At 34.3% G+C, this 72089-nt stretch overlaps 2 pseudogenes; one reads left to right on the forward strand and one right to left on the reverse strand.

The window, feature by feature from the left end:
* Nucleotides 1-33052: 33052 nt before the first annotated feature.
* Nucleotides 33053-33889, reverse strand: LOC111091741 (annotated as a pseudogene).
* Nucleotides 33890-38819: 4930 nt separating this feature from the next.
* On the forward strand, nucleotides 38820-40037 carry LOC100684839 (annotated as a pseudogene).
* Nucleotides 40038-72089: the final 32052 nt, after the last annotated feature.

The raw sequence follows: 72089 nt of genomic DNA on the forward strand, positions 1-72089 counted from the left end.
AGTGGAGATTAGAAGGACCTAGTTGGGAACTTTAAGGATTCATGGGGTGGTACTGAGTATACCATATTCAGCCCCAGGAAATAATAAAAAAAAAAAGAATGACAACAACTCTATAAAGATGGAATAGGTCCTTAACAGTCATAATTTAAATAACTTCCAGATGATACAAAAAATACAATTAAATGAAAAGACCACCTTGGGTGCTACTATAAGATGAGGGAACATGGAATGTGTTATGGGGGGAAAAAGTAAATATTATCCAATATAGATGTATAATTTGTTACCACAGTGGGGAGTATAACTGCTATTTTAGGTATTAACACTTTATTCTTCCTTCCTTTGTGATGTTACCTTCTATGAAGAGTCATGATGGTGGCTAATATCAATTTAGTTTCCAGGTGTTATGTAAAGTAATTGACATCTTGTCACAGCAAAATAGTGACTGGCAGGGATTTGTTTCTCCTGTGTTTGAGGTGTGAGTTTCTTCATCTAGCCAAAGGACATGATTAAATACTAAAAAGCTGAATGGCATACTCTGCTGATTATTCTCCATTTACTCCCCACCTACCTCCACATTCCATTGTCTGTATTTTGTTGACCTACTCTTTCTATCAGAATCTGACCTCAAAACAAAACAAAACAAAACAAAACAAAACAAACAAACAAACCTCCAAAGAGTCTGACCTCTATGGTCTACTTTACAAAAAGAACCCCAGTCACCAGTTTAACATTGCTTCCTATTTCTGTAATCATATCCAGTTTACTTCTGTGCATTAAATGCTACCCTTTGTCCCCTACACATACTATGATTCCTAGGAAGGAAGCCCAGTTGCATGCCAGTATCTCTCACTGTCAACTCCAAACAAAAGAGTATGGGCTCCAGTGAGTTTCAAAAAGATATTCTCATGGTTTCTAGGGTCATCATTAGCCAAATCCTGTAATTTCTTTGATGTATCCTATTATTTCCTGACAGAGCAGGAACTGGATTTCCCTAAGACTCTTCTGAGGCCAGATTATCAGCCTGGAGACAATGAGAGGAGTGTTCATTTGAATGTTTTCTAGTGAGACACCTGCCTTATTGAGGTAAAATATTTGTATCTGCAATAAAATATATGTATATATTGAGATTATTTTTTACTTATTTAGACTCCAGGGCCCTAAGTGTTAATTGTTATCAGTGTACCACTGATCAAAACTATTTATAAAAACACTACAGATTTTGATAACAAATATAATAAGTAAGATTTTATTAGAAGTGCCTAATTAAATAAGATAGATGAGACTTTTCCCCAATTATTTTGGATATCCATATGACTATTACATGTTAGAATATATAGAATTTATTTTTATAAAATTATCAAAGTGCAATTTATTTATTTATTTAGTTAGTTAGTTAAAGATATTATTTATTTTTTCATGAGAGACACAGAGAGAGAGAGAGGTAGAGAATAGGGAAGGAGAGAGAGAAGCAGACTCCATGCAGGGAGCCTGATGTGGGACTCGATTCCGGGTCTCCGATCATGCCCTGTGCTAAAGGCAGACACTCAACTGCTGAGCCACTCAGGTGTCCCAAAGTGTAATTTATTTTTAACTTTTAGTGAAATTAAACCTGGAAATGCTTTATTGTATAAAGAAATATATAAGATAAGAAAATGTTTTATTTTTATCAGGATCATTAAGTTCTTGGAAATTCTTCTAATTTTAATGCCAAATATCATGAAGTGAACAGTATTTTCTTTTTTTTTAATTTTTTATTTATTTATGATAGTCACAGAGAGAGAGAGAGAGGCAGAGACACAGGCAGAGGGAGAAGCAGGCTCCATGCACTGGGAGCCCGACGTGGGATTTGATCCCGGGTTTCCAGGATCACACCCTGGGCCAAAGGCAGGCGCCAAACCGCTGCGTCACCCAGGGTTCCCTGAACAGTATTTTCAATTTTTTTTTTAAATCAGTTATTATCATTAGGTCCCCTTTTGGTGTTTTTGAATCAAAAAATTAGAAAAAATCTGATTTTTGAAAGGATTTAAGACCAAATTATTAATATCCTGCACTTTCTTAATGCAGATGCCAATAGCCCAAATTGCCCTTTTGTTCAGTGTTTGGGAAGTTTTATGGTATGTCAATTAGGAGACTGCATTGTATGGAGGTGGCTGATAAAAATGATCAACATGTATCTTCGACATCAGGCTTAATTTCAGACAGATGCTTTTAGGAAGGAATAGATTTGGAAATGAGTTTTGGACATTCTCTCCACATATAGGAAAAATACTGTGCATGTTTGTTTTTACACAAGCCAGCTTGATGACCACTGCTTTATTCCTTCCTTGGAATTTTTTACAGATTGTGCACAGAGGAATCTAACTAGTTCTATTTTTCTTTTGAAATACACACGCACTCCACACACATGATAATTTTTTTCTATACTTATTATTTCTTAAATTATAAATCATCAAAGACTGTATCAAGCTATGCTTCTATTTCAATACTAGAGCCATGGGATTTATTATATACCTAATGTATGCAAACTGCATATTGACTAATAAGAGGTATTTTGGATGGGCCAAAATACCTAGATTTGTATCCTAGTCCTGCTACTTTTCTTCTCATACCTAAGACTGCCACATAAGTTCTCAGATTTTCCATCTCTTCACTTGTAAAATAGGTACTATAATAGCCTTTATCTCAGGTAGTATTAAGTATGAAGATTAAATAGTTAAATACATCAAAAGCACTTACAACACTATTAGGGGTATCATTAGTGCTCAGTAAATGTTAATTGGTATGATTCTTCTTAATATATTCTATGTATATATATATATATATATCATTGCTAGAATATTAGTTATAAATCCAATGGCATCAAAAGTTTTAGTTAGATCCAGTACAAGTTTTTATATTTTTCATCATTTTGAGTCCTTTTTAGTTCCAACCCAAATTAGTACTATCATCTCAAGATTCTGTAGGTTTTTGTGGCTCTATTTCCTATCCAACTTCTTTAGTAAAAGACAACACTTTGTATTGTACACTTCATTTTCAAATCAAATATCTCCACACAATTTTCTGATGCATAATAATGATGAGTAGGACCCCTATAATCTCTGTACTCCAAAGAGTATGCAGATTAAGAAAAAGGCCTTGGGGCACCTGCCTAGATCAGTTGGTTGAGCCATGGTTTCAACTCAGGTCATGATCTCAGGGTTGCAAGATTGGGCTCTGCTCTTCACCCTTGGCCATGGCACCTGCTCAAGATTCTTCCTCTCTCTCTGCCTCCCACCACCCCCTAACTTTCTCTGTTTCCCTCTCTCAATTAAATAAATCTTTTAAAAAATAAGTCTTTAGCGAATTTCCTTGTAAATCACAACAGATTTCTATTTTGAGACAATTTAGAAAGATTTTTTTTTTTTTTTGGTTTTTGTTATTTTGTTTTTGAGAGAGTTTTTTGGTAAATGTAGAAGAAATTGTTACTAAACCTTCAATCATAGTATCAGATTTAGTTCAGGACTAGCAATTATCCCAGATCATATCTGTCAAAAAGTTTGCAACAGAATAAAATCAAACTATTCAAAATTAAATAAGTAAATTAAATGTGCCTTGCTTTCAATGTTTTATAGGAATAATCAAATCACTTAACAATAATCTTTAAAAAATAAGTGTTATGTGGACTCATGTAAATATGAAGAGCTTAATAAGAAAAAGGTTCAATCTTAGAAGAAGTCAATTTGAGGAATCATAAAAGTAAATCTCCACACTCATCAAGTAGATTACTAAAAGAAATGTAATAAACTCCTGATTCCCATCAACTCACCTAAGTGTCATTCACCTCAACATTTGTGAAAATTTAGTACAAAGTTTAAATTTCTATCATCTTTCCTCTTTAATATACAATAAAAAAATAAGGCAACCATTTATTATAAGATACATTTCCAAATATTTTAAATGGTTCATAGCAGACCTCTTTTTTGAAAAGCAAAAATAGCAAGCTAAGCTTTGCAGTTTCTAGTACATAAATCATTGTGATAGCAATAACAAGGGGGGTGTGATAATATTGACTATCTTATGAAGAAAGACTGGTATAGCTCAGTGTAGTGTGCAGAGCATTTGAACGGATTAATCATGACATTTTTATTTTTTTAATTTTTTTAAATTTTTTTGTATTTACTTATGATAGTCACAGAGAGAGAGAGAGAGAGAGAGAGAGAGAGGCAGAGACACAGGCAGAGGGAGAAGCAGGCTCCATGCACCGGGAGCCCGATGTGGGATTCGATCCCGGGTCTCCAGGATCGCGCCCTGGGCCAAAGGCAGGCGCCAAACTGCTGTGCCACCCAGGGATCCCAATCATGACATTTTTATATTACCTTAAATGATGCATTCTTTTAAAAATATTATTATTGTCCAGGCCATTTTCCTTCATAAAATCCTTCATAATGCTACCATAGACTTGATTCAATGAAATTCCAAAGGCATGATTATTTGATTAAAGGAGATTTAAGTAAATGAATCCTTGTTAAGAATCTTTTAAAAATATATGTGTGTCATACTTTCTCTAAAAATTTATAATGTGAATAGAATATCTCATAGTTGTTTGGTGACCAGGAGTTGTTTCCCCTAGTCACCATAAGGAAAACTAATTCTCACTGAATAGAAGGGTATTTAGTATAAGTAAAGGAGACTGTACTGTCTATCTAATCCCCCAGAACCCAAGAAATTTGTTGCATTTGTTTTTCTTTCTCCTAAAAGGATAGCCCAGAAAACAAAAATTCCTAAAGGTTTTGTTGTTTAGTTTTTCTTTTGAAAGGCTACTATATAGGCATATACAGATTTTATACACACACACACACCATGTTTGTTTGATGCTTCACTTACAACCTCAAAATATACTTGATAGTTTACCAGTTTTGCTTATTTTCATTTCATATTTGTCACCATCATTCCTTTTCAATTATCTGTATAGGCCTCCATTGCCTATAGAGGTGCTTCAGAAAATTATAAGAAATGGCTCTCATAAAAATACATCTAAATTGAATGTGTTGTATTTCTTAGGAATCACTTCTTTCCCTTTGATAAGAGCAGACATACACTTTTCTTTCTTTCGCTGGTTAATAGCACATATCCAAAAAAGGTCCTCAAAATTATAAAGTCACCCACATCTATGCCTTTTCCCTGTCCTGAAAATTGTCACCTAAATACCTTTGTTTCCTCTTTTCTGAGAAAACTTCTACCAGTCCTTCTTTCCAATCAATTGCTGCTGTAGTGATTATTCTGAAATGAAATCTATTCATGTCATTCCCCTACTTAAAATCATTCTGTAATCTTGCTCTTTACTTGTCTTTCCCAGACACACAAAACTTAACCAGTTTTATGAGAGTCAGTGTAATGTTATGCAGTGTTTTTCAACCTGTGCTTTATGATCTAGTATTAGCAGGTCATAAAATCAATTTAGTGGGTCATGTGACCTGCAGTTTTAGTAAAATAAAATTTAATAGACTAAGATAGAATGGAACAGAAAATAACATAGCACACACAACCACTGAATTCACGGCAGATCTAGGGCCTTGGAGAACACTGGTGAACCACAAATAGCCACATGTAGACAAGATGGAGAGTATTCTGTGTTAACTGGGGATTATAGACCTTTAGCAGAAGGCAGCAATTGGATGGATTTTTTTCACCTTTGGGGAGGCTGTGTTTTCCATACATGTAAGAAAAAGTGAAATCCATATTTGGTGATGTTTCAGTTTTCCATTGTTTGTTTCATAGAAGATTATCTCCAAATCCTCTGGCTTAATAACAATAGTTTATTATTTATTATCATTCTATGGAATGAACGGGTCTGTTCTAGGTGGTAATCAATTACAGTCATCAACTCAGTTGTATTCAGCTGGCTTCTCATATGTCTGGGGTCTTGGGGACTGTAAGCTGGGGCTCCACATGTTCTCTGCTTCCTTGTGGTATTTCATTTTCCATGGGTTCTCTATGTGACCTCTCCCTCCAGAAAAATAAGCTAGACATCCTGATAGCCTCTTAAAGACTATACAACAAACAATCACTTCTCCCACTTTCTATTCGACAAAGCAAACAGTAAGGCCAATCTAGATGCAAAAATAGGGGAAAATATACTCCATCTCTTTATTAGAGGAGTAACAAACTTGTGACACTCTTTAATCCACACAGGTCATCAACAGGACCCACTTTATTAGACACAGTATATAAGTTCCCAAAGTGTTTTAAATTTTTCACCCATGGCACCCAAATCCCTTGACATTTAGGTGGTATGACAATTACTCCTGGCCACTGGAGTATGAGCAGAAATGTTTGTTTCTACAAGGTAAGTTTAAGAAAATGTGTATGTCCTTAAACTGTAGTCTTTGTTTGATCCTGGGTTGATTAGAAGGTTCCAGTGAAGGACTTGGAGGTCATATGAAATGTTCAGTTACTAGGTTGCCAACTGACTACTTGGAGCAGAAAAATGAAAGTGAAAACAAAACAAGCCTTTCTTGTTTTATAGACTCTAGTTGTTTTTACGGGATCTAGTATTACTTATAATGATTTACACATAAGAAAATATATTCTTTAGTGAAACTTTTATTTCCAAGGTATTTGTATGGGGATGGGTTCAGTGGTTCTGGTGGTGTGACATAACATTTATTTCTTTGTGTGGGTCTTTGTAAACAAAATTCAGACCTATTAGGGTAATAGTGAAAATCACAGAATTTGGAATCAGACAACTTGGGTTCTATTATTAGTCCTGTTATTAGTGGTATGACCTTGGGCAAGTTACTTACCCATTCTATACCTCATTTACTTCATCTATTAGTGGGAATAATTTTTTTTTTTTTTTATGATAGTCACACAGAGAGAGAGGCAGAGACACAGGCAGAGGGAGAAGCAGGCTCCACACACCGGGAGCCCGATGTGGGATTCGATCCCGGGTCTCCAGGATCGCGCCCTGGGCCAAAGGCAGGCGCTAAACCGCTGCGCCACCCAGGGATCCCTATTAGTGGGAATAAAATAGCACCTACATGTTAAGGTTGTTTTGAGATCCAAATCCCTTAACACATGTATATTGGTTGAAGCTCTAGAAAGAAAATAAAAACTAATCCAAGTAGAACAACAGACGAATTTAAGATGGGGCACTACGATTACAAAAGTGTGAGTTGAAGGGATAAACAAGATTGTAAGATAACACAGAGATTAACAGAAAGAAGAAAATATCTCTCCTAAATTTAAAGAACAAAGAACAGCTGTGTTCCCTCAGGATCAGGAGTTAAGAACACAAAGAGAGGAGCTTCCAGGCAGAAATTTGGAAAGCTGAAGCTGGCCCTGCCCAAGGCAGAGACCCTGACAGATGGGCAAGAGGAAATAGGAGAAAGGCAAGTACTTTGCTCTACTTCTAGCCCTTTAATCTCCCTCCTAAGCCTCCTGTGCCTGTGTCTAACTAGAAACTAGCTGGCAAAAGAACTTGGTTAAAATAATTTTCTCCTTAATACAGAGCAGAGAAATAAAGGACAGAGAATGGATCTGACAACAAACAAAATGGTCAGCATAACATGTAGAGATTAAACATGTAAACAAACACATCAAATGAATATTGGCTCTTATATTTTCATGCCCTTTATTTCAACCAGAAGCTCTGAATCACTTTAGAGAGTTTTAAAAAGGTCATGCACCCATTAGGAACTCATAGAATTCTTCAGGCAGCACTAAAGGAATCTATTTCTCCCTTTCCATAGTCAGTTCCATATTAGTAAATATTAGTTTTATTCACTGATTTATCCCCAGGCATCACCATATTACTCAGCAAACAGCATTCTTCAATGACTGTTTTGTTACTAAACAAATGAATGTTATGTTTTCTGAAACATTTTGGTTACTGACTGTATTCAGGCAATTTACACCTCCTTTAGGTCTGATCATTGTTCTTGTCCCATTCCCAATGTCCAATGTCCCAATGGAAAGGTGGACTCTTTCTATTCCACCTGCTGTCATACTTTCCATTTTTAAAAGAAAACATATAAATATGATAAACTACTTTTAATATGACACACTATAAAAAGAAAGTATAAAAATATAACAAGCCTTTTGCTTACAGGATACGCTGATATACTCTCTTATCTGGTTTCAACCTCGTTTTCCAGCTTCATGTTTTCTCTATGTTCAAGTGTACAGAGTTTGTTCAAGCACATTTGGCACAGCATACTTTAATACCCTACTACTTCCTCTCATGGACTATCCTTTCAGTATTCTTCTATAAGCTGCCTAGTGGTGACCACTTCTCCAAGATTTAATTCAACCTCTTTGGTGAAGTCCTTTTCAATACTCCTAAGGAGGAATTGTCAAGTTCTTCAATTGCAATTCCTCCCTTAGAGCTCTGTATTGGTTATATAGCTTTCATTATCAGTGGTTCTCAATCTTACCTGAACATTAGGATCGCCTGGAGACTTTGAAAAGCTTTTTTAGACCATAATCACTTCAATTATATCAGAATCTTGGGCACTGGTAATGGAACCTAGGCATCAGTAGTCTGATAATGTCAATATCAAGTTTGAAGAGTCCTGTATTAGGCTCTGAATTCTCTTAGGGCAGTGATGGAACCATTTAAAAAACATCTTATTTGTATGCACCTTAACACTTATAACAGTTTCTAAGGCACAATAGACCCTCAAAAATACTGATTAAGTAAAATAGAGAATATATACATCTACTCAAGTGTGAAATTTCTGGCCTACTTTTAGAATTGGATTATAAAAGGATGGGCATGCTTATATCACTAACTTAAAAGAATATTTTTCAGCACTTTTAGAAATAGATAAATGTAGATAACACTGAAAAAATGGTAATCAAATAGTTGGGCTACCAATTAATTACATTCACTGATTAAGCTTAGAAAAATTCTCATTCTTCTAGCAATATAAATCTAGATGAGCTGTTACACTTTTATTAGAAGCTGTAAGTAGACTATATATGCTGATATATTAAGAAGTCTACACAAATGATTTACAAATGATTTGCTGTGCAGAAATCATTGGTTTAGTATGATCTATTATGGCATGTGATATCCAAATATTTTGGATTTGTTATAATTTAAATTAAACTTGGTTGAGTTCAAGCTTTCCAGAAAATTGACAACAAAGTAATCCTCATAGACTAAATAGGGATGCTTTTGCTAGTTAACTATTTCTATAACTAACTATAACTATAAGCACTTATTTTAGAGAAATGTCTAGATTGAGCCAAGTGTATAAGTTTGCTAGTTTTTCATTAAAAGATTTACCTGAAATTTTATCTACTGAGTTCTTAACCATCTAGGGTAATAATGCTATTCAATAAATATTGGGGAAAAATAAAGGAAATGTTTAATAAACAATGCCAGCTTAAGGACTTCAATTCCTTAAAAAAAGATCATTGAAAAAAGCCCATTTCAAAATAAGTGCTTTATGCTAGAGAGAAAAATAATAATAACCAACTTTGAATTCATGTTTAAAGCCAATAATATTTACCCTACTGATTAGATAAATAAAAAGAAGTAAATTCTAGCCATGCCTAGTCAAACTTTATTAATATTACAGAAACTCTCACCATTCTTTATTGATAAGCTAAAGAAGAGAAGATATCAAAGAACAATAGAATAACTCCAAACGGAGGATTGATTTTGAAAAAAACAAATGAGAAACTCCAACCAAATGTTATTATTTAAAGGGAAGAATTTTCTTTTCAATCTGCATAAAAGTAAAAAAATACATATTTGAATGATAAGTAATGCTGTTATGGTAATTAAAAATGCAGCAGAGTTTCTAAGTAGGCCACCTGGAAATATGAGAAATCAGAATTATAATTGAAGATATATCAAATGGCATGTATTATTCCTATATTAAACTAGTAGAAAGTAAATGGAAAAAATCTTTATTCTAGAGCATCTGGCTAAGCAGAGCATACAGACAGGCCTATCAACTACTTTCAAAAGTCTTCTTTGACTTTTTAAAGACACATGAAGTATAATTTCACTAAAAAGGAATATATTAAGAAGTTTTTCAGGGAATAATGACGAATTTCAAATTCTGTTTATGGCAACATTAGGAAGCAGAATCATTTTGGTATAAAAAATTAGTAGATATTAACTCTATAAGTCCTGATAAGATGATCTATTTACATGACCTTTGGTTATTAATTGTGATATGCCACCTATGTATTTAGAGAACTGGGTTGTTTGTTTGTTTGTTTTAATTTTATTTAAATTCAATTAGCCAACAGAGCACTAGGTTTTTATCTCTTCAACTGATTTCTCTTCTTGAGTTCTTATGCAAGACTCATATTTTCCTTTACTATCATTTCCTTTACAAAAATCAGAAGATAAATTTTTATTAAAGGGCTATATGTATCTGTCTCCTGCTCTTATCCTCAGTTTTAGATCATTCACTTTGGTTGGTTTCCCTGCCATGATATTTTATTCTATTTTTTAAATGAGAACTATCAATACTTTTTCCCTTCTTCCTGTGTATCATTTTGTTCTTCCCCTTCTGCTGCACTCTTTCTTGGCTCTTAATAAATTCTCATATTCTGAAGGATAATAAATATGCAGTGTTATATTAGTTTCAGGTGTACAACATACTGATTCAACAATTCTATGCATCATTTAGTGCTTACCATAAGTGTAGTCACCATGTGCAACCAAACAACATTGTTACAATGTTGTTGAGGATATTCTCTATACTGAATAATTGAAAGTTTGTAACTCTTAATCCTCTTTATCTATTTTACCTATCTTCCTATCCAGCTTTCTCTGGCAGCCACCAGTTTATTCACTGTACTTAACACATTTGTGCATTTCGCCCTTTGGTTGTGTGTTTGTTGTATTTCTTAAGTAACATATATGAGTGAAATCATATGGTATTTGTATTTATCTTTTTCTGACTTATTTCATTTAGCATCATGCCCTCTAGGTGCATTTATATTGTTGCAACCAGCAAGATCTCAGTCTTTTTTGTGGCTGAGTAGTATTCATATATATATCACATCTTTTTTATCTATTCATCTATTGATAGATACTTGGGTTGCTTCCATTTTTGGGGCATTGTAATTAATGTTTCAATAAACAAAGGGATACAACAGGACAATATCTCTGATAAACATAGATGCAAAAATCCTCAATAAAATATTAGTAAACCAACCTCAACAATACATTAAAAAGAAACATTCACCACTATCAAGTAGGATTTATTCAAGGAATGCAAAGGTGTTCAAGATTTGGAAATAAATCAATGCAACACATCACATGAATAAAAGAAAGGATAAACACCATATGATCATCTCAATAGATACATAAAATGCATTTGACAAAGTACAATATCCATTAGTGATAAAAACTCTCAACAAAGTAGGTTTAGACAGAATATATCTCAATATAATAAAGACCATATATAAAAAAACTCACAGCTAACATCATATTCAATGGTGAAAAACTGAGAGCTTTTCCTCTAAAATCAGAAACAAGACAAAGATGACTACTCTTGGCACTTATATTCAACTTAGTACTGAAAAGTCCTAGCTGCAGCAATCAGATAGGAAAAAGAAATAAAATGTATCCAAATTGATAAGGAACAAGAACTGTCACTCTTTGCAGATGATATGATACTATATATATAGAAAACTCTAAAGACTCCCTCAAAAAATGATAAAGGACTTCAGTAAAGTCACAGAATACAAAATTAATATACAGAAATCTCATATTCTTTAAAAATGCGCTCCCAGAAGTTTATAGTAAAGATTCCATTAGCCTTTCCTCCTGGCATCCATATCTATTATTTAACAAACTTAGTATAAGCTCCAGATCCTTAATTGCTTGATTCTCTACAGAGAATCAAGCATTACCTCCCAGCAACATCCCTAGCAATTTCATACATTTCAATGGCAGATAGGAAAGATAAGTCGGCTACCAATTAAAAATGGCAAAGAAAGGCAAGATTTACATTATCCCTCATATGATCATAATTTGAAAATATATTTGAAATACATATGAATATGTGTGCATGTATATTTCAAACAATAATGGTTGTCAGTTATGTATTAAATATTTATACCTCAAAAAGGTGTCATATCATTGAAAGTACAAAAAATATGTAGAACCAGTGCCTGACTATAAGCAGCTAACATTCCAGTAGGAATTTTAATAAATATAAGGAATAGAGAATGCACCTGTACATCTGACTTATTAACTATATTGCAATATAACATATACAAAAAGTTCAGAACAAATATTGGCCAAATTGACATGTTTTTAAAGAGAGATTATGTCATGGAAGAATTTAATAATTTATTAAACATGGACAAAGACTATAAAATCTCAGAGCATAAAGATTAAATGAGATATCTAAACCTTTAGAGTAAAAGGATAATTTATATTAATAATGATTATTTTGAATTGAAATATTGAATTTTTAAGTGTCTTTCTCTTCTAATTTATTTTGTGACTTCTCATTCAAATCTGTTCTGTATTAAAAATGAATCCTGTGCATGGCATAGGTTATATTTCCCAATTAGCCAGAATATTTAAATAAATAAACTATCCAATTCTCCAATAATAATAATGGTTTTAATTCATTGAGTACATACTATTCTAGGCTATAGGTTTATGTAATCTCATAGAAACCTCATTTGACTTGAGAGGAAGCTGGAGGCAGCAGGGTTAACCAACTTCTGCAAAGTCACATGGGTCATAAGTATCAGCTAATATCTTATTTTAAACAGCTAAATAAAACTAAGTAAAAATAAAATAAACAGCTAAATTTTCTACTCCTGGTATGACACAGAATTACTAGAGAGACTTATATACCTCTGAAATAAGGATAACCTTCTTGTTCATTTTCTTCTCATTATACTTAGCATTTTGTCCCAATTTACACAAACTTTGTTACTCTAAGTCTTCTTTAAAAAGTAATCTGTTTTTTTCACACAACTGTACTGACAATATTTCTAATATTTCTAACTACTTTGAGCTAACACTAAGCTTTTCTTACTGAATGCTATAAGTGTGTAACCCAGTTCTATTAATGTCAGACTTTTCTGCCAAATATATACCTCCATTACTCCTGCCCCTTCGATCCATTTTTTTCTTTTCTCCTAATGTGGCTGTTCCTGCTCTAGTGACCCAGAACCTCTTATCTCACAATTTAAAATCAGTGCCAAATATGACCTAAGAATGGCAGGATAATTTCAAATAGTTTTTAACTGTAAAGATGCAGGATAAAATAAAATCTATCATTAAATATAAATAATTTTATTATACATTGTCTTTTTTGCTCTATAATCTGAGTATATATTTCAAGAAAACATTGAGTTTATATGTTTCAGCACCATGAAAAAATCTGGGCCTCATTATAGAAAATTCTTTCAAATAAAATATAAATCTATCTTCTTATTATCTTTCCAAAGAGCAACATCAAATGTCTCTTCCATCTTAACATATAGACCTCTCTACATTTTTAATAGCTTTTGCAGATAGAATGTGAAAATTAATTTTTAATAGCATCTTTCTAAAAATGAATGTATTTTGGCACAAACCATCAAAATGAGAGATAACATACCTAACTGCCAAAGTGATTCTGTGAATCTTATCAGTAGGACAGACTCTGCAACAGCATTAATCTACCTTTGAGAACAGGGGTAACATTTGTAGATGCTCACACTAAGAATCACAACTCTCAAGTTTTCCTAGAATTGTCCATGCCTCATTGAACACTCTTACTTGTGTTGAGAAAGCTACAATGGCTACTTTGAACTCTGTAAAATTATATTGTCAGAAGTTACTTTTATATCAACATAGATAAAACATACAAGTAACACAATATTATTCATTCTTACATTTTACATGTGTTTTTATATTAAACCAGGTGCAAAATGTGGCACTTAGGTCTTTCTCTATATTTTCTAAACATGTCCCAAATGTAGTCATAAACTGTAACATGAGGCATTAACACTGACTTATTTCTCATGGTAAAAGCTGCCTACTTAGGGATGACTGGGTTGCTCAGTGGTTAAGCATTTGCCTTTGGCTCAGGGCGTGATCCTGGGGTTTGGAGATTGAGTCCCATCGGGCTCTTTGCATGGAGCCTGCTTCTCCCTCTGCCTATGTCTCTTCCTCTCTCTGTGTCTCTCATAAATAAATAAATAAAAATCTTTAGGAAAAAAAAAAAAAAGCTGTCTGCCTAAATTTTTACTCCAAAAGAGTAAATCTGTCAAAATACTTCATACTTAAAAACAGGACTTTCTGCAGATAAGATTATAAAATGTCATATTATGAACTTAATGAATCTTCAATTATAGAAGAGGATATTGAGGAATAACTGAAAAAGTAGGTCAATTTCTCATGGTGGTGATGGCAATTGAGAAGTGCAGATAACAATAGCAGGTAGTTATTATTATTTCTTAAGATCTTATTTATTTATTCATGAGAGACACAGAGAGAGAGGCAGAGACATAAGCAAAGGGAGGAGAAGAAATCTCCATGCCAGGAGCCTGATGTGGGACTCAATTCCAGGACTCCGGGATCACATCCTGAGCCAAAGGCAGATATGCAACCACTGAGCCCCACAGCTGGAAACTATTTAGAAAATCTGCCATATAGGTAGGAAGAATCATTGTACAACAGGGTGTCATGGACCCGTCCATTGAGTGAACACAAATACTGTGACCATAACAATTTAATAATTGCATTATTGATTAGGAACTAATTTTCAAATGAAGAACTGAAAACATTTTGATTATTAAAATGTATGAAGGTCATTAGATTTCCTTAATTAGTGGACATTTTGTTCCCTGCCTTTGGCACATTTTAATTGAGTAGAATTAATTACTGCTTTCAAATCTAAAAACACACACAGAGAAGTTAGTTTATAATCATTTTCCTCATCTGGATTTCTTCTTGTGTTAGGCATTTGTTACAATTTCAAAACAGAGTCAATCTCAACTTAAATAAAAATATGTGGCTTAATTTGTAATCTTTTTTATAAAACTACCATGTTATTAAGGGGGAGCGACTTTTACATATGCTTAAACCTGTCTGCTAAATCCCCGCCATGGTTGTAAAAGAAAATGGATTCCTTATTATGAGTGCCTATTTTTCTTGATACTGTTTTGCTCTTTATAAAATTCAGAAACTGTGAGCACTCAGGACATCTCTAAGTATGCAATGAACACTTACTGAATACTAGTTGGTATGTGGGAAGGGTATATACATAATTATCTCAATTATTCTCTAAACAAGTCCATTACTTTGGAGATGCATAAAGTCCTATGAAAGGTTGCTAACTTTCCCATGGTTACATAGCATGTTCAACTTTGAGCCAGATTTCCAACCCGAGGTACCTTATTTGAAGGTTTTCATGTTTCATCTCTGAATGAGACTGCTCTGACCGTCAAGACTTTCTCAGTTCTATTCCTGTAATACATCCCTTTTGATGGTTCTAATCATGACTCACTATTAACCTGAGTTTCTGTATTTAACATTCACCTTGGGTGTAAAACAAAGGTAGCAATTTTGATAATGAATTCAGAAAAAATTATGAACAATCAGTCTTATTTATATATAGATACCTATAAGAGCACCTTTGCTTCTCCATTTAAAACTTATTGATAAAAATAGCTCTCCTTCCAAAACAATTACCTTATGAAGCAATCTTCAGCAAGTTATTATATAAAAAATCTGTTATCCTATTTCTTTCTGTAATCAGACCCCCCTGACTCACCTACTATTTCTCTGCATTAAAGTCTTAATTCCTTTCCTCCATTCTGTCTACTTACAATTGGTGTACTAGCAAGCAGTTCTAATATAGTTGCCTGAGGGTCTAGTGGGGAACTGCAGTGTTTGCACCTTTTTTATTCTTTGTATTTTTCAGGTGCTCAGAGAGAAAGCTATAGCTGTAATTTCAACACTAAGTTATATCATTTCATCATCTACTCAGTGTTCTGTAACCATATAATCTTACCCTTTAATTTGCCCTAAAATGACAAGTTCTACTTTAAGGAAGGGACTTTCTTTTTGCAGACAGGTGTAAAGATAAATAAATAGTATGTGAAACAAATAAAAGAAGTCCTTTGGAAGAGAGAGAGAGAGACAGAAGGAAGGAGGAAATGATATGTCAGTCTAAAGTGAAAAGAACAAGCAGAAGATTCACATGTAGCGTTACTAAGACACGCAATAGTGTATCATGCGTTCATAACAGAAAATTTCATCTTTATGCATATAATGACAATTAATATTTTGGCTATGGTAATTTAAAATGGACAAAACACCAAAAATAGTGAAAAAAAAAGGAGTGACTACTATGACTAAACTGGAAGTGAGCAGGAAGTCTATATATTTCAGTGGAATTTAAAGTAATTAGTTAAGTCTGGATTCTGAGCTACTTAGCAACCAATTAGCAAGGAGAGGAGGGGAGAGGTTAAAGTTCCTTTAACTCCATCTCTAGGCCAAAGCTGGTCTATAGCCTACTTTGGTATTTCTAGGAACCAAGAATTATTTTTGCATTTTAAAATGTGTCAAAAAATCAAAAGAAGGGTATTTTTGACACCTGAAAAGTACAGGAAATTCAATTTCAGTGTTCACAAATAAAGTTCAATTTCGGCAATATAAAATATGTGGAAATTTGTTTTCTCCCTTGTTATATAAATACTTATGTAATATCCTTATTTTGTCACCTGGCTAGCAAAGCTTAAAATATTTACTAATAGGCCCTTTACCGAAAAAAAAAGTTCTCTAGTTGCTGGTTCAACTCAGTCAGACCCACCCAAAAACTGGATACAATTCCTGAAACTACAGTCACTAGCCAATTGGGGTTGTAGATTGAATTGATTAAGGAAAGTTAACCATTACTCACACTTTTCACTGGAACAGATGGTATAAAAGAATAATATATATATATTAACTTTATAACTTAGTATTTATAATGTCATGTGGATTTTATATCATATTTAATATATAGTCATATGGACATAATATATCCATATTATAAATAGTCATTATTTTTTACCTGCATAAAAAGAGTGAGGCCTATTTTTTTTCATTCAGTTATATAAAGAAAAAAAACCTTAGAAAAGATAGGATATTATATCATCACAATGAGACTTTATTCTATATCAGTTTATGATTGACATCAATTATAATTGACATCAATTTTAATTTTAAGTTGTCAAGTTTCACTGCTTATAATCAGCAAACAATTGTGAGAGCTTTTTTTAGTTTGTGTTTTTTTTTTTCTTTGCTTTTTCCCCACATATTTTCTTCAAAATGAACAGCTTTGGGACTACAAAAATATACATTGCAGGAATTAAATAATTTACTGAGAGTTCTATAACATATTTTCAGCAATCAAACACAATCTCTAGATTACATTTTTTTGAGACTAAAGAACATACCTAAAATGATGAGAACTATTTCTTAATTGGTTTTATAAACTGAATTGGCACCCTGTAGTATGTTTAGATTATAAACTAGAGAAAACAGGGATTTAAAATATGAGCAAAACATTTAGAAAGAGAAAGAAGAAAGCATGCCTGAAATATTTTTAAGTCAAAGGTGACTCTCTAGATTGAAGTTAACTATCCACTGTTTAACCTCAGACAAGGCTACATTATTGAGGGCAAGTTTGACTGTTCCAGGCACCAGATAAGATTTCCCTTGATAACCCTATGCAAGCAACATATTTGAGATTTCTATAACTTACATATATAAATTTAAAAATAAGTGCTACTATAAAATTACAATGAAAGTACTTGATTCTTAAAAGACTTAAAGATAAAAAAATAAGCAAACTAAAATCAACTTTTGGTTTTGCATTATAGTAAGCATTTCTTCAACCAATTAAGTGTTTCAGTGTTCTATGCTTTGACTTCAGAATTTTTTGCGTCACAAAGATAATATAGATAAGTAAAAGGAAGTGGAGTTTCCAAAGTTTATTCTAGTCACAAATGTACATTTAAAATTAATTATAATCTTTAAAATTAACTCACAGTATTTTCTCCTTGGAAAAAGATAAAGCATTACCAATAAGGCTAAAGGAAGTTGTGTCTACCAGTCAAAACCCTTGTGCCATCTAATCTCTGAGTCAAAAGATTTGAATACCAAACTGTCAGAATGAGGAAACAACTAGTGAAAAGTAAGTATGGGAAATATGTTAGTTGCTATAATCACATATATTATTATTAAAAGAACATATAATGTCAAATTTGAATAATATATTTTAGTATATAAATTGAATAGCAATCTTCTGATATATTTGTCAAGTGGCTTTCCATTTCATTCAGAGCAGAAGTCAAAGTCCTTCTGAGGAACACCAAGCCTCAGTCAGAAAACACTCCCATCTCATCTGCTTCTACATGCTCACTCATGCCCTCAGTCCAGTTGTACTGGTCTAGTCGGTGCTCTCAAACCTGTCAGGCACACTCCCATTTCCAAGCGCTGCCACTATTCCTGCTGGCTGGGATGATGTTCCCCAGACATACTCTTAGCAAACACTCTTATTTCTTTTAGGTCTTTGAATAAAAAGTCACTTTCTCTGTAAGGTCTGCCTGGACTCTGTATCTAATTTTCCATCCCTCCTTCCTGGTACTTCATCTCTTTATTTCATGGAACATTTTGTTTCCTTTGCTCTCATTCTATGCATTTGGTTTATTTACCTAGTTTCTTGACTAACCGTCTCATTGGCATATAAGGAATTGAATCCAGGGATTTTTCTCTGATGTGTTCACTGATAAATTCCTTACTATGGAAGTATGTGTCATGTGATATGTGTTTAATAAATACCTTTAAGAGGAGTAAATGTATATGAAATAAAACCTTTCAATATTTCAAGATTTACTCTTTTCATATTGAGACCATTATTTGGCATAGTGGGTGAATTTGTTCAAATTTTTTATTTTACAAATTATATAAGCACAAATTAGAGTAGCTTGAATCTGAAAAGTGGGACTGAAATATCCAAGAATGTCATTAGGACTCCAAGTCTCTCTCTTGCTACTTTTACTTCCTCTGCTATTTGCCTCCACTTAACTTCATTCTCACAGACCCTGTTAGCAAATGGTTCTTGGTAGTCTCGTGGATTTTGAAATGCATGAATCTAGCATCATTCCCAATTGTGCCAACAGAAGTGAAGAGGGAAACTCTGTTTTAGCTGTTCATATGTCACTCTAAACTACTGATGATGGATATGGGTTACAATTCTATAATTCCTCAGGCTATATAATGTTCTCCTGACACAGCAGGAGAGGTCTTCCCATTCCTTCTTCTGGACCAATTGTTTAGCAATCTGTATGAAAACATCCATGGAAAAAGATCCCTCCATTTGTACTGAGTTGCAACATCTTCTGAATTTTATAAAATGTACATTCAGAAACTATTTTGTCCAGAAGTAGAATCTTAACCATTCCAGAGGAGGCTATTTAGGAAATGAAAACAAAAATTTCCTGCCAACCCAGAAAACCTAGTCATAAGTAGTGGAGAAAGAAAACAATTTTATTATTGAATAAGCATTACATCAGAATGTGATGCAAATCATAGGCAATCTACTAAAACATTGAAAAAAAAAAGAAAACAAAAGAAAGAGGGATCCCTGGGTGGTGCAGCGGTTTGGCGCCTGCCTTTGGCCCAGGGCGCGATCCTGGAGACCCGGGATCGAATCCCACATGGGCTCCCGGTGCATGGAGCCTGCTTCTCCTTCTGCCTGTGTCTCTGCCTCTCTCTCTCTCTCTATCTCTGTGACTATCATAAAATAAAATTTAAAAAAAAAAAGAAAAAAGAAAAAAAAAAGAAAGAGATTTTACTCTCTTAGATAACCATGCAAGTGTGAACTATTGCATACGTTCTCAAATAATAATTAGTTCTTAGGTAAAAGGATGGAAAGCACCATTTGTCACACATATTCATCTTAGATTCACATGGTAATTAAGGTGACCATTTGGGTTTGCTAATTGTTTTTTACTGAGGGAAAAATATATCCTTATGACAAGAGATTGTTTTACAACTTGGAGGGAGAGGCCTGTCTATGTCAGGCTCCTGGCCTCTCACAGAATTTGGGAGGTAGGGACTCTATCTTCCTCAATAATTACATTTGAAAGAGATGGTTCCTGGTTCATGAAAAAGACATTTCTTGGTCCTGGTAAGAGGACCTATTTAGCAACTAAAAATATTTACATACATTTCAAAGAGAGAAAGCACTGAAAATTTCAAGTTTTCTGAAGTAGTAATGCTCTAAGAAAAAGGGAAAGTCTCTTTCTTGACTTTCAACAGGGAGAACTAAGTCTCTTATTTTTAATTTGCATTTCTCCTTTCAAGGTAAGTTGGAAAAATAAAGTAGAGCATATTGCATAAAAGAGGGTGTTTTGTGCAAGCAAGTGCACAAAAGGAGACAGAGTGAGAAGTTGGATGTAAAGAAAGGACCACAATTTCATAGAAGACAACATCCAAAAGCTTAGCACTTTAAGTTTTTTTTATTTATTTATTTTTTATTTATTTATGATAGTCACATAGAGAGAGAGGGAGGCAGAGACATAGGCAGAGGGAGAAGCAGGCTCCATGCACCGGGAGCCCGACGTGGGATCCGATCCCAGGTCTCCAGGATCGTGCCCTGGGCCAAAGGCAGGCGCCAAACCACTGCGCCACCCAGGGATCCCCAGCTTGGCACTTTAGAGCAAAATGTTCCCCATAACCATGATGAATAATTACAGAAACCTGAGTATGTAGTGCTCTTAAGAGAATGTTCCTTACCGTATTTCTTTCTACAGGACTAACCCTACAAATTGCAATTTTGTAACTAATGCTTAGAGACTTTAGCTTCATTCTACCCTTCAAAGCCATAGGAGTTCTCATGATAAATTTTCCACTTTTAAAAATTAAACATCAGTGTCAAACTATGCTTCCCTTTTATTCTCTTTTTTATTACCTGTCTTCATCTTTTGAATTTTATTTCTGTAAATGTAATAAACACTTTTGGTTAAAGTGGCAAGACAAGCTAATATGCAAAATCCTTCTCCTCCAAACTCCTAGAAATGCAGTTTAAAATAGAATAAGAAAATTAGCTATATAACTGAGCATTAAAAATAAAATTAAAAAGTAAGAAAGTGAATGAAAATCCCTAAATACCAAAGTGAAAGAGAAGGAGGAGGGGGAGGAAACATGAAAGCTAGAGTAAGTAAGCATGAGTAAACCAGCTCACCATAATGCTGCAACAGGTAGTCCATCTCATGCACTGGAGTTTTCATGCCCTACTTCTATGTGTGTGTCTGTGTGTGTCTGTGTGTTTAGGGAGAGGCAGTAATGTCAAAGCTGCAAAACTTAGGCTTGTAGGGGATTTAAAGCCCTGAGAGAATGAGTATACAAATGGACAATGACCAGACCAAATAAAAAATTAGAACTCTCATGTATAACCAGTACATGCAGTAACCAGCCCAGGAAGCTAGACTGCAGCCTCTAGCAATCATCCCCAAACGCTAGATCTAATCAAGAATTACCAGCTTACTGGAATGCCTGGGTGGCTCAGTGGTTGAGGTCAGGGTGTGATCCTGGAGTCTGGGGATTGAGTCCCGCATCAGGCTTCCAGCATGAAGCCTGCTCCTCCCTCTGCCTATGTCTCTGCCTCTCTCTCTCTCTCTCTCTCTGTCTCTCATGAATAAATAAATAAAATTAAAAAAAAAAGAAAAAAGAATTACCAGCTTACTAATTTTACTAATTTTTGCCCCTCCCTTATAACTCAGGACTAACTAAAGAAAAACAAGTACGTTCCCCAAACAAATCATAAAAAATGCCTTGCATCCAGCTAGCCAGCTCAATCAGAGTATACCTGAAGATTTTCCTTTTTTCATCCCAGGAACTTAGGAATTTTAAACAGCTTTGTGCATGCAGGATTCCATAAAAAGTAATTCACCCAGAATATAACTCATTATGAAAATATTTAATATCAGCAAGTAAACAAGATTTCCATGAAAGGCAGCACAGATAACAAAGAACTAAATAAGGAACTATAGATAATGGAATCTGGTCTCTTACATTCTATCAAGTGTTTTGTTTTATATTTAGGCCATGAGTTTCATGTACAGTTTTAAGGGAAATAATTATTTATTTACTATTTTAATTTTTATATTGCTAGTTCGGTTTGTGTATCTGTCGACCTTCAATTATCTACTCACACTCCAAAAGCAGGTTAGTGGATTTTTGCATTTTTCTCTTTACTATTGAATGGAAAGAACTCTACGTTTCTTCTTTGAGCAGGAATTCTGTGAAACAAGAGACCTGTGGGTTCTCGAAATATCTGAATGGGAAGAATTCTTTCCTAAGAACCTCAGTGTAGAACTAAGCCTCTTGTATCATTGGTTGTTTGCTGGGCAAGTTGGTTGGTTTTGTTTTTCAGTTTATTGAAAAGATATCTCAGTTTTGCTTACTCTGTACTTCATAGCCTTTCTTCTGTTTGGGGATGAGGGAAGAATGATCCAGTTGCCTGGTTTTACAACCTTCTGTGAGCTCTTAATGTGCAGCCCTGCTTCTCCACTCAGGTTTCTGCAGGCAATTCTGATAGAAGCCCTGAGGCCCACTGATGTTGTAACAGGCACACTGATTGTCACATTTTCTAGCGATGCTCAAAGTATATTCTAGGAATCTTAGCTTTGGAATTTTCCACATTCCTTTTTCACCTACACCCTTCATGAAATTTGATGAATTCACTCATAAACTGTTGACTAACATCACCTCTGACCCAGTCACTCTTCTCTACACTGCTACACTTTTCTTTCTCATGCACCCTAAGACTTTATTTTAGTGCAATTTTCAGTAAATAGAAAGGCAAAAACATATGCTTAAAATGTGCTTACTATTTCTCATGAGCCAACAGTGCTTTTTTTAAAAAAATTTAATGCTATATATTATAAGTTAAGGAGAGTTTTCCTTCTTATTTTCTGATATTCATAGTTAGGTTTTGTCTTACAATGTGTCAAGGAAAAATTGCACAGGATAAAATCAAATGAATAAGGAAGGCTATTCAAGACCATTCAACGGGAGAGAAAGGCCAGAACTCTGTGTGAGCACAACCCTCATAAAACAAATAGAAGAAATTTTAAGAATTGGAGTGGGAAGTGCTCAGGACAGGAGAGTTTTACAACATGGATGAAGATGCTCTTCAGCTGCTGTCCTTCTATAGAAAACTGGGAATAAGGCTGTTACCTTTCCTGAAGTTTGTATTTCAAAGGGATGGCTCCCAGGTCCTTGAGAAATACAGTCCTTGGTTGTAAAACTGACAAGAGGTTTTTTAAAAAGATTTACATCTCAAAGGGTCAGAGAAAGGATTGACAATTACTAGTTTTCTAAAGTAAATGTTCTAAGAAAAGGGAGGTCAGAAGACAAGAATCAAGAAGAAGCATGTCTAAAGTCTTTAGTCAATCTGAGGTGAACATGAAGGCCATTTTGGTCAGGTGCAATAGATTTCCAGCCAGATTTCATTAACTTCTCTCCCAGACTAGGTCAGTATTTAATGATTAAAGAAACCATTTGGTAGGAAATCCTAAAGACTGAGACACCTTTTCTAATTTATTGTATTTGTCACACCCTAGCCAGTCATTTTGCTTGTGCCACTCAAGGAATGCAGTTCACAAAACTAAATGATATTCTCTTTAAAATTTGGCTTGTCTTCACCTGATTTTATTTTGTTCTAAATTAGAGAAATGTCCTTGAAATAAACAAGGCAATATAGAGTATTTTATGAGTTGTCACGATTCATTGCCATTGAAAAGATCTAGTAAATTATAATGCAGTGCAGGTTCAGTATCAATCAGAATCTCAAAGATTGTGAATTACTAAACAAATATACAATAGGAAATAATTCTCACATTAAATTTCAAATATTTGGTGGAATTTTAAGCAATTCATTTATGCACTCTAAAGATTTCACTGGCACAAGAGATTAATTTTTATAAAATAGAACAGAATATACAATTGAACAAAATTATTTAAAGACTTGATTTGGAATAGATGTCTAACTTCTATGTTAAAGGAATGTTCTGGGAAGTTCTCAGTCTTTTTGGGTTTTGTTATAATATGACTGTGCTTTCATTGCTTGGGTTGATCCAAAAACAAAAATAATTAGAAGTTTTAGAGTTTGGGTAGCTATAATTCAAGGAAATTCTACCTCAGGCTGCAGTGCATAAATAAGCAATAACTCATACATAGGAGTGTGACATACAGTGACTGACAAATGTTTGCCCTTGAGTGTGTTATTGGCTTTAATTATTTTAACTGTTTTTGTGGTGAAGTTATAGAACCTGTATAAATATAGGCATCAAATAAATGAACCCTATCTCAAGAAAAAAAAGAATAAAACTTTAGAAATTGTCAGATGTCAGTAAAACTGTCAAGTAACAAAAGTTGTTAAAGTATTAAAGTTATCTGCAATATGCTTAGCCTCTCCCAATCCCTAAGAGAGATTTGAGAAATAGAGCTGCAGGGACAGATCTTCCAGAATCTATTTATTCCATCCTTTTACTTTTAGGAGGATTTTATATCATTTTTATCACACAGATACTCTTATCTAGTTTTATATCTTATCTTTAAATAATACACTTACTAAAACGCACATACACACAAAAACACAGAAAACTAGATACCAAAACAAGGAACTAAAGAATTCAGTTTAGGTTCATGGCCATGTATTCAATCTATCATTGGATAGAGATGATATACTTTGTCACAATAACTTTATAATAGAATTATATTTGTTAATATAAAAAAAACACTTTCTGAACTATAAAGTACTATATAAATATAAGGCATTGTCATTAAAGTTAAATTTGCTAAACATAAGTCCTGAAATTATAATCTTTATATTAAATCTCTTATATTTAAATATATATATTTAACAACTTTAATGTATGCAAACCCAAATCATGGACTACAACAATCACATATCAATGAACTACAAATGATCTTGCTCATTACTTACAACTTAATTCACTATTTCTTGAAATCTAACCTTCAAAAGGAGGTTCATGTCATGTTTTATCAATATTAAGTCTTGTTTGTGAACTATTGTGATACCTGAGCAGAGTAAATACCATTCCCCTGCTATTCCTACCAAATTACACAGAGGAAATGATGATCAAAAAGACACAGTCATGTGACTTTAAGAAGTGACTATAAAGCACTTATTTTGTTACTCCAGGGTAGATAAATATTAATGATAACTAGCAGCCAAGTACAATGTTTGAGTAAAGAAGTTCCTCCCAAGACTCCAAGGATCATTTTGACTTTGTTTCAAGTGTTCTAAAACACACAAATTTTGAGCTACTCTTTCGACATCAGTCACTTAAATAATCAAATGAGCATTAAAGAAAACGAATGCATATAGCATCCTGAAGGTGTCCATGCCCTAATTTTCAGGAATTTGTGAATATGTTATATTGGATGTCAAAAGAGGACTTCACAGATGTAATTTAGATTCCAGACCTTTAAATAAGGGCATTACCCTGGATTATCCACGTGGGTTCAAATAATCACATGATTCATTAAAAGCAAATAACCTTCTCCATTTGTAAGCAGAAGAGAGATGCAGAACAAAAGGACTCATTGCACTGTTGCTGACCTTGAGATGAAAGGTCCACCTGTAAGGAAAGAAGAGAGACCTCTAGGAGTGAAGGACAGCTGCAAACTGACAGCCACCTGGGAAATAGAAACTCACATCCTCCAACCACAAGGAACTGGATTCTTCCAACAACTTAAGTGAGTCTGGAAGCATATTATTTCCCCAAACCTCCAGTAATAAATACAACCTTACTAAACAACTTGATGTTAGTTCAGTGAGATCTGTGTTGAACTTCTGGCCTCCAGTCCTTTAAGATAATAAATTTGTGTTCTAAACTACTTTGTAGGAAATTACTAAGGCAGCAGAAGAATTCTAATACAACGGGAAAGCTTCACAACAAAAAGGGGCCACTGTTTCATGATATACCTGAACTCATTTATTCAATCAATAAGTTTTACTGAAAGCCATGTATGAGTCAGGCACTGCATTGTACTGTGACTTGTCAGTAAAACCAAAGGAATTGGAAACATATACCAAATGCCTGAACTATGCAAAATTAGAATGTAGACTAAGCATGATATCAGGGATTTGAAGCAATAGTATTTACCTCTTCAAAAGTAGTTCACTTTCACAAATTCAGTGTAGGAAGGAAAATAGTTTTTACCTCTTCAAAAATAGAGTTCCACAAATTCAGTACACAAAGGGAAAAAAAGAAGTGAAGGAAGGGAGAATAAAGAAGAGAAAATAAATTAAAAAAAGTGGGATACTAAAGTCCATTTTATATGTACTTAAGAGGTATTAGTTTTTTTTCTAATATTTTGGCACATGGAACCACATTCCTTTTTCGGTCTTAATCAAAAAATTTGTGACTTCAAAAAACAATTGCCACTATGGATGACACATTACATTCATCAGTATTATGTGAGCTTCCACATTTCTTTTTTTTTTTTTTTTAATTTAATGTTTGTATTTTTCAAAGAAGACTCAGGTGAAATTTTGTGAGTATAGCGATAGGGCAAATTTCTAGAAGGTGACCTCTTTCAGTTTACTCTGGAAAAATATACTTCTGAAATTTTTATAACCTTTATATAATTTAAACCACTTATGACACTGTCCTATCTAAAAGAAAATTCTCATTTATATATACTCAAACTGAAAATTAAGAAATTATTAAGATTTAACTAAATAAAACAAAAAGCCTACTCTCTCCCTACTTTAACCCATATGTCTTTCCCCCTTCCCTCCCCTCCCCTCCCCTCCCCTCCCCTCCCCTCCCCTCCCTTTCCCTTCCCTTCCCTTCCCTTCCCTTCCCTTCCCTTCCCTTCCCTTCCCTTCCCTTCCCTTCCCTTCCCTTCCCTTCCCTTCCCTTCCCTTCCCTTCCCTTCCCTTCCCTTCCCTTCCCTTCCCTTCCTTTCCCTTCCCTTCCCTTCTTCTTTTTCTCCCTTTTGCTCATCCTTTCCCAACCCAGCCCTGGCCAGCTTTTCATCTTCAAAACTTGAACAAGTATTTGTGGCATTTTAATTACTTAGTCATTAGCAGCAGAATGAGTGATAACTCACAATTTATTCTCCTTCCCAAACAATACCCCTCAATTACTAATGATATCTATGTTTAGATGTAAGTAGCTCATAAAATGGCTGTTTATTTTTTATTTAACTCTCTACTGTAAAGATGTTTGCCATCTCATCTGGGTTTTTTATTACCTGTTCCATGTTTGTTATTGAGATAAACAAGTAATGTATAAGGACACCTGGGTGGCTCAGCGGTTAAGGGCATCTGCCTTCAGCTCAGGGCATGATCCTAGAGTCCCAGGATCAGAGTCCCACATCAGATTTGCACAGAGCCTGCTTCTCCCTCTGCCTGTGTCTTTGCCTCTCCCTGTGTGTCTCTCATGAATAAACAAAATCTTTAAAAAGAAAAAACAAGTAATGTATAAAAACATAGTGATATCATAATTATTGTTATGGTCTATAATTTACTTTCCAAATTTTTCTTCTGCAGCTTTTAGAATTTCAATTTTTGCCATAAATAAATAAATAAATAAATAAATAAATAATACCATTTCTAAATACAAGCAATTCACTATGAATTAGATTCAGTCTATAACACTTACCATATGCATCTGAAATTTTTCAAAAATTCCTGTGATTTTGTTGAAAATACCTCATCATTAGAAAAAAAATATTTTTAAATATCAGTGGGATTTTACTAGATAACATGTAAAATTCGTTTTGTTGACATTTTCTCAAATAATAGTCATGGTTGAGGAGTTGGGATAGAATTTCTGGTAAGGGAAAAGCAATGTCATTAATTCTGAGAAAACATATTTCTTCTGTTTTCAACTCCACCAACTCTTGCAGGAGCTCTAATTTCACTTAAACATTCCTCCTCCCATTTTATTTGCTGTTCAAAACTAGTTGTTAGTGGTGGATGGGAGGGGTGGTGGTGGTGATTGCCTTCTGTGAGCAGGACAACTTCTAATTTTTTTGTGAGTTACTAACTTTTTTTTTATATAAAAAGAAAAAGCTAAGACTAACATAATGGTTGATTTAAGATTTCTGGATAGGAGAGCACAGAAGCTTCCTTATCTTTCAAGCTTCTCAAGTTTGTGAAGAAAAATAAAACCTAATTAGATCAACCTAACAGGTCAATACATTTAATCTTAAAACTGAGAACAAGTATCTAATCCTTTAGTGTGCATATAATCATGAACATAACACTTTGAATGTAATGGAAGCTTGTATATTTAAATGGTACCAAAAACCCTGAAAATGGCATTTGAACATAGATTCAAATAACTTGTATTCAACACCTGCCATGCATACTGAGTACAGAAGAAGACTCTGTTTGAAAACGTTATGGTCTATTGGAATATATTGGCATATTAACAGTTAATTTATGATAGAGATTTACACTGAGATCTTTGGGAGCATATAAGAGGAAGTAAATGTAAGTGAAGTTGGAGATAAAATAAGGCTTCCTGAAATAGACAGGTAGGCCAATAAATAGGATATAGGGAGAGAATGATGTATGGTTTCAGGAGCAATGTACAAGGTAGAAGGCAAGAGAAAGCCTAGGGAATTTAGGAAATTCAAATATTTTGAGTTAGGAGGAATTCAGGGAATAGAGAACAGATTCTATACTTTGCATTATTTCAAAATCATAATATCTGTGAAGTGGAATATTTGTGGCCAACTTTTTTTAATGGAGCTTTTTATGTTGACTTCCTTCACAGATATTTAAGGTAGATTTTATCAATGTCACGCAGCATTTACTCCTATTTCCTACTCTGAATGCCATAAAGCTAAAAACAACATTTTCACTTGAGCCTTGGAAGGCAAAAATGGAACACAAGCAATCCTCTTGTTATTTATATATTTTCTTCTGGAAAGCAAAGATGTGGTTTTGTCTGAAACAGATTTTCAGCTACTATGTCTGGGTTGTGGGTGTTAGGAGGTGATCATGGCAGTCAGTGGGGCAGAATCAGTGTCTGTGTCCATCCCCAACTGATGTGTGTCAAGACACACTTGTGCCTGTGGTGGCACTAGGTTTCTGGTCCTAGCTTCCCAAAGGTAGATGAGCAATGTGCTTTGGAATACAGTGAAGCCAATGGCAACTTCCTAAAAATTCATGCTTAGTGCACAGGGGTTGTAGCTTCTCTGGAAAATGGGGATTATCGTGTGTGTCCTTCTGAGAAGCCTATTCTTTTATCATTTCCTCCCTTTCAATAGTTTCATAAGCATGGTATTCTTCATACTAAAATACTCTTTTTCAAATATCATTAGGTGGTTTCTGTTTCCTACATGAACTCAACCCTACTCATTGCTATAAACCAAGATGGAATAAACAATTCTTTGACTAAACTCTCAGCACACACCAGTGCAAACGAAGATCAGTAATAGAGACAAACAAAACACATTTAAAGTGGGTTTTGCCTGTAGGCAAAATTGTCTTGTATTTGGGAGCTTATATATAACAGTGAATTATTTCATTTTAATTGGTCCATCTTTATATTTTATTTCTTAGATAGTAGTTATGCTAGATTCTCCATACCTCACCAAACAGTAAGTACCTCCGTTTTGATATTAATAAAGGTTATGATACCTAAAACTTTAAATCTCTAGAATATAAAATTAGAAATTAACTTAATTCCTAATAATCCATATCTGACTCTACATGGTATATTTAATGGTTACAGAAAAGTTATAGAAAAGGAAGATCCTACTTAAACAAACAAGAAACTGCCAACATGTTAAAAAATAGCAGGTAAACTAATCCAGCATTTCAACTGTTGATACATAAAATGATATTATTGAACTATACTTCAGGTAATGTCTATAACCAGGCATTCTCTAGATATTCCATTTTTCCCCAGGCATATTCCAATACAGATATGTAGGGAATTTAAATATAGTATTCAAGTGAGAGAAGGTGTGCTGATCAATTCCCTGAAGGAATATGTAGCTGAGATATAGGATAATGTTGACAATTTATGCAAATCTGTAAGAGGAAATTAACCAGGACCATGAAGCATGTAGCATCACTAATAAGGTAGAAAGTAGCCTGATCAAAATGAATGATGTCAAATGCCCTGAAGGCACCAAAGTAAAAGCAGGTTCTCCCTTGGAGCAGAGCCTCCCACTCTGCCTGCAAGCAGGTAAAGACCTCCTTAGCTTAGCAAGAGAAGAGAAGATAAAGCTGTCAGTTACAGATATCAAATAAGAAAAAGAATGTATTGACAGGATATGATTACTTTCAATGAGACAAAGGAACAGCTGAAAACCTACTGTTTCTAAAAATTGTGAAAACATAGAGGAAATGCCAAATCCTTGACTTCTTCTCTAAGCCTTTATCCATGTAGATACAAATATTACTGTTGTAATAAGATCAAAGTAGTAGGTCTGTTTATTCACTCATTTAACAAACAAATATATCTTCTGTGTGTATTGCCCTGTATGATGTAAGATAGACAAAGTGACTAGAATATAAAAGTCAATGAAAACCATCTAAGAAAAGTACATGCAATATTAGTGTCTGACATTATGAAGACAGACATTAAGCAGGTAAAAATCACACAAATGTTTTTATAAACTATGTTCCAGGAAGAAAATGAAAAGTATGCAGTGATCTATCTATCTATCTATCTATCTATCTATCTATCTATCTATCTCCAGAGATTGGGGGGGGGAGGGAGAATGTGAGCACAAGAGAGAGCGCATCTGCAGGAGTAGGGGCATGGAGCAGAGGGAGAAGGAGAAGAAGACTCCCTGCTGAACAAGAAGCCTAACACGGGCTCCATCCCAGCACCTTAGGATCATGACGAGAGAGCCAAAGGCAGATGCTTAACCAACTGAGCCACCCAGGTGCCCCTTTAAGCGCTTTTAATTCAAAATAATCAATATACCAAAGTGGCATATTTTGGAGAGACACATTCATATTTTCTTTAGGTTCATTCAGATTTGGAACTTCAGAAGGAAAATATGGTGACAGGGATGGGGAAAAAGCAGAGGATGGATTCAAAAACACTCATGGAGGCATGGAGGAGTAATTATATATAATGTACCATAGACTCTAAGCTGCTCAATAAAAAAAAAAATGAAGTGAGGGAAATGGATAATGGACAGGTGATGAGCAAATTGTAAGATGTATAGATGGGAGGATATAATGGTTCAGAGGTCACAGAAGAGTTGAACTGAAAGTTCACGATAAAGCAAACTAAAAAGAAAGAGATTTGTTTTTGGAAGACTAGGGTTTTGCATTATAATTTTTGATAATGAGGTCAAGTTTTGATGATTATAATTGTCCTGAGTATTGTCATAAGAGAGAATAAGTGAATAAAACTTGGGGAAAATTTTATTAGAGATAAGACATTGAAAAATTATGTGTTATCTGAAATAACTATCGGTGTGGATATTGATGTTACCAAGAATTACAAAAACAACTGTGTGGGGCAGTCCCGTGGCGCAGCAGTTTAGCACCGCCTGCAGCCCAGGGCATGATGCTGGAGACCCAGGATCGAGTCCCATGTCGGGCTCTCTCTATGATGCCTGGTCTCCCTCTCCCTGTGTCTCTGCCTCTCTCTCTCTGTCTCTATGAATAAATAAAATAAAATCTTAAAAAAAAAAAACTATGTGAAAGTAAAACTCTCAGTAAAGAAGTACATTTTGACTGGATGAAGGGGAGGTAGCAAGAAGTTGGTACATCATGGAAACAAGGAAGATGAGTGAGTGTAATGAATAATGAGTAGCGTATTCATCTAGTTGATATATATCTTAAAGAAATGGAAATACTTTTTAGTTTGGAAAGATCTGATAATTACAATAGGGTTAAAGCTATATAACTTCTATGGAATTGTGATATAAAAGAAAATAAGGGGGGCAGCCCGGGTGGCTCAGCGGTTTAGCACCACCTTCATTCCGGGGCCTGATCCTGGAGACCTGGGATCAAGTCCCATGTCGGGCTCCCTGCATGGAGCCTGCTTCTCCCTCTGCCTGTGTCTCTGCCTCTCTCTCTGTGTGTCTCTCATGAATAAGTAAAATCTAAAAAAAAAAAAAAAAAAAAAAAAAAGAGAGAGAGAGAGAAAGAAGAAAGAAAGAAAGAAAGAAAGAAAGAAAGAAAGAAAGAAAAGAAAGAAAGAAAGAAAGAAAGAAAGAAAGAAAGAAAGAAAGAAAGAAAGAAAGAAGGAAGAAGAAAGAAAGAAAAAATAAAGTAAGCACCATGAGATTGAAATGGCCACAAAAGACATGGGGACTTTAGGGCACACTCAAGTTTCTTTAAGAGCTAGTAGGTAAACATTCTGGGGAGAGTTTCAGGATGCCAATTTGCTTTATACTGAGGTCAAATTTAAAAACAAGCATACAAAGAAACAAACAAACACCCCAAAAGACCATAGTTTAGAAGGTAGAGATCAGGAACGAGGTCAGATTAGAAGGGGTAAAGGAAAGGAAGATATGAGCTTAGGTCATAATGGATATCTGGAGGCACAGAGAAGAAGGAATATGCAACATCAAGGGATCATTCCTGGTTTCACTGAAGCTGGGTGGTTGGATCTGGTTCCATGGGTAGTAATGATTTACTCTGAGTAAGTGTAACATCCAGGAGATTTATAAAACTGAAATTTACCCAGAGGTGGTTGACTTTTCAGGCACAATGGAGTTGTGTGGCAGAAGAGGAGTTGTTTTTGCTTTCTTGTCACTTACACATTCTCTCTCGCACTATGCTTGTCTTATCCAGTGTCTCATCTTCTCCAGAGTACAGAACTCCTTTACAACAATGACCAGGCATATCTATCTTTCTGCTTTGCTCTCTGGAAGCATGCAAAACATCATTTTTGTATACTATTAGGTAGAAGACATAGAAATTATCTGATACAAATGTTCCCTATTCAAAATTTGTCACTAAAGGGTGACTTTAATTATGATTATGATTATGATTTTGATTATTAATTTAATGGATCACTTATTTAATTAGGTTCTTTGCAAGAAATGTAGGGAAAGAAACGAAATTTAGCACACTAGTTTGTCAGGATAGATCCAATTTGTGAGAAAAGACACGAGCAGAGGTAGCCCTGAAGCTGAGGAGGAGCTTTGATTTTTGGCAGAATTTGTGTGTCCATGGCTCTCTGACCAACCTTGCACTGCTCTGTAGTCTAATATTTCTCCTTCTCAGTATTGAAGATCTCACCTTCCTGGTATGTGGTTTTAGTCAGCTTCTTCTCAAACTTAGCATCAGTGAGATGTTTGGGGATTTTCACTCTTCTGATACCAATTTTGGGGGAAGTGGCATGACAAATTTCTTGTGTGCTCTACGCAGAGGAACTTGACTGAGGGCCAGAGGTCCTGTCACAAGTAGCAGCCCAATGTTCAGTTGCTTCAGGAAAACCATCCTCTTCTGTGGCTCCCAGTAAGATGATCAAAGCAATCCCAGGCGTGATGCTAGCTAGCTTCCAGTTTTTTGCCCTGGCTCAACAAGCTTTCAAGGCACAGCTTCAGTAGGATAATATGTACACATTTTGCGAAGTTCAGCCACTTGGGTACCACTATTCTTGTCACTACCAACTGGTTTTGTGATAGTAGCAAAGAAATTTTTCCTTCTATTTCTTTTCAACCCTGAATTTAGCTGCTGAATGCTTTCTCTTGTATGTGACCTTTCTGGAGTACATAGCTGATCAGGATTATCTGCCAATTTCTCTAACGAGGACAGGATTTTGGCTGCAGCGGGGCTTCCTCTTCTTTGGTGTTTTAGCCTTGAGATTACCATTCTTAACTTTTCCCCAGCAACAGCCTTCTTGGCTTCAGGTTTTTTTCCTCAGTATCCAGCTTCTCAGATTTTTCACCTGCCATCATGCAAGATGGAAAGTAGATAATTTTTAAATCAAAGTTATTCACACACATACTATAAAGAAGCACCTACTTCTGCAGAGGTTTTTAAAACAATAGTCTCCAAAATGCCTTCCCTTTTCAATGACCTATATTTCATTTAACTGAGTCTTTTTATTTTTTTTTAATTTAAAGATTTTATTTATTTATTAGAGAGAGAGAGAGAGAGAGAACCAACAGTGGGGAGGGGCAGAGGGAGAGAAAAGAGAGAGAAGCAAACTCCCTGCTAAGCAGGAAGACCCACACAAGGGCTCCATCCCAGGCCCCTGGGATCATGACCTGAGCGAAAGGCAGACACTTAACCAACTAAGCCACCCAGGTGCCCTCAGGTGATTTGATTCTTTTAGCATATCTCAAGTTTAGTTATGTTTTAATTTTTTGTTACTAGAAATCATCTATTACCTTGAGATAATTTATATTTAAACCCAAATTTTCTAAGGCAAAATTTTAGAAATAATAAAAATGCCTGCTTCATAGTTAAAAAATATCTTTGCAGGTTTTTTTTTTACTTTTTTGAAAATATCAACACACACACACACACATATACACACAGCACATCCCTCAGAATAACATTAATTCCTGAATACTTCATGCTGACATTTGGACTTTTGAATAAACCGTTTTTCAATGGTCTTGATCTAAGATGCATGCAAGTGAGATAATAGTTTGAAGCCACAGGTCCATTTCCAAACTGAATTTTCACTAAATGTCACAGTACAGCTCTCTGCCATTTCTCTAGAATGAGTGTATTGGTTCCCGGAAGGAAAATATATTTATGGAAAATCACATCCCAGTAACTCAAGGGTAATGTTGTGCTGGCTTTGAACCTGAAAGATCTCTATCCTGCTGCACATTCCTCTTTGTAATTTAAATGCAACCAAGTGCATATAATAGTCAAAGAAGTAGATTCTTGTGCAAAATTGTCTAACTTTACTTGGTTTGAAACTTATGTATAAATAGTTACAGCATTTTGCATGTGGATAGTAAAAAAAAAAAAAAAACTTTGAACAATCACATTTACAATAGGAAAAAGCAAGAGGATACTAATATACACGTGTGTATGAGTGTGTGTGCGTATGTGCATTGTATTTCTACAATAATTGCATTGTACTGTATTGTGTGTGCATTGTGTTTCTACAGTAAGTATGTGGCACTTTTAAAATTCAAAATAGTATGTGGATAGTTTTGGACTTACTGGCTGAGAAAATATCTGGATGTTTCATAAGAAAATACTAGTAGGTTTTCAATATATGAATCTAAGTTTTTAGGGTTGAAGAAACCAGCTTGGACATTACAACCCCAATAAAGAACTAAATCCCTCATTGTAAGGCCAAGCCAAGCTTGCCCTGCCAACTCCAATCACCCAAGCCACTTTAGTTGAGGTGTAAAACATCACGAAGCAGGTATGTGCCATTCCTTCTTTTTCTAGAGGAAAAGAATCTAAAGATAAAAATACAAACAAAACCCAAGAACTCTCATTTTTCCTCTTCCAGTTTCTGGAGAACCATTAGTGACTATTTGCCTCTTTTGAAAGAATAAAATGCTAATTAATCACTTTTAAGAGAGTTACTTCATAAAAATGTTACTTCAAAAAAAAAAAAGAAAATAAAAGAAGTTCCTCCTAAAATAAATCTAGATTCCTTTAACAAACAAAAAGCATGGTTTGGAATTCTAGGCTAGTATTAAATAATACCAGTCAAATTAAGCCCAAATATCAATCATGTTAAAACCAAGACCAGACTTGCATGCATGAAGGATATTTCTAGGGTATAATCTATTTCTTAATCTGGGTACATGGTAAGGGGTTCCTTATGCTGTACCCTTGTGACTTATGCACTTTTCTCTCTGTATATTGTACTAAATAAAATGTTCAATGAGTAGTTCATATGATTTGTTCTATGCAACATGGTTAATTTTTTTATAAAAAGATAAAATGAAGTGTGAAAACGTCCTTTCTCTGCCATATACCCCTGCCATAACCTAGTATTTCTCTCCAAAATGATTTATTTAAAATTGGTCTGCTTCCTTCTGCAAAGAAGACACTTTTCAACTGTCTTATCTAACTATGCATCTACTTCCTCGCCATTGATATATATACAGTAGCCTATCTATCCACTTGTTTGATTTGTACATAACAGGTAAATAATATATTGATATATTGTTTGGTATCTTGCTTTTTAATTAATTTGTTTGTTTAAATATCTTTCATTTATCTCATAACCTCCACAGCATAGTAATTCTTTATAATAACTTTTTATCAAATGAATATACCATAATTTATGTTTTTTTAATTTATTTATGATAGTCACAGAGAGAGAGAGAGAGAGAGAGAGAGAGGCAGAGACACAGGCAGAGGGAGAAGCAGGCTCCATGCACCGGGAGCCCGACGTGGGATTTGATCCCGGGTCTCCAGAATCACGCCCTGGGCCAAAGGCAGGCGCCAAACCGCTGCACCACCCAGGGATCCCCATAATTTATGTTATTAATCTTTTGCTGATAATCACTTTGGCTGACTCCGGATTTTGTCCACTATTCACAATAACTCACCACAGTTCACTTGAATTAAGCAATTAAGCTTATAGAGACATATACACTCAATACTCTTGGTTTGCCAGTTTAACAGTTTTAATAATATAGTAAGTGAAATTTTTTTTTTAATTTCTGTTGTGAACTTAATTTTTTTTAAACTGTTGTAAACTTAATGTTTGAGTCCCCTCGAAATTCATATGTTGAAACTCTAATCCCAAAATGATAATATTTGAAGATGGGGCCTTTGGTAGGTAATTAAGTCATAAAAGTAGACCTTCATGAATGGAATTATTGTCCCTATAAGCAGAGGCCAGAGAGCTAACTGGCTCCCTTTCAGCCATGAGAGGACACAGCAGAAGATAGTTATCTGTCTGTAGACCAGTGATAGAGCCTAACCAAGAACCAGACTACACTGATACCCTAATCTGGGTATTTTAGGCTCCAGAACTATGTGATATAAATGTTGTTTAAGCCACCCAGCCTATAGTAGTTTATTATAGCAGCCCAAATTTACTAAGATAATTTTCATCCTTAAAATGTGCTATCCAAAGTGTCTAGCTATTTTTAACTTTTTACAAAATCTTTGGTCTTTTTTTTTTTTTTAAGATTTTATTTATTAATTCATGAGAGACAGAGAGAGAGGGGCAGATACCCAGGCAGAGGGAGAAGCAGGCTCCATGCAGGGAGCCCCACATGGGACTTGATCTGGGGACTCTAGGACCACGACCGGGGCTGAAGGCGGCGCTAAATTGCTGAGCCACACATTATGTTTTTCCGGGGTGCCCAATCTTTGATCTTTTAAATATTTATGTATTCTGTCTGTTTTCCAAGTGAATTAACTGTAGTATATTTCTTCATTTATATCAGCTCTGTATTAGTTAAAAAATGAGAATTGGGGGATCCCTGGGTGGCTCAGCGGTTTAGCACCTGCCTTTGGCCCAGGGCATGATCCTGGAGACCTGGAATCAAGTCCCGCATCAGGCTCCCTGCATGGAGCCTGCTTCTCCCTCTGCCTGTGTCTCTGCCTCTCTCTCTCTCTCTCTCTGTCTATCATGAATAAATTAAAAAATCTTAAAAAAATAATAATAAATAAAAAATGAGAATTCTCATTGCCTTATTTTCTCAGTTTGTTATATTCTGATAAATTATTTTATGTAGTATTTAATAGTTTTATATAGTTAGATATGTCTGTATTTCATTATAACTTATTAATGGTATATGGCATATGGTATATTTAGAAGTGACTTTTGAACTAAGTAAGCTAGGAGAACCTTGCAGAGTCCCATCCTGAGGCTCAGATTTGTTTCCGAGGTTATAATTATCCCTTATTTAAAGAAAACAAAGAAACAACAACAAAAAAAAAAAAAAAAACAAGGCAAACTGAAGTTAATAAAGTATAACTTTTTTTCCTTATAGATGGTAGTCTAAGCCTGATATTCAAATCCTAACAGGTTTTTATGCATGATACAACAAAAAACATGTCATATTCTGCAGAATTAATTTATCGTTTTCTCTCTTCAGAAATATTATATATGTGTAATATATTAGAGATTAGAAAAAGTTATCCTTACGAGCAGTACTTAAAGAGAAAAGTGGTGTAATAGATCCTAATTGTCTCATAACCTGATCATTAACAAAGGAGCAAACTAAACTTCTCAAGTTAGGAGTAGAAAGGTAGAAAACTGTCTAGGTACTTTATATAAAAACGTCCCATTTTCAATAGAATGTAAAAACAACATAATAGTATATAATGTGTATACCATTTTTCTGATGAAAAATAAAAGTCTCTTTATTAAAAATTCCCCTAATATTTGTATTTTAAGTGTTGTCTCATTCTACAATCAAGCCAAGCTTTAATCAGGTACTGGGTAAAAAGAAGGAATTCTCTCCTTTCTTTGGCAAAGATTTCCTTAAAAAAAGTGTTTCTAATAAGCACAATCTATTCTAATTTTTATATTCTCACTTTACCATTAAAACTTGATCTGTAAGGAAATTATTTTTGTAGTAAAGGGAAAACATAACTTGACACACATAAAATACACACACATATAACTTCTTTCCAGTAAGATTCATTTTTATTTCCTCACTGACTTAAAAAAAAAATGCTACTTTTATTGTAGACTAAATTTCATGTATATCTTGGTGTTATTTCTGACCTCCTGTCTATATGTTTTGATCATGGTAAAAAAGTGTTAATTATTCTAGCTTTCATCTTTTCATATCTCTGAAGATTATTTTACCTCATTACACTTTTTAAAATGCTTTTCCTGACGAGTTTATCATATTTATTCTATCAGACAAATTTGAGTTTCATTTTATTAAGTACAATGAACTCTGTCTTTTCTCATCTTGAGGCTCAGTGTGAGGCCAGTGTGTCGGGAGCTGGGCTTACCATGGAAAGGAAGCCACTGCACCCCACAGCCACGTGGGGTGTGTGGGGGTGGAGTTCATTGGTCCAGGAGAAGGACCCTATGGACCCCCGGGGCCAGCCCCCCAGCCTTTCCAGCAGCCTGAGAAACCTGGTGGAGTCTGCCGTCGGAAGACCAGGCGGGAGCATAATGAGTCCCTGATGGGCAGCCGTGGCCATTGACCTGTCAGCATCCTTCTGTGACCAGTCAGGATCCTCTTGTGGCCCCTACTGCTCCCAAGCTTGTGGTCATAACCCAGGACTGGCTGAGCCGGGAGCACCGGGGTCTTTTCAACCATGAGATGAAATCTCTGGACGTGGCTCGGCTGCTTAGTGGTGGGCCCCTGGAACCAGGCACCCCGTCACTCCCTGCCATACCCTCCCCAAGCCCAAGTGGGCACAAGAACCAGCTCTACAGTCAAGAGGCAAGGAGAACCAGATGCCTTGAGGCTCAGGCCCAGGCCCGCCCATTTCCAGTCCCGCAGAGCTCCCTGGCTTGGGGCAGCTGCTGGAGGAGCTCCAGTGCCAGCTGATTCTGCCACAGGCCTTCCCCAGGAGGAACCTAGTGCAAGAAGCCAGGGATGCCATTGTGAGCACCTTACAGGCCTGCCATGGCTGTGAGCCTGACCTCAGCCTGGTGCTCCGTGGCTGCCAGCTGCCCTTACCAGGGACCAAGCCTGGGGGCCCTGAAAGCCAAAGAATGACACTTTCCTGGATCAACAGCCCTGACCAGTGCCCAGGGGAGAGGAGGCAGAGGAGGCAACAGAGGACAAAGGAGCTCACCTTTGCCATGCCTCACAGCTCCAGCACTCCTATGGTGCATAGGGGGAGCTTGGCACCACCGAAAGGTCCCTGGCCACCCCCCTTGCCCTTGTTGCCTTCACCATCTGGGGCAGCCTGAGGCCCCCCAACAGCCTTTGACCTGCTGAAAAGCATCTGGCTGGTTGCCACACCATCCCCTCAGCAGTACTGGGGGGTTGGGCCACAAACAGCACCTGCCTCAGCCACCATCACCCTTGTTGCCCAGAACCTCTGCCCTGGACTGGAGCCCCAGCCCCCCTGCCCCACTGCCCAGCCTCTCCTGGGTAGTGGCCCAGAGCAGCCCAGAGGCCTGGTCTTTTCCACCCATGACACTGTACTGAGGGGACGGGACAGGAGACAGGAAACCAGCACTCCTAATCATCTCAATAAAGTAACTTCTACATGGAAAAAAAAAAAAAAAACCCACACACATTATGTTTTTCCATTTATTTTAATCTTTTTGTCTTTCAGTAGATATTGCTATTTTTTTTTTTGCTCTCTCTCCTTTTCTTTCTCCCTCTCATCTCTCTGTAGATATTAATATAAATAAAAATATAGATATACAGATGCTAAACTATTCTTATAAACTTTATATATACTTTGGTTGTACTATAAACAGATTTGTTTGTTGTCATGTCAGCTGGTTTAATTTTTTTTAAGATTTATTTATTTATTCATGAGAGACAGAGAGAGAGAGAGAGAGACAGAGAGAGAGAGAAAGGCAGAGACACAGGCAGAGGGATAGGTAGGCTCCTCACAGGGAGCCCAATGCAGTACTCCATCCTGCATCCCGGGATCACGACCTGAGCTAAAGGCAGGAGCCCAACCGCTGAGCCACCCAAATATCCTGTTTTAATTATAATAAAGGAAAGCGGTTTATGTTTATGTTTATATTAATTTTATAACATACCATTGTAGTGAATCTTTTTATTTTTACAAAGAGTGGGGTTTTTTGCTGGGGGGATCTATGTTTTTTTGTAGGCAAGTTACTAAATTGCCTCCAAGTTTTTCTTTTCTGGCCTATTATTTAAACTGATGTTTTAACTAATTGGCTAGAACTGCTAAAAATAAGTAAAGTGATACTGGTTATAGGCAGAAAAATTGATTTGTCTAGTTTATGACTTTAGTAGTAAGGATTCCCGTGTTTTTTCTTTAAGCGTACCTACATGTTCATATGATTAGTTAATCATATTAGTTAAATTAATGGATATATACACACATGTATATGATGTACTAAAGATATAGATATCTATATTCCTTATTCAGATTCTAAAAAGTAAATGAATGTTCACTTAGTCAATTGTCTTTAAAAAACTTGATTTTTTAGGGCAGTTTAAGGTTCACAGCAAAATTGAGAGGAATGTACAGAGATTTCTCAAGTACTCTGGCCCCAGTACATGTATGTGTAGCCTCTCCTATTATCAACATCCCCTACCCTAGTGGTACATTGATACATACATCAAAATCATCTAAAATATACAGTTTACTCCAAAGTTCACTCCTGGTGTTATACATTCCATGGATTTGGACAAATGCATGAAATTATGGTATCATAGGATTTCTTTTATTGCCCTAAAAAGTCTCCGTGACCTGCATCTCTAGAAACCACTAGTCTACTATCTCTGTGGTTTGCCTCTTCTAAAATATCATATAGTTAGAATCATACTGTATGTAGACTTTTCAATTTATCTCCTTTCACTTAATAATATGCAGTTAAATTTATTCCATGTCATCTAATGCCCTGATAATTCATTTCTTTTTAGTATTGAATAATTTTGCATTGTCCAATGTACCACAATTTATTCATCTATTCACTTTCTGAAGGACATCTTTGTTTTCAAATTTTGGCAATTATGAGTACATTTTCTATAAATATCTGTGTATAGGTTTTATGAAGACACAGATTTCCATCTCCTTTGGGTAAATACTGAAGAGTACAATTGCAGGACGCCTGGGTGGCTCAGTGGTTGAGTGTCTGCTTTCGGCTCAGGGCATGATCCTGGAGCCTCGGGATCGAGTCCCACATCAGGCTCCCTGCATGAACCCTGCTCCTTCCTCTGCCTATGTCTCTGCCTCTCTCTCTCTTTCTGTGTCTCTCATGAATAAATAAAATCTTAAAAAGAAAAGAGTACAATAGCTGGATCATATAGTCAGAGTATGTTTAATTTCCTAAGGTACCACGAAAATGTCTTACAAAGTGTCTATCAATTTGCGTTCCAACCAGCAATGAGTGAGAGTTCCTGTAGCTAGATATCCTTGCTAACATTAGGCGTTGTCAGTGTTCTGGATGTTGGTCATTCTAATAGGTCCATGGTGATGTCATTTTAATTTTTATTTCCTTGAGCAAATGATATGCAGCATCTTTTTACATGCTTATTTCCATCCACATATTTTGTGTGTGTGTGTGGGGGGGGGAGCGTGTGTTAAGGTCCTTGGCTCACTTTTTAACTTGGTCATCTGTTGTATTGTTGAGTTTAAGAGTTCTTTGCATGTTTTGGTAACAGTCCTTTATCAGGTGTTCCGTTTGCAAATATTTTTTTTTTCCCAATTTATGGCTTGTCTTCTCATTCTCCTGACACTGTCTTTAGAAGAGCAGAAGTGTTTAATTTTAGCGAAGTTCAGTTTATCAGTTATTTCTTTCATGAGTCATGCTTTTGATGTTGTATCAGAAATATTATTTTCATACCCAAGGACATCTAGATTTCCTTCCTATTTCATAATCTAGGAATTTTAAACTTTTACATTTTACATTGAGGGTGTGATCCATTTTGAGTTAATTTTCATGAAAGATGTAAAGGCTATAGATTCATTTTTATGTATATGGATGTCCAGATTTTCTTACTTCATTTGTTGAAAAGACTATTTTTGCTCTATTGTATTACTTTTGCTCCTTTGTCAAAATCAGTTCACTATATTTAGTGATTGGGTCTAATTCTGGGGTCTCTGTTCTATCTCATCGATCTATTTGTCTCTTTTTAGCAACTGCCACATTACCTTGATAATTGTAGCTATTTAGTAGGTCTAGACGTTGGGTAGTGTCAGTCCTCCAGTTTTGTTCAACTTCAATATTCTGTTAACTGTTCTGGGTCTTCTGCTTCATCATATAAACTTTAGAATCAGTTTGTGGAATATATGGAAGAACTTTTTAGGATTTTGATTGAGATTGCATTAAATCTGTAGATCAGGGATCCCTGGGTGGCTCAGCGGTTTGGCGCCTGCCTTTGGCCCGGGGAGCGATCCTGGAGTCCCGGGTTCGAGTCCCACGTCAGGCTCCCGGCATGGAGCCTGCTTCTCCCTCCTCCTGTGTCTCTGCCTCTTTCTCTCTCTCTCAGTGTCTATCAGAAATAAAAATAAATAAATAAATCTTAAAAAAAAAAAAAAGATAAAATGCTTTTAAAAAAAAAAAAATCTGTAGATCAAGTTGGAAAAAAACTGAAATCTTGATAATAGTCTCTATCTATGAATATGGAATATCTATTTATTTAGTTCTTTGTCTCATCAGTTTTGTAGTTTTCCTCATATAGATCTTGTACATTTTTATTAAATATATACATAACTATTTCCTTTTTCAGATGCCAGTGGAAATATTATTGTGTCTTCAATTTCAAATTCCACTTTTTCCTTGCTGGTATATAAGCAAGTGATTGAACTTTATTAACCTTGAGTCCTATAAGCTTACTATAATCACTTATTACTTCTAGGAATTTTGTTGTTGTTGATCCTTTTAGATTTTCTACATGGACAATTATGTCATCCATGAGCAAAGGCGGATTTTATTTCTTCCTTCCCAATCCGTATAGTTTTTATTCATTTTCTTAATGCATTAGTAAGAACTTCCAGCATGATGTTGAAAAAGAGTGGTGAGAAGGGATTTTGCCTGTACCTGATTTTGGTGAGAAAGTTTCACATTTTTTCACCATTAAGTATGATGTTAGCTATAGGTTTTTATAGACATACTTTATCAGCTTGAGAAGAATTTGCTCTATTTTTTAGTATACTGAGAATTTATCCATTTTTTTTTCAGATTCACAATTTTTGTGTCATGATTGGAATTTCATCAATATTATAGATTCACTTGGAAGGATTGAATATTTTCACATTGTATCTTAAATCTTAACCCCCTGACCATCATATATTCACATATTTATTTCAGACTTTGTAAATATCTTTTGATAAAGTTTCATAGATTATTTCATAAATGCTTTTATATTTTTCTTATATTATTAGTGTTTTATGTTATTTTATATATTTTTATAATATATATTTTTAACTGTTTCAGATATGCAGATATTCAACTATATTTTGTCTATTGAATTTCTTTTCACTAATTTTGAAAAACTGTCTTGTTAACTCTAGATAATCAGTGGAGTTTTTGTATTCTAAAGTAGGCAATCATATCATTTGGAAAAATGACAGAATTTTTTTCCTTCTCAATTCTTTTAGCTTTTCCTTCTTTCTTTTCATTTTATTCTCTTCTTTCCTTCCTTCCTTCCTTCCTTCCTTCCTTCCTTCCTTCCTTCCTTCCTTCCTTTCCTTCTTCCTTCTTCCCTTCCTCCCTCCCTCCCTCCCTCTCTTTCCCTTCTTTTCTCCTATTGCTCTTGTTAGTATTTACATATAATATTTGCATACACATATTGAATAGCATTGTATACAGTAGGTACTCATCTCTTGCTCTTTTGAAACAGCATATTTTTTCTAAAAAATAAAGCATGTCTTTTAGTGTTTCATAATTAACCTTGCTATTCTCAATAGATTTTTGAGAATTCTGTTTATCAAGATAAAGAAATTTACTATTTCTGGTTTACTAAGAATTCATGTTAATAGATATACAGATAAATCAATGACTTTTCTATATTTGTTAAGGTCATTATGATTTTAATTCTTTAATCTACTTAATGAAATTTTATCCCTTTTATATGTGCTTCTTGTCATGTGTTAGTATCAATATTATAGTAGCTTACTAAAATAAGTTGAATAGTGTTCCCTCTTATCATACACTAGAATAATTTTTATACAATGAAATTATTCTTTGAATGTTTGGCTAATTAAAAATTTTAGGCTAGTATTTTCTATTTTAGGGAAAAAAAATTACTAAGTCCTTTCCATTAATCATTCTGGAATTATTTGTGTTCTCTAATCTCTTGAGTCAATTTTTAACAACATTCTAGAATTCTGGAAAATCATTCCTAATTTAAAATTTTTGGCCTAGGGATCCCTGGGTGGCTCAGTGGTTTAGCGCCTGCCTTTGGCCCAGGGTGTGATCCTTGAGTCCCCAGATGGAGTCCCACATTGGGCTTCCTGCATGGAGCCTGCTTCTCTCTCTGCCTGTGTCTCTGCCTCTCTCTCTCTGTGTGTTTCTCATGAATAAATAAATAAAACCTTAAAAAATTTTTTTTGTCCTAAATGCACACACCATATCATCTTATTAATTTTTATACCTATAAATCTATCTTATAAATTTACATACCTATAAATCTTATATATGTATATTATACATAATTTATATTATATCTATATATCACCATTAAAATCTATATTATATATTATATATCTATATATCTTTATTAGTAATTTTTCTTTTTTTCAATTTAAATTCAATTGACCAAAATATAATACATCATTAGTTTTAGATGTAAAGTTCAGTTACTAATATTTTTTAACGGTTCCTTCTCATTTTCTTATCAACTTGTCTAAAGTTAGTTAAATTTGTTGATGCTTTTTAAATATCAACTTTAGGAGTCTTTTCAGTATCTCTCTCTTCTATAATATTATACTTTGCTCTGATCTTTATTATTCTCTCTTTTCTTTCCATGGCTTTATTCTCCTGTATTTTTGTAACTTCCTGAATTTGATCTTCAGCTCATTATTTTTCAGATTTTCTTCTTGTGCAACATAAATTTGCTCTAAGCACTACTTTCAGTACATCTACCATCCAATTTGTTATGTACTATTTTATTTATTTTCAAGCTATCCTCTTCCACTAGCTTCTTGTCCCAAATTGAATGCTTACTTCACTTGTTTGCTAGAATTCTTCTGAGGATGATACAGAAGATTCCCAAAGTGTCAGAAAATATATACTAAAGTTTTCTCCATTCCTGTGTGTTGTTGATGTTAGTATTTTATATAAAATATAACATAATTTTATTTTGCATAAAACAGAATTTAGGTCAAAAATAGAAATAAATTAATAAATATAATAAATGTATATATGTACATGATATAATATGTATTATCTAAAATATGTAGACATTCATGATTTTATATACATATTTTTTTATTAACCTCTTTGTTTATTTCTTCATCTTTAGGCTTGAATTAAAAAGCTTATGATAGTTAAATTGAAACTTGTCTTCAACCAGCATTTTGCATTATAGCTTTTATAATTTTTTATTCTTAATTGTCTACTTTGCCTTAAATTACCATCTTATCTGTAAGCTATCACAGGGCAGGAATTTTATACATTTCAATTGTATTCTTCAAGTCACCTAGCACATTGTAAGACCCAAGAGAAATTTTTGAATGATCTGTTTCATTTTTCTAAGAACATGAAAAATTAGGTTTAGAAAATGCTTATACAAAAAAATGTTATTTATAGATGAAACATTTAAGTTGTTGAGAGTGTGTCCTTCTCTCTCTCTTTCTTTTTTTTCTATCTGACTTCAGTAAAACATGCACTCAAAGGGATATATGGTACTGATGTTTCTTAAGTGCTGTTTATTAAGGTCTCTCTGAACTTCTAATTTTTGAAAAAAAAATTGAAAAAAAAGAAGATCATAATATGTCTCTCAAACGATATTTTTAAGGAGACTTTCTCAGCACTGAGCATCATGTTGTACTTCAGGCTTTGGGTGATTGATGTGTTTCCATTCTAGTTATGTCAGGAGTCAAAGTAATGTTTTATTTTACTTTTATAACCAAAGTGTCATTTCTACAAATCTTAAACATGTTGTGGAAAGTTTCAGGCCAGTTTTGAACAGCTATTTAATGAACTGTGAACAAATCTCTGCAGTAAATTGTTTTCATATATAGTAGAATCACTTTCTATATAAGCACCTTAAAGCTCAGTTATCAAACATTGCTAGAAATGGAACTTTCATTATGTAGACCAATTTTTAACATGTTGCCCTCACTAAAATAATATTCTAGTGAAGTTTTTCTTATTGTTGTTGTTGTTGTTGTTATTGTTGTTGTTGCTTAATCTATTTGCAAAAATAGCAAGGTCTAGTGTGGTTTCGTAGAATTAACATTAGACTGGGGGCCAATATTATGGTAGGCTATATTATTTATGCATATTTGCTCTTCTTTTCAACAGAAGATTATTTTTTCCTCTCCACATGGCTTGCCCATGTAACTTTTGTATACCACTTTATTGAAGAATTGTGAGTGTGTCCTCTTGAATTAGGATTGCCCATATGATTTACTCTTGTCAATTAAATGTAAGCACAAATAGCATCTGGCATTTCTAAGAGTGCTTTAAGAGGGAGATATGGTTAGCAATGTCCTTTCCCTCCTCCATAGAAAGTAGCAATGTTGAAGATAAAAGCTCCCTTTTCAGCCCGAGTTCTACCATGAAGATAATATGGATTAAAACAACAGGTAAACATGTAAATATCAACAGACATTTGATATGAGTGAGAAAAGCCTTTATTTTTTTAAAAAAAGATTATTTATTTATTTGAGAGGGAGAGAGAGAAAGAGAACAAGAGTGAGGAGAAGGGGCTGAGGGAGACAGAGAAGCAGACTCCCTGCTGAACGGGAGCCCTATGAGGGGCTCAATTCCAGGACCCTGGGATCATGACCTGAGCCGAAGGTAGATGCTTAAGCAACTGAACCACCCAGATGCCCACTGACCATATCTTTAAACTTTCATTCTGGTTTCATAAATTTTTACTAAATTGATCTTGAGTTGTTTCAGTTTCTGGGGTACCACAGTCATTGAAATGGAGTATATGAATATACTTTTAGGTGAAATTCAAATTCATTTATTCACCTATTTAGTTAATCATAAAAAAAATTTACAGCAGTTCTATTATGTGAATGACACTGTACTTGTACTAGTAACAAATCAATGAACAAGAAAGACAATATCCTTATCTAATTTATAATCTGGAGAATACAAATATTAGGCTCTAACCTCACTATTAATTACAAATATGAACACAATAATTACTATGCAATCTAAAATAATATGTTTTGAGGCCTTAGATTCAAGGGGTAGGAACAAGTTGCTTAAGAAAGCAATATTAACTTATCTTAACAGCCAAAAAAAATAGTGAAAATAAGGGGACTTGCATGACTCAGTTGTTTAAGTGTCTGACTCAAATTCAGTTCAGGTTATGATCTCAAAGTTGTGAGATCAAGCCCTGCAGCTGGCTCCATACTCAGCAGGAGTCTGCTTGAGATTCTTGCTCTCTCTACTCCTCCTCCCTCTCTCAAATAAATATATAAATATATATTTTTTAAAGAGTGAAAATGCCAGAGTAAGGACTTATATAAAGTATCTTCATAAAAATAATGAAAACACTGACACTGACAAAAATTGTGAGAATTCGCTTCTTTATAAATCTGTAAATTGGCCAAAGTCTTGCAAAAATCTAGGGAGAATTTCTTTAAGAAAAACAGCTGGAACTTAGTAAGAACAGTAAACTGTTGCATTTTTTCTTGCCTTATTTCCATCCTTGTCTCCAGCTCCACAGTGTTCTCTAAAAGCAACAGCCTGAAATCATGATAAAAAATAAAGGGTTGCAGACTTGTAGAGGGTAGAATGCTGTTGAAACTCCTTTTTGAACCCAATTTCTAGAAATTCTGCACTATTTGATTTGCCTATCGGTTCAAAGAGATTGTAAATTGTTAGCCTGTATAACACTGATCTGACTCAGAGTTTCTCCACTATGAACAGTCTTTTCCCATGGAGGAGAAAATAGTTAAGGATAATCAGTTAATATCACCATTATCTGAAGGAGTGGATAATAATTGAGTGGAACAAACCAAAGAAACTTAAAACGAACAGCTAGGGAATGAGAGGCCACAGGTGTCTTTAAAAACTCCCTGAGACTCTATTTACACATGTAGGACTGTGCAGATACTCAGAGAAATCTGAAAATAGGCCCCAAGATCTCAATTTTGGCAAACCTTGAGACTTTGTACTGGCAGAAAGTAGAGATTAAAGCAGAGTTGTAAACTGACTAGCTGAGTGTTGAAAGCATACCACAATGTGTGTGTGGAGCTCTTTGTCAAAGACTGGAGACTTACTGGTTTCAGGAACTTGAATAAATTTCTGTCTAAACATTAATTAATCACTAAGCTACACATCATAGAACTCAGTCGTCACATGTGCAAAACAATACAGACTTTACAGAGATAACTCAGAAAACTAACTCAACAAACAACCTGTAATACAGCAAATGGCCAGTATAAGACATTAAAAAGAAAAGCAAACTCAATTCAAAGGTAAGCCGAAGGAAAGAAATAATAAAGATTTGAGTGGAAATAAATGAAATAAAGACTAGTAAAACAATAGAGAAAATTTTTAAAAATACAAAACTTGATTCTTAGAAGATAAAATTGAGAAGCCCATAGCTATATTAACCAAGATAACAAAAGAACAAACTCAAATTACTAACATTGGGAAGGAGGGAACATACTACATGCCTTACAGAAATTTAAAAAATGATAAAAAATGAATATAATAAATAGTTGTGTAACAACAAATTAGATAATCTAGCTGAAATGGGCAAAATCCTGGAAAGAGTCAACCTACTGGAAATGATTTAAGAGGTAACAGAAAAATTGAATAAGTTATGAGAAGTAAAGTGATGTTATTAATTAGAAAATATCCCACAAATAAAATAAAAACCAAATGGCTTCATTGGTGAATTCTACTAAGTAGTTAAAGAAAAAATAACATCAATCTTTCCTGAACTCTTCTCTTAAAAAGAAGAGAAAGAAAGATTTCTCAACTCATTTTATATAACCAGTATTACTCTGATGCCAGTATTAGACCAAGAAAAAATTATGGGCCAGTATAACTTATGAATATAAGCAAAAATATACTCAACAATATACCAGCAAACTAAATCCAACAAAACATAAAGAGGAATAAATCTCATAACTCAGGTATAACCATAAACTCAGGAATGTAAGAGTTGTTCAAAATATAAAAGCTAATGGATTACATCATATTATAGAATAAATGACAAAAGCTAATATGTCATTTCAATAGATGCAGAAAGTCTTTCACAAGATGGAACACTCTTCCATGATAAAAAAAAATATATATATTCAACAAACTAGGAAAGCAGAGATCTTCCTCAACCTGAAAATGGGTATCTAAGAAAAACCCATACTTAACATTGTACTTAAATAGGAAAGACTGAAGCATTTCACCAACAAAGATTAGAAAAAAGACAAAATATCTGTTCAGATCATTTCTTTTCCTTTTTTTTTTTTTTTTAAGACTTTATTTAGGGACGCCTGGGTGGCTCAGCAGTCGAGCATCTGCCCTCAGCTCAGGGTATGATCCTATAGAGTTCCAGGAATTGAGTCCTACATCAGGCTTCCAGCATGGAGCCTGCTTCTCCCTCTGCCTATGTCCCTACTTCTCTCTCTGTCTGTCTCTCATGATTAAATAAAAAAAATATTTTTTAAAAAAAGATTATTTGTTTATAGAGCATATAACAGAGCAGGAGTAAGGGCAGAGAAAGAAATAATCTCAAGCAGATTGTGAGGAGCCAGAGGTGAGGCTCGATCGCAAGACCCTGAGAACATTACCTGAGCTGAAATCAAGAGTCAATGCTTAACTGACTGAGCCACCCAGGCACCCCTATTCAGGCCATTTCTATTAAATATTGTGCTAAAGAGTCTGGTGAGTGAAATTAAGAAAAGGAAAAAAAAAAGATAACAAAGAGGAATGAAAAATATTTGTAAATTCTTCTGCACTTGTACTCCATGCAAAACAATGCCTATGAGTTCCTGGACTTATATGTGTTGTAGAAATACTCTGCCAACAACCAAATCATCCAGGCTAAGGACCATGCATCCATGCAGATGAACATGATGGAGGATTGACAAGGTGAAAGGCCTGGTTGAACAGCCAGTTTAAAACCTAAGATATCTGTGGGGCCATTTGCAGTATCAGTGAAGTATATGATTCCATCCTCCAACTGGTCAAGGCTGGTGGCACCATTCCAAAGGACTTCTGATTGCGGAGGATCACAGATGTGTAATATTTGTCATAACCCCCTCCCCCAAAAAAGAAAATATTTGTAAATTATAGATCTGATAAGAGTCTAGTATCTAGAATATATAAAGAACTTGTATAACTCAACAATATAAAGACAAATAACCCAATTTAAAATGAGCAAAGATGTTGAACATACATTTCTCCAAAGAAGGTATACAAATGGAGAATAAGCACATGAAAAGATGCTGAATATAATCAGTCACTACAAAACACAAATTAAAACCTCAATAAGTGACCACATCATACCCACAGCATGAATATAAGACAGGTAATAACAAGCATTAGTGAAGTTGTGAAGAAATTGAAGTCATCATACCTTGCTACTGGGAATAGATAATGATGAGGCTGCTTTATAAATTAGTTTTGCTCAAAACATTAAACATAGTGTTACCATATGACCCATTACTTCCTTTCTCTAGGTATAAGCCCAAGTGAAGCAAAAACACACCAAAATTTATACAAGAATTTTAATAGTAACGTTATTCACAATAAGTAAAAAAGGAAAACATCTCAATACATCAACTGATGAAGAGAAAAGCAAAATGTACTAAATCCATGAAATGGAACATTATTCATCAACTAAAAGGTATCATATTCTGGTACATGCAACCACATATGTGATCCTGTAAAACATAATGTAATGTAAAGAAGCCAGATACAAAAAGTCACATGTTGTATGACTCTTTCTATATGAATATCCGGAATAGCAAATTGATACAGACAGGAAACATAGCAGTGATTTCCAAGAGCTGGAGGAAAGGGACTAAGTGTTTGGAAGTAGATATCTTTATCTCCTAGGGCAAATATAATTTGAGGAAAAACATTTGGAAATTATTCATGTATTGATAATAATTAAACCTTGGACCAATGTAATTTAGAAAGAAATAATGTAGGTAAAAAATCAGGACATTACTTAAATGTCAAATAGAAGAAGAGGAGGTAGCAAGAGAAGGTGAGAACGAGTGAGAGGAAAAAAGCAGATACTGTTGTGGAAGAAAAGAGGTAGCAGTTTTTCAAGCAGAAGTCAGTAAACAATATGTCCAAATGATATTAAGAGGTTAAGAAAGATGATGACAAATGCACATGTTGGATGTTGTCATAGAGAGGTGACTAGAGAATTTGGTAACTCCAGTCATGGAAAAACTAGGGCAAAAATTAGATTCTAATGGTTTAGAGAGTGACTCTAACTAAATATATTCTTTGCAAGAGATCTGTGATTAGGAGAAAAGCAATAAGGCTGTATGAAAATTAAAATTATGAAAATGTTTTAAACCAAAAAGTGCTCACTAAATACAAATGCAATTTAACTAATTCTGTTAATTGTGTAATCCAATATTGTATTTCCCTTTATTAAAAAGTAGGATTATAAATAATCTAAGAGGTTTTGCAATTTCATGGTAAAGGATTAAAAACACTGTCAATATTTTAATTTTATGTTTTCCTATAACATTTGAAGAAGGATTATTTTTACTATTTTTACTTATAAAAACATGTAAATATTACACACAGTCAAACCAAAATGAATTAGTGATTATTTAAATTGAGAAAAAATTATGATTATGGAGTATTGCTGTAGGAATACTTAAACCATATATTAAATCTGTAGAAGGAACGGTGTGGTATATGAATATTACATTAATTTGATTAAATTCCCCCAAGGTGGCATCCCACTTGAATGAGTTTGTGCAATTAACACTTATTGCCCTCCCCCCACCATAAACACACTTTTTCATTCCATAGAAATCCCAATTTATACTGTTAAGCAATCTATTTATCAGACATACACATGAATATCTAAGAAACTAACCTCATGTTGTTAACTCTTGAGAGGAAAGGCTTATTTGCATTTTTAGAAGAAATTTCTTAAATTAATTTCTAGTTGTGTAATATTTGTGAAACTTTCTGGCTTAAAAACACCCACAGAGTATCTCTATACTTCAGTCGCACATTATCTATCATTTCTTACATTTTGTGGACTAACTCATTTTCACCATTTTGTTCAGTTAAAACATTAAACAGAATTTTCTCAGTACTATCCTTTGGGTGGCATTCTGATTGTTGCTAGGGTAAACATATAAACATGAAGTAGTCAAAAATTCAATCTTTATGAGGAAATTCAAGAGAATATAGCCTATTGAGAAATTAAATGCAAACAATTCATGTAAGACATGTAAGCAAGTAAAACAAAACAGTACAATTGATCCTTGGACATCAAAGTGGTAGGGGGCCTAAACTGCCCTTGTAGTTGAAAATCCCCTATAACTTTTGAGTCCCCAAAAACCTAACTAGTAATAGCCTACTACTGCCTTACCAATAACATAAACCGTCAGTTAACTCATATTTTGTGTATGCATTTGGTACTATATTTTTACAATAAAGTAAGTTAGAAAAAAGAAAATGTTATTAAGAAAATAATTATGAAGAGAGGATACATTTATAGTACTACTGTAGTGTATCAAAAAAATCTGCATTTAAGTGGACCCATGCTGTTCAAACCCTTGTTGGTCAAGGGTTAACTGTACTAGGCATACAGTAAACATTAGATAAATCTAATCAATCATGATAGTGATAAGGGGAAAGAAATATTTTTTTAATTTCCTTTAACCAAAAACTTTGTATTCTCTTAATTATGACAGCATAAACTTTCAGGAATTATTTTCCAAACTAAGAATTTCTATCATTATTATTTTTAAAAGATGTATTTATTTGTTTATTATTTATTTATTTATTTGCTTATTTTGAGAGACAGGTGGGGAGAGGCAAAGAGAGATAAAGAGAATCTCAAAAGAAAAAAAAGAGAGAGAGAGAGAATTTCAAGCAGACTCCCTGCTTAGCACAGAGCTGAATCTGAGCAGAAATCAGGCACCCCAAAGGAGTTTCTCTCTTTTTTTTTTTTTTTAAGATTTTATTTATTTATTCATAAGAGATGCAGAGAAAGAGAGGCAGAGACATAGGCAGAGAGAGAAGCAAGCTCCATGCAGGGAGCCCGATGTGGGACTCCATCCCAGAACTCCTGGATCATGACCTGCCACATCCAACCACTAAGCCACCCAGGTGTCCCACCCCCCAAAGGAATTTCTGTTAGTAAAATGAAAATCCTCAGTTTTGAAAAATATTATCAATTTAATTTTTTTTCAACTTAAGGTTTTCAATCTCATGAAACTTTCTTTAAAAGTTAGCATGTATGGTGACTTTAGAAACTTATAAACACTTGTTAAAGTTTATTCCAGATGGTTGTTGCCTACTGGTGTAAGTATATAAAATTTAATATGCTATGTAGTGAAAATATCATTAATTTTCATGTCTCGACAAAAGTCAAACTCAGGCCTTCCGGTTACATAATTTCTCTATCAAATTACATATTTTTGTCACACCAACCATTCTTTTCATCATAAGCTATTACTATTATTATAGATAACTAGCAGTGTAAATGTAGTGACTGATTATTATGAATATCATAAACTCCATATTAAAATACAGACTTTTTGGCATTGTAAATTCTATATTTAATCTATGCATATATATGTATAATACTTCTTGTGGAAAGACTAAGAATCCTTGACATTATTGCCAATAAAATGTGAAAGGATGTCTTTATTATCTTAAACTGCACAGTGCTCTGAAGCCAAAGTGAAGGGATTAGCACTAGTGTTCAAAGGCTGATGCTAGAAGTCCTTTCATCTTTTACTGAATTCCCAGATGTCAGGCCAAAGGCACAGACTTCAAGGGGTAGAGAATTTCTAACTTTGGTTATACACTGAGTTTCTTAGGTGATTATAAAAGAAGGCAATAATTTGCTGAGATCTAAAAAAGCATACCATATTGTCAAGGCAGGCATTTTGTTTCATATTATTTCAGAATCTATTTGCATGCTTTAAAAATTGATGATAGAAAGTCGAATTTTTGAATGGAATATGGAATTAGAATTATCATGTGGAAAATTCCGTATCATCAATATTATATTATCTTTTAACTTTTCATCTAGGTTTTTTGTCTTATATTTATACACATTCCTTTTGGGAATAATTTATTTGCAGGAAAATATTTATGCATGCATGATTATTAGCAGGGTATAATATTTAAAGGCATGCCTTATACTGGACAGTGTGTCCCTCCCATGGTTTTGTGTCACTCAGTGTTTTGCTGAGGATTTCTGAATCTCCATGGTGGCTGTCCATATTTTTGGTGAATCATTTTAATTTAATTTAGATTAATTTTACATAAATTTTAAATAAGAGCCATTTTTTTAAAGGGTTTTATTTATTTATTCATGAGAGACACAGAGAGGCAGAGATACAAGCAGAAAGAGAAGCAGAGTCCCTGTGGGGAGCCTGATGTGGGACTAGATCCCAGCACCCTGGGATCATGACTTGAGCCAAAGGAAGACTCTCAACCACTGAGCCACTCAGGTATCCCAAGTGCTATATTTTGGAAATATTGAGAATAATAAGGGAGAAAAAAAGAGAAGAGGAAGGTTACAGAGAGGGAAGCAGAAGAGAAAGAAAGAGCACATTTCTTTTTATTATATTATGTATTTATTCATGAGAGACACAAAGAGAGAGAGAAGCAAAGACACAAGGCAGAGGGAGAAGCAAGCCCCACGCAGGGAGCCCGACATGGGACTCGATCCCCGTTCTCCAGGTTCACGCCCTGGGCTGAAGGTGGCGTTAAACTGCTGAGCCCCCTGGGCTGCCCAGAAAGAACACATTTCTAAGCTTAAATATGAATCATTTCAAGTTTTAAATCAGAAACACATAGACAAATTCATATTGATTGAAACAAAGGCTCAAATGCCTCATGAATAAAAACATCAACATAAAATTAATCCAACCTAAGAGTAAACTTAAGATGTTCATATTTGCTGCGATAATTTTACTATATGATTCTAAAAGTGTGTAACACATACAGGATGTTGCACAGGATGTGATTGCAACCCCTCCCTCACCAGAAAAAGGAGGTAGAAATATGAAAAAGAAATAAGGCTATCATGGATAGTTCCAGTGTCAAGAGGTGCTGCCAAACATACAACTATCATACACTAAATTGAAATAAGCTAAGAAAATGACTTCACATTCAACATAGCTTAATTTCTAGAACATTTGAATTAACTCCCTTATGAAGTTCACCATAGTCCACATTTTCAAAAATCACATTAGCTGTGTGACATCAGTCAGCATTGATAAATTACAAAAAATAGCCAGTGCAGGGAAACATGACCTTTAAGATTTTAAAAAGTCAATGATTTCCCAGAAGTTTCTCTGTTTATTAGATATTGCCTGTCTTCTTTCATACATAAAATTCATTTACTCAATATATACTAAGTATTTGATGCATGCAAGGCACTGTGTTGGATTCTATAGAGAATACAGAGATTTATAAAAGGTGGTGCCTAAAACCTCAAGAAATTTACAACAGAGTTTGAAAAAACAAATACAAAAAAACAAAAACAAAAACAAAAAAAAAGACCCAAATATCATTTAAAGCATCATATCATTATAATATAAATGGCACGTAGGAAATTCTCTTGAGTTTCTAAGAAAGTAGAAATGATTTTTGAGAGAACTTATTAGGATCTTGAGATGACACAATAGATATGTTAAACCAGTGGTAGTTATTAAAAGGTTTTGTTTAAACAACCATATTGCATGATCAATGTGCATACAACCTCTAGCAGGTATGCGAAGGATGAACTAGAGGTGTTAAAACATATGAAAATGGTTAACCAGCTGTTTCAACAGCAAGTTTTGTTTTATCCTGTTTAAATATTAATTATATTATCGTATTTCATACTCTTGAGAAATAAGAGTACTTCTCAAAGATGTTCTTGGTTTGAGGTTGTATAGTCATTCTAAATGTAATCAAAATTTTTTAGAAATATTTTTTATTGCCCTGGGACTCATATAAGTTTAAGTATTTCTGATGAAGCTGCAATGGATCAAAAGAGCATTTCAGTGAAAAATCTGGAGAGTTCCTATTTTAATAAAATTAAAATAATGTAAACAAAACTCGTAATACTTTGATGGAAAAGGAAGAGACAATTTTGAGCACAGCATAGTATAACTAGGATGTATCTCATAGCCTAGCCCTTTGTGAACTCATGTCTGATTAGTCTAAAGGTTGGGAAGTATTAATTAATTTTGACAGAGACATCGGTGATATGGCAACCATTTTTGGTAATAATATAAATTACCCTACCACCAAAACAATCAACCTTATCATGGCCCAACTCTGCAATATCCTTTGATGAGGATTGGTAAATTTGGTATTGCTAAGCCAATTTGGCATGCATTTCTGTTACTTTCATTAAAAATCAATTATAAGCCACATGGCCATGTGGAATAAACTACCATTAATAAAACTTGGAAGATGTGGCAGAGACACCTATTCAAAAATAGATCATTTTAATATTAATAGTATGAAATTGAAGCTGGAGCTATCTCTCTGAGCAAAATAATGGCAATGATTGTTCCTGCACATTTAATACATAGCACTAAAGAATTAGAAATAAAGCAAATATTAAGTCAAGAAATAACAAAATATTAAAACAAATGAAAAGAAGAAAACTACATGATTCAGAAGTAAATAGTATTTATAGTCCTAATTGTGATTTAACAAAAATAGTGATATAATATTTGACAGAAGAAGATAAAATGATGAGATATATTCCATAACTATAAGTTAATAATATGTCTAAAACTGAGAAAATGCAATAGATATATTATTTGGAAATGTGAAAATAAAATAAGAAAGGATTTTGGAGAAGTCATGTTTTGGAGCAGAGTAGGGTATGGAAGGCATCTGAAGTTTTTCCTTATAAAAACTTAGTTTCATTTGAGTTTTTGAATAATTTTCAAATATTGAAAGTTAATTTTCAGGTTTAAGGCACGAATTAAGTGCATGTTTGTTATCTATCATAAATTCAGAGGTTTTTTTTTTTTAACTCTCAATAATAAGAACAAGGCATTTATGAATACCTCTGAATATTTTCCTATTTTAGTAAGGTCTTACACTCCCTGATTAGATGCTTGTAAAAAAGGAAACTTTTAAATGGCCATTTTTAAATTAATGTAGTATTAAACATTTACTATATTCAGAATTTATAGTGGATTCTAAGGCTAGAAATATAATGGAATGTGTTTCCTGAAATTGAAAGCTCATAGTCTTCTCTGGAAGAATTAAATATATAGTTAGAATTATGTTTTAAGTGTGTTAATAGAAGCAACAATAATGCTAAAGAAGGTTTACACAAAGATATAGGTTTCAAGGAGGCAGAAAATGAAATCATGATTGATAAGAAAAATAATCTAGAATTTTTAGAGAACTAGAATGACAGGAGGAGGTGGTACTTTTGAAGATGAATAGAGAGAAATTTGGGAAGATCATCAGAGGCAATAATATGAAACAAAAAGGAGTTACTCAAGTATTTTAACTAGAAGAAGGAAATGAAAAAGTAAAGCTTCCCTGTGTGAGCCATAGTTGTCCTGCTCTGCTTTCATTTCTATTGATGTATGTTAGACTTTTCACTTCTCTTTATACTCACACACAAATTGAAGTGATTATTTTTTATTTTGGTAATTGCAATTGTCTTTATTAATGTCATTTTAGGAATTCCTCCTCACCTTTTTTTTTAAGTTTTTATTTTAATTTCAGTTAGTTAACATACAGTGTTATATTAGTTTCAGATATATAATATAGTGATACAACAGTTCCATACATCCTTTTCACCTTTTGAAACTGCAGAGAATTGTTCTCTTTCATGAATATTGCACCTAATTTTCCTTCAAAGTTCATGCTAAACAATCATTCTTTGAACTACTTCTAATTTGAACACTTATTTGAAAGTGTTTTATATATCCCTTACTAAGGGTTCACACAGACATACACACACATACACACACACTTATTGCTTTATTATTATAGAGGATGCTAATCTTTTTTTAAATGTGATGAGTCTATTTATAAAATAGGAAACCAAAGCGCAATCTCTATTGATTACATCTAAGCATCCCACAGTGTTGAATCTCAATAAGCCATTTTAACGGTATGAATAAATATTATATATTATTCCCAATAATAGATTATCCACAGGCAGATGAAAGGATAAGAACACAACTAATCTCGAGTACATAAACAGCTTTTTTTCAAACCGTGGAAGGCATTCACCATTGTTTTCCAAATTGGTCATCTGCCCTTTCTATCACTAAAAGTTACACTAATTCCTGTGAGTTTTATTTTTTAATCGTACTCATTGCTATTTAAGATTCAATGCAGGGCAGCCCTGGTGGCTCAGTGGTTTAGCGCCACCTTCAGCCCAGGGCGTGATCCTGGGGTCCCCGGATCAAGTCCCACATCAGGCTCCCTGCATGGAGCCTGCTTCTCCCTCAGCCTGTGTCTCTGCCTCTCTGTCTCTCTCTCTCTCTGTGCCTCTCATAAATAAATAAAGTCTTAAAAAAAAAAAAAGATTCAATGCATAAAGTCTTATCTGTACAAACAAACATACCCAAATAATTTGAAATTTTAAAAGAGAGCCTCAACTCTGTTCCAGATTTTGAGTTTCCTCTTTGAACATATCAACCAGCTGCAAATTACACTAACCACATTAAGATAATCAAAATAGTAGGAAAATTTGTTCTTACAATTTTTAGGCTAAAGCTGATTAAGATGGATAGAGATAGTAGAACGATAAAAGGAAGTATAACAATGAATAAGTAATGTAAAAATTTTGAAATGTTTATTCTCAGCCCTTGAATGTAACATTTTACAATTTATTGTGTTTACATATAAATTATGAGTCAGATTGACTTTTTTGGAAAGTACAGAATATATATATTATGATGCCTGTATGAAAAAAATTACTGAATTAATTTTGACAAAATATTTGAATATGTGACTCCATGTAGATTCCAGCTTAATTTTTTAAATTCCTTATTTAAATCCAATTTAGTTAATATATATGGTATTATTAGTTTCAGGGGTAGAAGTTAGTGATTCACCAGTTGCATAAAACAGTGCTCATTAGATCACATTCCCTCATTAATGCCCATCACCCAATTATCCCTTCCCCATCCAGCTCCTCTCTACAGTGTCTCTTATGGTTTGCTTCCTTCTCTATTTTCATCTTATTTTGTTTTTCCTTCCCTTCCCCTATGTTCAACTGTTTTGTTTCTTAAATTCCACATGAGTGAAATCATATGGTATTTGTCTTTCTCTGACATATTTCACTTAGCATAACACTTTATTTCTATCCATATAATTGCAAATGGCAAGATTTCATTCTTTTTGATGGCTGAGTAATATTCTACTGTACATATATACCACAAATTCTTTATCTATTTATCTGTCAATGAACATCTGGGCTCTTTCCATATTTTGGCTATAATGGACATTCCAGCTCAGTATTTTTAAAGATTTTGTCTATTGCCATGAAAAAAAAATTATAAACCATTCTCATGAAATTGAACTAGCAACATTTTCCCTCTCTAATATATTACTACATGTTTCCCTTTAAAAATAATTATTAGTATCTGTAGGCCCCTGACAGCCACCAATCTACTCTGTTTCTATAAGTTCAACTTTGTTAGATTCCACATATAAGTGAAATAATGCAGTGTTTGTTTTCCCTTACCTGACTTATTTCACTTATTGGCATCACTATTTATAACAATAAAATCAAAGCACTATTAAGGATTAATATCTACCTGTTGAAAAAGCTGACATTTCCTGAAAGGAAGGTGTAGTTATCAGGCAGAGACAGCTTCAAACAGGTCGGATAGGAATTCTGATACAAACCTGAGCACAATATAGCCATATCTGGGGTGGTAAGAGTGCCTGGGATTATAGTGCCTCACATATTATGAGAAGACTATACAAGGGAACCCTTGGAAATTGAAATTTCAAGTTCTGTGTTTATAGATTGAGATTTTGATTTGAGGATACACTATTATCAATGTATTAGTTACAAGGTGGCAAAAGAAACAGAGAATGCTCTGCTATATCTTCTTCAAGGAGTCCTCTTTTTATTTGGATAATGTTTGGCTTTCACCATGATTATTTTTGGCAGCTGGAGGAACCTACAAGAGAAATAGTAAGGACAAGCCATGTGATTGCTTTGCAGATTAAAGAACGCTACATCTGTGAGAGAGAAAAAGGGAGCAGAGAGCAGGTCGATTGGGGCTTCATTAACAATAATGGTGGAAATTCTATTGTCACCTCATAATTTTGAGAAACAGAGACAAAAAGCAAGATCAGACCATTAGAAACACTGGTCATCTAATATGGTGTCTTTGTCACCCTTGTGGTACAGCAATGTTCAGACACATGTGCATGGTAAATCAAACACACGGCCATAAGAAACTGGAAACTGCTGGACACCAAGATTTTTCTGACCAAGTCTATGTCCTGGCATTAGAAAGCACTGTTAAAATTCACAAAGCAATGTTCACTCAGAGGATCTGGAAATACCCAAATAAGGTAAACAGAAGACCTAGGAAGATAGGATATCCATTATATAAATAGAATATATTTTGAGAACAATGTCTCAAAAATGTAGTGTACAAACCAATAGAAAAGTGTAAGCAGGAAAATCCCTAGTTCCCCAGTTTCTACTGAATGGCTGAATTGAGTTTATAAAACTGGAGTATCTAGACTTCCAGAATGAAGTTAAAACTGTTTTTCTAGTGGCATTTAAGAAAAGGGCAGAAAGCCCAAAATTACACAACAACATTATTTTAGGATGATTAGCAGGTACTTTTTATAAGAAATAATTTTTTAAAAAGTAATTGATCCTAGTATTAACTGAGAGAGAGTTTAGAATATTGCCCCATTTCACAAAGCTAGTAGGTGGAAGATTCTAGATTGAACTCCTGTCTTTGCCTCAGATTTTAATTTTGTCTCTGCTTATCCAAATAAATACAAACCACTATCACTTCTGATACGGTACAGAATTTTCACAATGGAGAGAAATATTGGCTCATGAATATCTGCAGTTGCTTAATGGAAACCTAGATGAGTTTCATCAAATATTGTTTCCACAGTTAGAGGTTAGTTTTCCAGGGCAGTTTAGGGATTATCCTTGAAGCCATTCTCTAGAGGCACTATATGAGGATATCATGGGAACCTTTAGGGATGGATTAACCATACATTTTCTAGTTTTCAGAGATACTGTTGCATTATAAGGGCTAATCTCATGAAAAGCAGTGAACTTTGGGGGGATCCCTGGGTGGCTCAGTGGTTTAGCGCCGCCTTCAGCCCAGGGTGTGATCCTGGAATCCTGGGATAGAGTCCCGCGTGGGTCTCCTGGCATGGAGCTTGCTTCTCCCTCCTCCTGTGTCTCTGCCTCTCTCGCTTTCTCTAAATATATATATATGTCTCTCGTGAATGAATGAATGAATGAATGAATGAATAAATAAATATTTTTTAAAAAGCAGTGAACTTTTATTTCTAAGATTTTATTTATTTTATTTTGTTTTTAAGTATTTATTTATTCATGAGAGACACACAGAGAGAGAGAGGCAGAGACATAGGCAGAGGGAGAAGCAGACTCCCTCCAGGGAGCCTGATGTGGGACTAGATGCCAGGACCCTAGGATCACGACCTGAGCCAAAGGCAGCCACTCAATCGCTGAGCCACCCAGGTGCCCCTATTTCTAAGATTTTAAAGCAAATGTTAGCTAAACAATGTAATTTATATTTTGGAAAAAATACATTGATGAGCTACAGAAAGAATGTAGAAAGACAGACATTAAACAGATAAATTGTAACATATAAAATAATCATTTGAATAATAGGTGAAATACATTTTGTTCATGGCCTTTGCTGGAACATCTTAAATATGATGAACTTTATGGGGTCATTCTCTTCTGAAGGGAGGGATATGGGGTGCACAGATCTAGATGTGTATCCTTTCACTTTAGGGATTCATCAGGATAAATCCTAAATTTAATGCCTACAACTGTGCTAAATTTTATGAGCTCATTATCCTCCATTTAAGGCTAAGAAAAAACAAATCTTATTCTATTGTGAAACTAGGCTTACCTGAGTGTTTATCGGTTGTGAATGGAAGGACACATTTAACAAAACTTAAATAATTCATCAAGAGTGAAAAGCAAGTCATGACTCCTTTTGCAATTTTTCTCCTAGGGCTTCACATATTATCTATCACCAGGGAGCAACGATACACGTGAGGTTGATCTGCGGTTGTTCTAGGAGCTTGTCCTTACAGCATTCCATGACAGATAATGCTTAAAGTGTTTGAGGAGATGCTTATGTAAAAAGGCTTTCTTAAACCTTATCTCTTATTTTTTTCTCATTTTAAATTGCAGGTATGCTACATTAACTCACTGGGCTACCTTTTTCATTTTCCTCTAACTATATAGCGACACCTTATTTTTCAATTAGAAAAGTGTGTTTATCTTCTTTTTAAGTTCTATTTACTCTTATCTAAAACGTTACCTTGCTTAAACTGTATTGCTCTTTGCTTGATTAAATTCCCAGTTAGTACTGAAGTGCCATGATGTAGGAGACAATTGTAAGCAGAAACTTGCTACAAAGTACTTAATTAATTAGGCCATTGAAGGCATACATTATTTCTCAAAAGCAACCTTATGCTAACTAAGCACAATTCCTGAAATCATGAAAACATTGGCCATTTCCTAAAATAGAAAAGAGAGGACCAGAGGTGGAGGAGGGTCATGCACACTGTATGTGTGCAACTTACTTCCAATACGAGCCTCAAAAAGGATTTGCATCTGATTCATTATGTCATGAATTCATTTAAAAATTATTTAAGGGAATTTTAAGTGCAGCACTATAAATTTGAAGTAGACAAATAAGTATGTTAACTAATTCTTGATGGTATTCTTTTACTGAATGGTCTATCTGAAACCTTTGGACCATTCACTTAAAATGTTGATTTTCTGATACAGGAGTGACTTTTACCCAGAGACTTTTTTTCAAGTTTTTAGTTCAGAGTAGAATATATTATTAAACAAATAATCATAATAGATAAGTTTAATATTAGTGCTACTGCTAAAACAGCTAAGAAGTAGACATAAATATTGCCTGTTAAGGTGAAGAAGACTTGGAGAGCTGATGAAAGTGGGGAAGGATCTTGAATTATAAGTAGGATATTAAAAGGTAAGCAATAAAGAAGGCAGTCAAGGCAACATTACCATCTTCAATAATGGCATAGGAACACAAAGGGGTATACGTTTTTTAGGAAACACTGAGAAATGTTGCTGTTAAAAAAAGCTGGTTGGGAAAAGAAGTAAATCAATGACAAATGATAAAGGGTCTAATAGACAGTGTTAAGGTGTTTGCATACTTAAGCTAGTAAATCTTTCTATATACAAAAAAAATACTGTGTTAAATGAAGAATGGAGTATTAAAATCCTAAGTTATAAGTCCTTTATTTCCTTACAATAGCAGTGTCAGATCCAACTCACTTCTAGATTTAAAGCTCAGAGATATTCATTTTCTGAGGTTTTTATTTACACTCCAGTCTCAGAGACCTGTGTTAAAGGCACTTTTCTTCAGAAATGGCTCCACTGAGGGACATTTTGAGCTCAAATACACAAATACATACTTCATTTTTTTCTTTTTTTTCTTTTAACAACAGCGGGATTTTTTTTTAACCCAAACTCATATTTTCTTAAATCTGCCACAAACAGATATTTTTAAATAAACTGTAAGAAATAGCTATTGTTGACGTGAAGGGGGAAATTGCTTACTCACATACATTTTGTTATTACCAACTTTTCTAGGTGTGCTTGGGAGTGACTGTTATAAATATGATCCAGTTCCAGAAAAATACCTGACACATATATTTTCTTCTCAATTATAACTGATAATAGGTTGGCTGTGACTGTTCAGGGGTCGTTAATTACCTCCTTCAATGTGTGATCTGTGTAAGGTATTTTGCCTATTCTTTTACTTTTTATTTCTTATCTTTTTTTGTCTGTGGGACAAGGCAAAGCTTTGCTGCACAGCTGCTAAAGGCGCCAGCCTCAGAAACCAATTGGGTTGTGAGATTAAACACCAGGAGACAGTTTGGGTTTTCAAATTTGCATGGCTAATGTAAACAGCCCCAAGATCTCATCAGTGAAAGTTGGAGAGGACCTCATGGGTGGGCTTTCTTCTCCCTGCTGGGAAAAAAAAAAAAAAAAAATGGTTAGCCCTTGAGGAAACAAACCGAAATAAAACACAACAAAAAGTTGAATCATAAAAACATAACATGAACAAAAATGACATCTTTAAGACTCAGTTTATTCTTTGACGAATAAATATTGAGAAGTATAAACTTTACATATACAATAATCACAATATTCTAAGTCATAATCCCTGTGATTATAAGCATTTGTTTTCAATTTTCGAAAATGGAAAATTATGTTCTTACCTTAACTTAAAGATTGTACTTATATTTAATTTGCAATTACATGTGTATATCTAATTTATATTGTGTTGATGTGATCTTTTTTATCCTTTTTAAGAAATATGTTTTTATGGTAGAAACAAGAAGAATGATCTAGGTGTCTATTTCTGGAATTAGAGAGATAGAGTTCCTGCTATTTTTTTTTTTAATATAATATAGCTTACATCTACTCTTTTTATTCTTCCCCACATTTGCATTTATAACCTGCAGGATGATACGTATGATCTTAATCTATGTTTTTGCAGTAGCTGTAAAACTGACTTCTCTGCCTGGGTATCACTTTATTCTAATTCTTTTTGTATGCTTTTATAATATTAATCTTTCTGATCAATGAAAGTGGGTGCCTTGAAGACTTCTACTGGTCTATACCCCTGCCCCCAAGATAGTACCTGCCACCAAAAAATGCCTTTGCCCTTTTATTATTTTTGAATGAATGATTAGATGTTACTATCCCAATCAAAATCATATGGAGTAAAATTTAAAATGGTATCCACTGTTCTCACATTCTCACTTCAATCTAATGGAAAGACTCTCAGAGGTAATTTAAACCAATACCCTCATTTGAATATGAGCAAAGAGAAATCCAGAAATATTATGTACATTTATTAATCTTACATAATTTGCCAGGTACTGTTCAATGCCCTGATAATCTAAAGAAAATATTATAGTTCCAACATCATGATACTCAGTGATTAATAATGTGGGAGAAACTGTGGTGAATATACAAGCTAGGTTAAAGGTTCTCAAAGTGTGGTCCCTGTGATCAGCAGCAGCATCTACCAGTACCTTGTCAGAAATCCACACTCAGAGGAGCCTAGGTGGCTCAGTCAGTTAAATCTCTGACTCTTGATTTAGGTTCAGGTCGTGATCTCAGGGTCCTGAGCTCAAGACCCATGTTGCGTTGGGCTCTGGAGTCCCCTTACTCCCCTGACTTGCTCTCATGCTCTTTCTCTTTCTCTCTCTCTCTCTTTCAAATCAATCAATCAATCTTGAGGGGAGGAGACAAACCTTGTGAGTGGTTCTGATGCACACTTATGTTTGTGAAATTCTGGGCTAATGGCAATATATAAATGCTGTCTTAGCTCATGTGTTAACACAAATGTTCACAGCCACAGTGTTGAGCTGTTGCTGTCAGGAAAGATATTTAAAATGTACTCATTATATGCAAGACTGTTTCCAGTTCTTGCAATATATTAACCTATGTATTTCTCATAATATCCTTTGAGGTTGTCCCTTCTATTTTTTTTCTTCAGAGAAAGATGTTGAAACACATTGAAGTTGTGTAGACTACCTGTAGACACAGAGTAGCAGTGTTGGGATTCTAACTCAGCCAGTTTATCTCCAGAGACTGACTGTGGTACTAATCCTTATGCATCAGCATTTTTTATTCTCTTAGAAAATTTCATTCCAGAAGCCCTCTAATTTTTACCCTATGATATAAGATTCATTGTTTCTTCTGATGAGTTTAATCATTCTCAACTAACATTTTCCATTGCCTGCAGATTATCCTATGTTAATGAGTACTTTAAGTTGGTGTGCTATGGAGTGGGTGTGGTGAACTCTGCCAGAGAAAGTGTTATTGATGAGGAGCTTTGAACAGGGTCTTAAAAGACTTGTTTGAAATTTCAAGGTGAAGCTGCGAAGACCAAGTGTACTAGTAATTGGACAGAGCACAGGCAACATCACAGTTCATAGACTATCTTGGTTTTCTCAGGGACTTGTGGTTTTGGTAGCATAGCAAACTTTTGGTGACCATCCACAGTCGTGGGAAAGAGTCTTGGAGTAACTTACTTCAAGATACAGTTAGACTAGCTACTTAGTAACATTTTAGTCTGTATTTCTCTAATCCTTAGTCTCCCTGCAGATGTTACTTTGTCTAAAGTAATTACCTTGCCTAGAGTAATATAGGAAAGGTTAAAAGTATTAGTTTCAAAAATAAGATAGATCTGAATGTATAATTCTTATTTCTGCCTTTAGGGATTTATGTGACTTAACATGCAGTCATTCTTAACATTCTTTTGCATAATGGGGAAATTATTATCACCTAATATTGATAAAGATCAATGTATTCAATCCTAGATGACTAAAACACAACTTTCACAGTGCAGGGCAAATAAAGAGAACAAAGTCAAATAAGTAAATAAGGCAACTTATTTGATGAATTTTGTATTGCCTTGTTTCTTCTTACTTAACATTTCTTTACTGTTATTTTTTAAGCCTATTATTGGTAAAAGGGCTCTTTGTAAAATTATAAAAACATTTTCTAACAAAATGTAAATAGGTTCAAATCATTTAAAAAATTACAAAATACTATAATAAAAGAATTCATATTACTTTGTAAGTCTAAGGCAGGTTCTGTTCTGCCTGTATTTTCTACATACACTTTAAATACATTTTTTTTTTAAATACATTTAAACATAAATTTCCCATTCCTCCTACTGGCCTCAACTGACAGCTTACACTTCAAAGTCTTTAGCACAAATCATGCCACAATGGGCTGGCACCCAGCAAGCAATAATGTCTTTAGAAACTCCTATACTGAAGCACATTTTTAAGGTGAGCACTCACATTTTGTTCTTGAAAGGAAAATGTTAATAACAGTGCTTCAGAAGGATGGAGGAAAGAGAAACAGGTCTTAGGAAGTGTTAAGGGCACTGAAGTATTGCACATTATGAAATGACATCATAGCAGGGACCAGAAATACACAGCCATCTCAGCTAATTTTAATGGACCTAGGTGTGGTTCAGGGGCAGGCTGCCCCCCAGAATGTGTCACTTTGGCATGCAGATTATTTTGACTTGAGGACTATCAAAGTCTAAATAAAAGACTCAAAAGTTTTTTGTTTTGTTTTGTTTTTACTTCTCCCTTAATTGTCTAAAAGAATTTAAATAGGGAGCCTATATCAGGAAAGAACCTTTACCAAAGATACCTTTTTTTGCATAAAAAAGACTTCTCTCCTAGGTATGGCAAACCTTTGTTTTCTCAAATATCTGTCTTCCCGGGAATTTTCTTTCTCTCCTTTAAAGTTCTAGGACTCCTACCCCTTTTTCCTTAGCTCAGGATAGCATATAAATCTCAATTTCCTGAGAGCCTCTCCTGTCTTAGGGGAGTATGTAAGTATGTAATTAGATTTGTTTTCTCCTGTTAATCTTTCTTATTACAGGGGTGTCTTGGCCGAAAACCTGAAAGGGTAGAGGGAGATTTATTTTTACTCCCCAATAACCTCTTAATGCAATACTTCACCATTACTGGGCACAATCTCTATTTTGTGCGTTAATTGAATTTTAAATTTTATTGTCTTTAATTTTTTTCTTAATCAGGTGAAATTCTCTTGTAGGTTTAATAGGCATATATTTCCTTTTTCATTTCATATGACATATATGTGATACAGGAGAGCTTGATTCTTGTCTCACGGAGTTGAAGAATGAAATCTCTCAGACACAGGTGAGTGAATGAAGGGACAGTTTATTAAGTAATGATACAGAGAAAGTCCTCAGAAGTGAGAGGGGTCCCAACAGGGTTGCCACTGAGGGTTTGTAGAGTTGGTCTTTCACTGGAAGCCTAAATCCTTTTAATATATCCATTGATATCACCATTCATTAAGGACTAGTGATAACTTCTTTAATGGCTTACTTCCTTTTTAGGATCCCATAATTCTTTGGGATTGGTCACAAGTAGCTGTTACAATAAGACACCCTCTCCACCCACACCTAAGGCAGGGTGGTCTGGCTTGTTCCCTTATCTCTGGTTTCCTTACACCTCAGCATTTTTGGGATTTTTGTGAGCCTGCCTCTATGACCCCCTAGCCTATGTCCCTTCTATGGCCCCCTAGCCCAAATTTGCCTTTACTTGGTTGCAGTGTTGGAGCCTACACACTGTCTAGGTCAGTTTACACAGTACCATCTACTGTCAATTAATGAAACAGTTAAGTAATGATAGTTATTTCTACTGATTTAAATGTTGTGTATGTTGTGACAAAAAACTAGGGCAGCTGAATTTATCTAAGAGTATATACAGTTCTAAGATATTATATACATCTATAAGAGATACTCTGTTATTTCATAATAATTAATCTAAAAAAGGATTACATGTTATCACTAATATTTTAATGATGTTTACAATAATGAATTTGTCAAATTCAACTTAAGAATAAATCAAACATTCTCTACTTATAAAGCTCTTCTGATTTCTTTTGGTATATAAGTTGATTACTGTGTGTCATAGCTATTTATGATATATTATGAAGAGAGATGGAAAATACATCTTCAAGCAATAGCTTATGTTGGAAAAAAACTATATATTTAAGATTTGTGCTTAAGAAGGTAATAGAAAATAGTTTTCTGAGAGTACAGTCTTCAAGTAGTAATATTTTTAAAATAATTAGTAAGTATAATTATGTTTCTTCAAAATACTAATTTATTTGATATTCTTAATTTGCTTCTATTCTGTTTTTATATTCACTTCTGAGTTAAACACTATTTGTGCTTATTGCTACATTTAAGAAGAAAAAATAAAATGAATGTGCCAATATGCTTTTATCTAAGAGCATAATTAAACATGTTCATTGCCATGCATATTTACAAGGTAAAAAAATTTAAAAGGGAATAATATGATAATTTAGGTGTTATAAAACATATGTTTGTATTTGTGTGCATTATTGTGAAATGCATTCTTTAAGAAACTGTGACTCAGACTATAGTTTTTGCATGACAATTTACTGAATTTGTGTTTATAGCCTTAATATTAAAACAGGAATTGCCAGAGGTGCCTGACTAGCTCAGTTGGTTAAGTGTCTGCCTTCTGTTCAGGTCATGATCTCAGGGTCCTAGGATTGAGCCCTGCATCAGGCTCCCTGCTCAGTGATGAGTCTGCTTCTCCCTCTCCCTCTGTGCTCTCTCTTGCTCTCACTCTCTCAAATAAATAAATAAATAAATAAATAAATAAATAAATATCTTTAAAACAAAACAAAATAAAAACAGGTATTGCTACTTTTTTATAATTATTCTTTCAGTTATGAAACCAACATTTACTAAGTTTGGATAGTAGACTAATCTATCATTGTTATATTTACTTTTCATTAATAGATATATACTAACAATCACTATCCCAACACCTCTGCTTAATAATTCTAGAAAGTTTAAAAAAATATGGATCAATCAAAATATTCCCACCAAAGCACCGAAGAAACGAATCAAAATCATAAGGCATTTCTTTTACCTCTCTAGTATTCATAGTGTGAAGATACCAATATATGTCAACCTTTGCAGTGACTCGGATCTACACTTTGATTTCAACCCCTTAAATAATTGTGTGGTTGTTGTTTCAATTGGTTTGATTTTTCTATAAAAGGATCCTAATAGAACATGTGGCCTTGAAGGAACTTTGAAGCAAAAATTTGTTTAAAACCATAGTTATAACAAAATATCTTGTTCTTAGCTGAAATAATATTGAGAAACTACGTAACAAAAAAAATGCTTCTTTACTATTAAATAATAAACTAATCTATTATTATTAAATACTCAACTCTCTTATTATTACTCAACTAATCACAAAATGCTGATCACGGAGCTCAGCCTCTTTATTTACAGTGAGGAATTCATCAAATTCCCCCAAATTTGCCTTTACTTGGTTGCAGTGTTGGAGCCACATCCCCTACACACTGTCTAGGTCAGTTTACACGGTGCCATCTACTGTGCATTACAAAATAATCTTAAAAATTACATGAATAAAAACAATAATATTAAATTTATAGTCAAGAATTTTCATTATCTAAGTTTGAGATGCTACTTGAACATAATTTATCATTTTGGAAATCACCTAAGAGTTTCCATCAAAATCTACTTCACCAGACCAAAATGGAAACAGCAGAGTATCTAAGTATTGCTGTCTATGTATTTCTCAGTAAGAAAGCTGAAAGAACAGAGCCTAAAGGAGTTCTTGTTAGAATAGATACAGTATCTTTTAGTTAGAATTAGAGAATTCTATCTGCCTATTTAGGGAGGAAAATGTAACTTCTGAGATTACGTGGTTGTACACAATTTTCTCTGACACTACTTAATAAAAATCAAATGAATTTTTTATTATCAGGATACAGTAAACCTAGGGGCAGGGAACAGAAACCTAGGGGACTCTAGGAAGAGCTTTTGCACTAAGAGAGATTAGAAGTAGGTAACCAAGAATAATTAGTGCAGAGAGTACAGAAGAATTTAGGCATCTATTGAAAAATAGGCAGAATCTCAGTGTTTCTGATTTTTCCCAGGAGGTTAAAATACTAGACTAGATAAACTACTTCCTTCCTACTGAAGTCCTTTTGTTCACAATACTACCGAAGTTCAGTTATCAAAAAGAGCACTTTCTTTTCCCTGATTATCACATCAGAGCAAGTAGAAGCTGACATAGTAGGGCTGGTTATCCATTTGAAGAGTTTGCCCCCAGCTGGGTTCTTTGCAATTTAATCGGAAAGGTAGGAAAGCAATTAGAAAAAAAGTTGCTTCAACACCAGAGATATATCCTGGAGCCAGCTGTGCTGTTGAAAAACATTTCCCATGCATGGCAATTAAAAAACGATTGGGAGCCTATTTCCAGTAAGTCACAGAAGAGACATTTTTAAAGAAGGTGGGCAGGAATATGGCTTAACTATGTCACAGGGAAGCTACAGCTGCAGGAAGTGGAAACAAAAGGGGGAAAAAATCAAGATTAGACTAAAACTCAAAGTTTCAGAAAATGTTTTAGCAAATATAAAAGAATGATTGATCTGT

Source organism: Canis lupus, chromosome 22 (assembly GCF_011100685.1).
Source record: "Canis lupus familiaris isolate Mischka breed German Shepherd chromosome 22, alternate assembly UU_Cfam_GSD_1.0, whole genome shotgun sequence".
NCBI classification, from domain to species: domain Eukaryota; kingdom Metazoa; phylum Chordata; class Mammalia; order Carnivora; family Canidae; genus Canis; species Canis lupus.